The sequence below is a fragment of the Salvia miltiorrhiza genome, unplaced genomic scaffold, assembly GCF_028751815.1.
Source record: "Salvia miltiorrhiza cultivar Shanhuang (shh) unplaced genomic scaffold, IMPLAD_Smil_shh fragScaff_scaffold_112_2, whole genome shotgun sequence".
Lineage (NCBI taxonomy): Eukaryota > Viridiplantae > Streptophyta > Magnoliopsida > Lamiales > Lamiaceae > Salvia > Salvia miltiorrhiza.
This window is the reverse complement of record NW_026651402.1, coordinates 472,524-541,996: the sequence shown is the minus strand read 5'-3', so window position 1 is coordinate 541,996 and position 69,473 is coordinate 472,524. Positions and strand designations below refer to the sequence as shown.

General features: G+C 35.8%; 6 protein-coding genes and 2 long non-coding RNA genes across 9 annotated transcripts; 2 read left to right on the top strand and 6 right to left on the bottom strand.

Moving 5' to 3' along the window:
• Positions 1-1,430: 1,430 nt before the first annotated feature.
• Positions 1,431-3,601, bottom strand: LOC131002336 (uncharacterized). Its single transcript, XR_009094263.1, has 3 exons — positions 3,322-3,601; positions 2,353-2,436; positions 1,431-1,750 (listed from the first exon to the last, which is right to left on the bottom strand). It is a non-coding gene; the product is annotated as an uncharacterized LOC131002336 (long non-coding RNA).
• Positions 3,602-10,984: 7,383 nt separating this feature from the next.
• LOC131002335 (uncharacterized) lies at positions 10,985-13,182 on the bottom strand. The gene is made up of 3 exons (XR_009094262.1): positions 12,876-13,182; positions 11,907-11,990; positions 10,985-11,304 (listed from the first exon to the last, which is right to left on the bottom strand). It is a non-coding gene; the product is annotated as an uncharacterized LOC131002335 (long non-coding RNA).
• Positions 13,183-21,469: 8,287 nt separating this feature from the next.
• On the bottom strand, positions 21,470-24,594 carry LOC131002389 (probable WRKY transcription factor 31). The gene is made up of 5 exons (XM_057928889.1): positions 24,176-24,594; positions 24,003-24,083; positions 22,670-23,038; positions 22,473-22,586; positions 21,470-22,182 (listed from the first exon to the last, which is right to left on the bottom strand). Exons 1-5 carry the CDS (start codon positions 24,404-24,406, stop codon positions 21,517-21,519), a joined length of 1,461 nt encoding a protein of 486 aa, XP_057784872.1. The 5' UTR covers positions 24,407-24,594; the 3' UTR covers positions 21,470-21,516.
• A 3,763-nt stretch (positions 24,595-28,357) lies between these two features.
• LOC131002337 (uncharacterized) lies at positions 28,358-31,763 on the bottom strand. Its single transcript, XM_057928828.1, has 3 exons — positions 31,307-31,763; positions 29,593-30,926; positions 28,358-28,765 (listed from the first exon to the last, which is right to left on the bottom strand). The coding sequence occupies exons 1-3, from the start codon at positions 31,631-31,633 to the stop codon at positions 28,585-28,587; spliced, it is 1,842 nt and encodes a 613-aa protein (XP_057784811.1). The 5' UTR covers positions 31,634-31,763; the 3' UTR covers positions 28,358-28,584.
• A 9,584-nt stretch (positions 31,764-41,347) lies between these two features.
• On the top strand, positions 41,348-44,038 carry LOC131002333 (GDSL esterase/lipase At2g04570-like). The gene is made up of 3 exons (XM_057928826.1): positions 41,348-41,767; positions 42,605-43,097; positions 43,655-44,038. The coding sequence occupies exons 1-3, from the start codon at positions 41,393-41,395 to the stop codon at positions 43,843-43,845; spliced, it is 1,059 nt and encodes a 352-aa protein (XP_057784809.1). The 5' UTR covers positions 41,348-41,392; the 3' UTR covers positions 43,846-44,038.
• Positions 44,039-44,364: 326 nt separating this feature from the next.
• On the bottom strand, positions 44,365-48,791 carry LOC131002334 (protein disulfide isomerase-like 2-3). Its single transcript, XM_057928827.1, has 9 exons — positions 48,584-48,791; positions 47,963-48,121; positions 47,374-47,487; positions 46,800-46,957; positions 45,982-46,081; positions 45,291-45,467; positions 45,027-45,172; positions 44,784-44,930; positions 44,365-44,695 (listed from the first exon to the last, which is right to left on the bottom strand). Exons 1-9 carry the CDS (start codon positions 48,704-48,706, stop codon positions 44,515-44,517), a joined length of 1,305 nt encoding a protein of 434 aa, XP_057784810.1. The 5' UTR covers positions 48,707-48,791; the 3' UTR covers positions 44,365-44,514.
• Positions 48,792-51,819: 3,028 nt separating this feature from the next.
• LOC131002388 (uncharacterized) lies at positions 51,820-55,012 on the top strand. Its single transcript, XM_057928888.1, has 5 exons — positions 51,820-52,175; positions 52,334-52,406; positions 53,065-53,129; positions 53,735-53,841; positions 54,722-55,012. The coding sequence occupies exons 1-5, from the start codon at positions 52,035-52,037 to the stop codon at positions 54,921-54,923; spliced, it is 588 nt and encodes a 195-aa protein (XP_057784871.1). The 5' UTR covers positions 51,820-52,034; the 3' UTR covers positions 54,924-55,012.
• A 2,255-nt stretch (positions 55,013-57,267) lies between these two features.
• On the bottom strand, positions 57,268-60,640 carry LOC131002387 (zinc finger CCCH domain-containing protein 66-like). 2 transcript variants are annotated; one of them, XM_057928886.1, is made up of 7 exons: positions 60,230-60,640; positions 59,762-59,934; positions 59,607-59,666; positions 58,922-59,032; positions 58,506-58,802; positions 58,168-58,389; positions 57,268-57,811 (listed from the first exon to the last, which is right to left on the bottom strand). In XM_057928886.1, the coding sequence occupies exons 1-7, from the start codon at positions 60,282-60,284 to the stop codon at positions 57,452-57,454; spliced, it is 1,278 nt and encodes a 425-aa protein (XP_057784869.1). In that variant the 5' UTR covers positions 60,285-60,640; the 3' UTR covers positions 57,268-57,451. The 2 variants fall into 2 exon arrangements, with proteins under 2 accessions (XP_057784869.1, XP_057784870.1); XM_057928887.1 differs by having other exon boundaries at positions 59,762-59,947; positions 60,230-60,613.
• Between the last annotated feature and the right edge of the window lie 8,833 nt (positions 60,641-69,473).

Here is a 69,473-nt window from a genome sequence, read left to right as displayed (position 1 = left end):
CTACACTCTTCTAGAGTCCCTGGTAGAAAACAAGCATCCGGTCAGTAGATCCGCATAGAAAATCTGGGTATCTGTAACAAATCCCATCTCCTGTGGGTCCAATGCTCAAGACGACATGTCCCATCATATTGAGTGGCTTTCTTCCTTGCTCAATCCTACCACTCGATTGGTAGCACGGGGACTAGGTGCACGATGCCATCCAGTCTAGTAACAACCATAAGGCTTTCATCCTTTCATAGTCTATGAACATGTGTTTGAAAATCTGCTAGGGTATCTCTGTACCACATACTGTACGCCTCGTCCTCGTATCCGATCTTTCCTGAGTTCGATCTCACAACAGTCCACTTTCGTGCAGTGCCAACAGTCCTGGCCAACCTATAAGGAGAACTTAAAGGTGACTCTAGGAACTAACTCTACTTGGCTCCAGCAACAAAAATAAACAAAACATAACTTAGCAAAACTCCTATTAAGTAGTACTGTTATCTTAAAACTCAAGCTCAAAACATCTAAATTCTCATCTCGTCCCGTCTTTACTTAGTAGGGAATCTCTCTAAACAATGATATTAGATCCCTTAATCTAAATCATCGTGACTCAGTAAGACAACTCAACAATTCTCTCTCAAAGCCATCTCCAAAGACTATGGCTCATGATACCTCCTCAAGTACCATTAAGGTTGCGTGAGCAAAACTCGCGTCACAAAATAACTCAACATATCGTACAATATCTCATTGCAGCATGCTAATAACTCATCATTAATCATGCTATTATACTCAAGCTCATAACTCAAACTCATAACTCAAACCAACAAGTACTTAAAGCAATTGCTAATTCTCTCAAGCTTTAGCTCTAAGTTCTCATTTCATCCTTCTACTTAGTAAAAAAAAAAAAAAAAAAAAATCTCTCTTAACAATGACATTAGATTCCTTCATCTAAATCATCGTGACTTATCACAACTGCTCAAACAATTCTCATCACAAAACATCTCAAATACATCACATCATAACTCATAATTATGCATCCTCAATCATATAACATCATATGATATAAACGCTCTCATGATTCATCATGTAACATCAACATATGCTCTTACAACATAATAACTCATTATTAATCATGTTGTCATCCTCAAACTCAAACTATGCACCTTTAAAGTGTAACATCATAACTCATCATATAACCTCAACATCATGCTCTTCAAAATTTAACGTCAAATAAACTTTGAAATTTTACATACCTCGTTGAGCCTGGTGTGATGGTGCGCTGAGCTCACGGTTGTTAATAACTATTAGTCTAGCGACTCATTCTAGACTAAACTCAAGACTTCTAATTCAGAGCTTTCCTTCGCTCTGATACCACTTTGTCACAGCCCGCCCTAACTAAGGATAGTTAAGCCGAGTGATCTACGACTAGGGATGGGGTTAAAGAAGAAGGGGAAGAAAAGGGGCATCATTTGAAACCGTAAATCTTACTTAACTTAAGAAAAACCATCGTATTTACTCATTAATACTCTTTTGAACAGTCTATGAAAGACAACATAAAACTTAATTAATATCATTAATCAAGTTATACATCATATGAAACCATTCTCTTAAGACTCAAAGTATGACATAACATACTATAACATCAACAACATCTTGCAGCGGAAAGTAGCTAGACATATGTATGAAGACATATTCTAGACAGGTTAACTATTTATTAACAACCCTGGAGACTCCGCTCATTGCAGCACCATCATCACATCAGCTCAACCTGCACATTTAGAAAACATATGCAGGGCTGAGTACAAAAGCACTCAGTGGGCACGTATGCCTAGGTAGAAAAATACATGCTTCAAAACTGTAAATTGTCATGCCATCATAAACAGTACAGCAAGGGAGTTTTTCGCTAAAAAGGCCCAAGCTTACTAAGTTCATTTGTGATTCTTAAAGTTCGTCTGCAGACTAAGTTCTTCTTGTAATCTATCATATCTGGAACTGTGTGCCGGAGAGGTGGCCACCTCTCACGGTCACTTGACCGGCCAACCCGCTAGATGACTCACGGTCACTGGTGTACACTAGCCCTGGCAGGATAGCTATCAACTGCTCAGGACCCGAATTCGATTGCATCATTGGCAAAGCCAAAGCAGATAGATATCATACTAAAATTTAAACATTTTATGGCAAGACAATACTTGAAATAACTTTAACTCAAATATTTTGTAACGAAATAACTTGCTCAAATGTAACATTAAACTCATTTGATAGATATATAAAACTGAAATTAACAGTTAAATCATCTCATGCATTCATTCGTATAAGAGGCCTACGACACGCAGGGGATCTCTATATACGTATAGTAAAAGTAATGCCCACCTGATTGCAGTGTTTTGCTACTTAAGACAACGATTCTCTTTCCTTAGCGCGATAGGTTACTCAGACGCTTTTGTTTATTTGAACCTTTGATAACACGAAAACATGTGTTCGAGTGAATAATAGAAAAGATAACAACAAATGCAGTGAATCACTTATTCACTCATTTCTCTAACTACCCATATTTCCTTAAACGACTATATCTAACTCATATACAATCGTTCTTCCTTTATCAAAATACTTCATGTACCTTTGAGGATGTAGGAAATTCCATTTTATTCATTTATTTATCTATTATAAATAAAGAATAATTCTATAAACATAAAACGTTTTCCTTTTCCCCATTTAATAATGCCAATCTCCAATATATATACATACACATCAATAGTTCATTTATAAACTAAAAGTGATATTTTATCAACAATAAAACTTTAAAATCCTTAATAGGAATTATTTTGAATCATTTCCATCTCAACAAAACTGTATAGATTCAACTTCAACTAATAAACTGCTTTTACTCCGAACTCGTATGGAGTCGAATTTTATTTCAATAGAAACCTCTTTGAGTCTAGTTTAATTGAAAAAAAAGTGTGTTGAAAAACTCCAAGTAGTTTAAGAGATATAGCGATTTTCCCATCGCCTACCAGATTCGGCAGTTTCTGCCAACTGAAAGTCCAGATCTTTGAAAAATAGCAAACGTTTCCGGAATGACCCCAAATTTTATATGCAGATAGATAACGCATATAAATTTATACCATAAAAATTTGAGAGCTAAATATCAACATATGGTTACTGAAATAGTTAACTTAATCATCTGCCTCACGACAGTTTCAACAGATACGGGCAGTAGACTTCTCAAATTTTAAAAGGGTAGTAAACGAAGTTCAAATAACATGAAACTTTGTACAAATATTCACCACACTCCCATCTATACCCCAGAAATTTCACATAATATAATAGAAACGGGAATACCTTGAATAGGTGTATGGTATTAGTCTCTGCAGATTTTATATATGGCATAGATTAGAAGCCAATTGTGAAGAAGAATTGAATGAGATGAATAATCTTCACTCTATTACTTTATAAAACTTGCTGCAGAGGTGGGAATGGGTGAGTTGAGATAGTGGAATAGGTTTTAAAGAAGCAAAATTCTATTTGGAGATTGACTTTAGAGGTGAAGAAAATTGTGAAGTAGTAGGTGAAGAAAATTGTGAACGTATTGGTGAAGAAAATTGTGAACGTATTGGTGAAGAAAATTGTGAACGTATTGGTGAAGAAAATTGTGAAGTAGTAGGTGAAGAAAATTGTGAAGTAGTAGGTGAAGAAAATTGTGAACGTATTGGTGATTGGTTTAATAGAAGAATGAGAGGGATGTGGATGAATGAGAACCATATGTGCTTAATCTCATATAAACACATTAAGATATATAAGCCTAATTCTCATTGAAGCATAAAATTCACTTGAGCTTGCCTCTAACATAAATTAAATTACTCATGGGCTTAAGTAAACAATCGATAAAAGATTCATATTTAACACTTCAGTGTTAAATTCTCCACAATAAATTAATGGACTCAAAATATATTTTGAGTGCATCATCTATTGAAAATAAAAAAAATAAATCATCACATATATAAATTATCAAATTCATATAAGTTCGTATTTTATTAATGGATGCTGATCCCTAATTACCATAATCAATCCTTAAATCAGTAATTTAAAAGTATATAATCCTTAATAAAAAGTCGGGTCATTACATACTATCCCCCTTAAAAGAAATTTCGTCCCGAAATTTGTACCGCAGAAAACAACTCTGAGTACTTCACTTTCTTGTTAGACCGTAGTCTATTCTTGACCATGTTATATTCATAGGTCCCTTACTATCGGTATCGACTTAGTCCTTAGTACCTGAACTTCCCGATCTAAGATAGATTTGGATCTTCCTTCGTGACTCAAATATTGACTAATAACAATGTTGTTCTTATGGATCATATACTTTGAATCGTAAACATACTTCTCTATTTGCGACACATGGGATACATTACGCACATTCTCAAAGCTTAGCGCTAACGCTAACCAATAAGTTATTGGGCTCATCCTTTCTATAATCTCGTATGAGCCTATAAAACGGAGTTTAGGTTTACCCTTCACATTGAATCCAATGATTTCTCTTGATGGAGAAACTTTTATGGAAATTATCTCTCCACTTTCACATCATAGGTTAATTCGTCATTTGTCAACATATGACTCTGTCAATCATGACCCTCTTTTATTCATTATTAAATTTTGACGAATGATTTCAATCATCTAGTCATTTCATCCCAACAAAGTGGTGATCTAACGCCTCATTTGCTAACCTATCGATAGTCGATTGATAACTGGTATTATATGTCTCACAAAGAGTGGCAAAAACATGTTCTCAGCTTTCACCCCGGTTTAGCTTGGTCGTCCTCAACATACCTTATTAGTAATTTCTATGTCGTTTAAGCGGAACTATAACGACTAATATCTCTAAAGCATTCCTAAGGCAACTTAAATAGTTTGTAAGGAGACCAACCATTTCGAGCATGTAGGCAGTCAGCCTAAAACGCCGTTATAAACTTTTATTCATTCATCGATGGAATCTCGAGTTATGTGGGCATTCACTGCCCTCTTTCGTGACAACCTTTGCTTAAGTCTGATGGATTCGAAAAATCCATCTCGACAACGAAATTCATTGGTTCGTTAAGGGCTCGGTTTGTCCCAAACATGACATTAAGCTTGACTTTATGAGCTCGAAGACTCAAAGTAACGATACGATATGTTGTAAAACCTTCACTTGCTAGCACGCAAGACATATTTCAACAAATGAAGTTACATCTCGTTTCATTTCTCCTAACTAGAATTTTTCTAGATCTTAATATATCTTAGTACTTCCTGGTGACAGTATATGGGTGCCATGGCTTTATCTTATTCTTAAGTTCATTGTCATGGAGATGCATATCTTCCCTTCAAAGAAGATAGCATTATTTGATTCCTCGTGGTAATTCTTGAAATTTCTTATCCTTATTCTTACTCGTAACTTCTCATCCTTCCTTCGTGCTCCTACCACAATTTTCCTCAAGCTGGGTGGTTTAATCACTTCTATCATCATCTTATCATATCTTAGACGAGGCCTTCCGGCTCACTGTATCATCTACTACATTGGTCTTGTCCATGTGATGGTTAATACCAAAATCATAATCCTTTACGGGTTCAACCCATCCCCTTTATCTCATCAGCTACTACAAATTCCTTATAAGGTTTTAGAATCTCTAGCACTACAATTCAAAATCATCAAAACTCTTTATCAGTAAACTATCATTTATACTCGACACCAATTGTTCGAGTGTCAGATACCAACATTTATGTGCGTTATTCATAACTCTCACACTCACTCCATTTAGACACATAATCGATATCAAACTCAAATAATAAATTATATCTTAACAATTTATCATGCTCATAATTCTCGATTAAATCTCGGTCTTTGTAATTAAATACTAAATTCCAACTATAATTAATTAACATGCTTCTCTAATTTATTTACCTCATTTAAACTAATAAATCTAATCCATGCTAATTTCTCATACTTAGCCATTTTATATGCATTTCTCATGCAATTCAAAAAGCTCAATAACTTACTAATCATGCTCATCTCATAAATACTCAAATAATTCATATAGTCTTACTAACATAGCATTAACTCATATGCACTGCTAGTTCACTTACATGACTTCACATACTCCACATATCTCAACTTAATAAATCATCGAATAGTTAGAAAATTTGTATTTAATGGAAATAAATTCCAAAAATTTAAATACAAATATTTTTAATTATTCTAAACACATTGGCATGCTCAAAATAACTCAATTAAAATCGAGCATCGCTCGTCTCTGGCCTTATGACTCACGGCCTTCATCAAATTTGAACCTTGGTGTTCAAATTAATCTAAGTAAATTATACGTGCAATATTTAATAAATATAAACACATATATAAACTCAAATCATTCAATATGTTCCAGAAAATGCCACTTTCTTGAGCCAAAACTCACACCTACTGATTTGGCATAAATTCGTTCACCCAATAGTACTTGTGTATATGGTCCCTAAATGTTCCTTATGTTCATCTTCATTCTTGGAGTCACTAAGACGAACTTATCCAGGTGAAGGTAGAATACTCTATCAATGATGTCTATGAATATATCTGGTCATTTTGTTAGCCTGAATGGCACAACTACAAACTTGTAGTGGTCATATCCCGTTCTAAAATTTGTCTTGAGTATACCTTCTTGTATGACTTTTAGCTGATGATACTCGATCCTCAATTCGATCTTGGAAAACACACTTGCATCCTTGAGTTGGTCGAACAATTCATCTACCCTCGGTAAAGGATATTCATTCCTGAGTATTAGTTTGTTCCACGCTCTATTGTCTGTGCGCCTTTTTAAAGTACCATACTTCTTCATAACATACAAAATATGCGCTCCTGATGGGAATGCACTAGACATGATCAAACTTAGGTCTAGTCGTTTTCTGCAATTGGATCTTTAGGCTCTCCAACTCCTTTGGAGTCATCTTGCTCGATGCTTTTGATACACGTGTCGATCTCGGTACTAGGTCGATGGTAAATTCTACTTGTCTATTGGGTGGCAGTCTTGGTAAGTTCTCCGGATAATCATAATGAAATTCACGTATAACTTCTACGTCCTCAACTGTCCTTTCTGTGCTAGCTCATCCGTTTAGGTATACAAGGAAAACTTGGTAATGTTTCTTATTTATCACCTTCATGGCTTGTATGTATGAAATAACTGATATTCTCTCCTTATACTTATCTCTTGAAAACTTAATGCGTCTATTCTTGAAGGTTTGAAGGAGATTTCTCATTTAATGCATAAATCGTAGCATATAATTCTCAGCTAACCAGTCCATTCCTAGGGTTACATCTACGTTCCATATTGGTATAACATCAAGTTATTCGCTACCACCTTAAGTGATCTTACATTCAATTACAGGTTCATATAACTACGCGTTACTACCGTTATCCCTTCTACGGGTGAAAAGTTTTTTTTTTTTTTTTTTTTTTTTTCATGTCTTGACCACTTTGTTCAGTTTGAATTTGTGTCGGTTGATCCCCGAGCATAACTACCTTGGCGTCTAGAGTTTTGTTGAGTAATTCAAAGTACGTAAACTCACCGTGGTTGGCGAATGCCATTCTTATCTCATACTTTAGGCCAGGTCGAAACTTCTTCAGCATCTATTCATCGATGTCCACCTATTGTGGGGCATAACGGATATGTCGCAGCAAATCTGGTCGTACTTGGTCATAGACATCTTGTTTTGCTTGAGGTTGAACATTTTCGTTTCTTTCCACTTATCGCAGATATAAAAAAAAAATATGTAATATGTGTCCGTCTTATAGTCTTACTAAGACAAGTTTGCTAACATTCTTGAGTCATTGCTTTTCTTTTGGCCTCCCACCAAAATCTGTAGATCTAGTCAACTGGAATGCAACATATGAAGTCGTTCTGGTGCGGTACAAAGAAAATCAAAGATTCTCTTCATCGTCTTAATCTAGAGTTTACCCTCAACTGGATTCTTAGTTTCATTGATAAAACAATCTTTACTCGAGAAAAAGTTCATCCATCTTTCGTGATGGTTCATTTCTGTTCCCACCTCGTTTCTAGCTTCTCATCTACCAGACATTCTATTTAAAAAAAAAAAAACGATCATCAATACATTCCTTTTCTCATATCACATGCGTAACACTTTTCCATGATTCCATCGTGAAATCAGCATAGACAAAATAACTCAAGTCCTTATTCTCAAACCTTACGGTTTGTACTATAAATTGCTAACAAAATGTATGGTTGATAATAATCATAGGAGAAGAACTAACGTCAACTAATTTTAGACACAAACTGATGGACAGTTAACCAAGCTATAGTTTGGGTGACTTACTAAGTCAATATACTAACACTTCTTAGTCGTATACTTCAAAAGAATCTACTAGAACAACTCAAAAGTTGCAAAGGCTCAAATCTCGAATGATATCAAAATAAAGTGTTGCAGAAAATTTGTTCAAGAGACTCAAATAAATAACCAGAGGGTAGAAAGGAGTAACTACCAAGTCGAACAAAATGACTTAGAGTGAGAACCCATCTGATTTTTCAACCGAAAGTTGAAACACATGGGTTTATAAACCCAAAACACGTCTACTGAGATTTGGATCATGCGGACTGGCCAGGTCCAACATAATCACTCCCCAGTCACACGGGATATACTATCCCGAACTTGGAAATTCTGTGTCTTCTAAACCCTCAACATACTATACATAACAAAACTTAAGTTCACACCAGCAAGCTAAAAGCTTAAACTCAGGGTCCTATGTTCTAGACTCTTGTTTCAAAAGTTCAATATTTTTTTTTTTTTTTTTTTTACTCTCCTCTCATGTTGCGGTGGTGGTGGCGGAGTATTATCCCGCCTATCCTTCACATCACACTCTTGATGACATCTTTGAGGCATTTTTGAAATCACAAAAGGAAAACTCAACTCGACCAACGCTCTAAGCATCCTCAAAACTCAAGTTCAATTTACTAACTCAACTTTAAGGAAACCCTCACGGTCACCTTAACATTCATCTGTAAGGCAATAAGCACTCACGGAATGCTAACAAAAAGACCACTCTGGTCAACCTAATATATCCATCAGTAGAATGCCTCTTTTTAGAGGACTTACATAAAGGGGTTATATAAACCCTACAAAACCATAGTATCTATCGTAATGTCCCTTCTAAACCGACACCATTAATAGTACTATGTCTCGGTCTGGACCTCTTACAGTAATTGCTACCAGTTAACTCATCTAGTTGCTACTTTAGCACACTAGGAACATCCATCTATTTAACATCAGTAGGGTACTATATTCGCATGCTTATCTATCATCATGTCAAAATCTCAAGTACCAGTATCTCCTAAGTAAGTTATATACATCGCAATGTAATTGCAACTAATCAAAAACGAGGGTGTACCGCGCATACTCTCAAGATCATCCTTAGCTCTAGCCTACATCGACTTCTCTTCTCATCCTCATCAACTCTAGCCCTCCTCGGCTACTTCTCATCCTCATTATCGTTTATCATTTTATCATCTTTGGTAACTGATACTCAAGGATCGACTCGATATCTACTACACTCTTCTAGAGTCCCTGGTAGAAAACAAGCATCCGGTCAGTAGATCCGCATAGAAAATCTGGGTATCTGTAACAAATCCCATCTCCTGTGGGTCCAATGCTCAAGACGACATGTCCCATCATATTGAGTGGCTTTCTTCCTTGCTCAATCCTACCACTCGATTGGTAGCACGGGGACTAGGTGCACGATGCCATCCAGTCTAGTAACAACCATAAGGCTTTCATCCTTTCATAGTCTATGAACATGTGTTTGAAAATCTGCTAGGGTATCTCTGTACCACATACTGTACGCCTCGTCCTCGTATCCGATCTTTCCTGAGTTCGATCTCACAACAGTCCACTTTCGTGCAGTGCCAACAGTCCTGGCCAACCTATAAGGAGAACTTAAAGGTGACTCTAGGAACTAACTCTACTTGGCTCCAGCAACAAAAATAAACAAAACATAACTTAGCAAAACTCCTATTAAGTAGTACTGTTATCTTAAAACTCAAGCTCAAAACATCTAAATTCTCATCTCGTCCCGTCTTTACTTAGTAGGGAATCTCTCTAAACAATGATATTAGATCCCTTAATCTAAATCATCGTGACTCAGTAAGACAACTCAACAATTCTCTCTCAAAGCCATCTCCAAAGACTATGGCTCATGATACCTCCTCAAGTACCATTAAGGTTGCGTGAGCAAAACTCGCGTCACAAAATAACTCAACATATCGTACAATATCTCATTGCAGCATGCTAATAACTCATCATTAATCATGCTATTATACTCAAGCTCATAACTCAAACTCATAACTCAAACCAACAAGTACTTAAAGCAATTGCTAATTCTCTCAAGCTTTAGCTCTAAGTTCTCATTTCATCCTTCTACTTAGTAAAAAAAAAAAAAAAAAAAAATCTCTCTTAACAATGACATTAGATTCCTTCATCTAAATCATCGTGACTTATCACAACTGCTCAAACAATTCTCATCACAAAACATCTCAAATACATCACATCATAACTCATAATTATGCATCCTCAATCATATAACATCATATGATATAAACGCTCTCATGATTCATCATGTAACATCAACATATGCTCTTACAACATAATAACTCATTATTAATCATGTTGTCATCCTCAAACTCAAACTATGCACCTTTAAAGTGTAACATCATAACTCATCATATAACCTCAACATCATGCTCTTCAAAATTTAACGTCAAATAAACTTTGAAATTTTACATACCTCGTTGAGCCTGGTGTGATGGTGCGCTGAGCTCACGGTTGTTAATAACTATTAGTCTAGCGACTCATTCTAGACTAAACTCAAGACTTCTAATTCAGAGCTTTCCTTCGCTCTGATACCACTTTGTCACAGCCCGCCCTAACTAAGGATAGTTAAGCCGAGTGATCTACGACTAGGGATGGGGTTAAAGAAGAAGGGGAAGAAAAGGGGCATCATTTGAAACCGTAAATCTTACTTAACTTAAGAAAAACCATCGTATTTACTCATTAATACTCTTTTGAACAGTCTATGAAAGACAACATAAAACTTAATTAATATCATTAATCAAGTTATACATCATATGAAACCATTCTCTTAAGACTCAAAGTATGACATAACATACTATAACATCAACAACATCTTGCAGCGGAAAGTAGCTAGACATATGTATGAAGACATATTCTAGACAGGTTAACTATTTATTAACAACCCTGGAGACTCCGCTCATTGCAGCACCATCATCACATCAGCTCAACCTGCACATTTAGAAAACATATGCAGGGCTGAGTACAAAAGCACTCAGTGGGCACGTATGCCTAGGTAGAAAAATACATGCTTCAAAACTGTAAATTGTCATGCCATCATAAACAGTACAGCAAGGGAGTTTTTCGCTAAAAAGGCCCAAGCTTACTAAGTTCATTTGTGATTCTTAAAGTTCGTCTGCAGACTAAGTTCTTCTTGTAATCTATCATATCTGGAACTGTGTGCCGGAGAGGTGGCCACCTCTCACGGTCACTTGACCGGCCAACCCGCTAGATGACTCACGGTCACTGGTGTACACTAGCCCTGGCAGGATAGCTATCAACTGCTCAGGACCCGAATTCGATTGCATCATTGGCAAAGCCAAAGCAGATAGATATCATACTAAAATTTAAACATTTTATGGCAAGACAATACTTGAAATAACTTTAACTCAAATATTTTGTAACGAAATAACTTGCTCAAATGTAACATTAAACTCATTTGATAGATATATAAAACTGAAATTAACAGTTAAATCATCTCATGCATTCATTCGTATAAGAGGCCTACGACACGCAGGGGATCTCTATATACGTATAGTAAAAGTAATGCCCACCTGATTGCAGTGTTTTGCTACTTAAGACAACGATTCTCTTTCCTTAGCGCGATAGGTTACTCAGACGCTTTTGTTTATTTGAACCTTTGATAACACGAAAACATGTGTTCGAGTGAATAATAGAAAAGATAACAACAAATGCAGTGAATCACTTATTCACTCATTTCTCTAACTACCCATATTTCCTTAAACGACTATATCTAACTCATATACAATCGTTCTTCCTTTATCAAAATACTTCATGTACCTTTGAGGATGTAGGAAATTCCATTTTATTCATTTATTTATCTATTATAAATAAAGAATAATTCTATAAACATAAAACGTTTTCCTTTTCCCCATTTAATAATGCCAATCTCCAATATATATACATACACATCAATAGTTCATTTATAAACTAAAAGTGATATTTTATCAACAATAAAACTTTAAAATCCTTAATAGGAATTATTTTGAATCATTTCCATCTCAACAAAACTGTATAGATTCAACTTCAACTAATAAACTGCTTTTACTCCGAACTCGTATGGAGTCGAATTTTATTTCAATAGAAACCTCTTTGAGTCTAGTTTAATTGAAAAAAAAGTGTGTTGAAAAACTCCAAGTAGTTTAAGAGATATAGCGATTTTCCCATCGCCTACCAGATTCGGCAGTTTCTGCCAACTGAAAGTCCAGATCTTTGAAAAATAGCAAACGTTTCCGGAATGACCCCAAATTTTATATGCAGATAGATAACGCATATAAATTTATACCATAAAAATTTGAGAGCTAAATATCAACATATGGTTACTGAAATAGTTAACTTAATCATCTGCCTCACGACAGTTTCAACAGATACGGGCAGTAGACTTCTCAAATTTTAAAAGGGTAGTAAACGAAGTTCAAATAACATGAAACTTTGTACAAATATTCACCACACTCCCATCTATACCCCAGAAATTTCACATAATATAATAGAAACGGGAATACCTTGAATAGGTGTATGGTATTAGTCTCTGCAGATTTTATATATGGCATAGATTAGAAGCCAATTGTGAAGAAGAATTGAATGAGATGAATAATCTTCACTCTATTACTTTATAAAACTTGCTGCAGAGGTGGGAATGGGTGAGTTGAGATAGTGGAATAGGTTTTAAAGAAGCAAAATTCTATTTGGAGATTGACTTTAGAGGTGAAGAAAATTGTGAAGTAGTAGGTGAAGAAAATTGTGAACGTATTGGTGAAGAAAATTGTGAACGTATTGGTGAAGAAAATTGTGAAGTAGTAGGTGAAGAAAATTGTGAAGTAGTAGGTGAAGAAAATTGTGAACGTATTGGTGATTGGTTTAATAGAAGAATGAGAGGGATGTGGATGAATGAGAACCATATGTGCTTAATCTCATATAAACACATTAAGATATATAAGCCTAATTCTCATTGAAGCATAAAATTCACTTGAGCTTGCCTCTAACATAAATTAAATTACTCATGGGCTTAAGTAAACAATCGATAAAAGATTCATATTTAACACTTCAGTGTTAAATTCTCCACAATAAATTAATGGACTCAAAATATATTTTGAGTGCATCATCTATTGAAAATAAAAAAAATAAATCATCACATATATAAATTATCAAATTCATATAAGTTCGTATTTTATTAATGGATGCTGATCCCTAATTACCATAATCAATCCTTAAATCAGTAATTTAAAAGTATATAATCCTTAATAAAAAGTCGGGTCATTACATACTATCCCCCTTAAAAGAAATTTCGTCCCGAAATTTGTACCGCAGAAAACAACTCTGAGTACTTCACTTTCTTGTTAGACCGTAGTCTATTCTTGACCATGTTATATTCATAGGTCCCTTACTATCGGTATCGACTTAGTCCTTAGTACCTGAACTTCCCGATCTAAGATAGATTTGGATCTTCCTTCGTGACTCAAATATTGACTAATAACAATGTTGTTCTTATGGATCATATACTTTGAATCGTAAACATACTTCTCTATTTGCGACACATGGGATACATTACGCACATTCTCAAAGCTTAGCGCTAACGCTAACCAATAAGTTATTGGGCTCATCCTTTCTATAATCTCGTATGAGCCTATAAAACGGAGTTTAGGTTTACCCTTCACATTGAATCCAATGATTTCTCTTGATGGAGAAACTTTTATGGAAATTATCTCTCCACTTTCACATCATAGGTTAATTCGTCATTTGTCAACATATGACTCTGTCAATCATGACCCTCTTTTATTCATTATTAAATTTTGACGAATGATTTCAATCATCTAGTCATTTCATCCCAACAAAGTGGTGATCTAACGCCTCATTTGCTAACCTATCGATAGTCGATTGATAACTGGTATTATATGTCTCACAAAGAGTGGCAAAAACATGTTCTCAGCTTTCACCCCGGTTTAGCTTGGTCGTCCTCAACATACCTTATTAGTAATTTCTATGTCGTTTAAGCGGAACTATAACGACTAATATCTCTAAAGCATTCCTAAGGCAACTTAAATAGTTTGTAAGGAGACCAACCATTTCGAGCATGTAGGCAGTCAGCCTAAAACGCCGTTATAAACTTTTATTCATTCATCGATAGAATCTCGAGTTATGTGGGCATTCACTGCCCTCTTTCGTGACAACCTTTGCTTAAGTCTGATGGATTCGAAAAATCCATCTCGACAACGAAATTCATTGGTTCGTTAAGGGCTCGGTTTGTCCCAAACATGACATTAAGCTTGACTTTATGAGCTCGAAGACTCAAAGTAACGATACGATATGTTGTAAAACCTTCACTTGCTAGCACGCAAGACATATTTCAACAAATGAAGTTACATCTCGTTTCATTTCTCCTAACTAGAATTTTTCTAGATCTTAATATATCTTAGTACTTCCTGGTGACAGTATATGGGTGCCATGGCTTTATCTTATTCTTAAGTTCATTGTCATGGAGATGCATATCTTCCCTTCAAAGAAGATAGCATTATTTGATTCCTCGTGGTAATTCTTGAAATTTCTTATCCTTATTCTTACTCGTAACTTCTCATCCTTCCTTCGTGCTCCTACCACAATTTTCCTCAAGCTGGGTGGTTTAATCACTTCTATCATCATCTTATCATATCTTAGACGAGGCCTTCCGGCTCACTGTATCATCTACTACATTGGTCTTGTCCATGTGATGGTTAATACCAAAATCATAATCCTTTACGGGTTCAACCCATCCCCTTTATCTCATCAGCTACTACAAATTCCTTATAAGGTTTTAGAATCTCTAGCACTACAATTCAAAATCATCAAAACTCTTTATCAGTAAACTATCATTTATACTCGACACCAATTGTTCGAGTGTCAGATACCAACATTTATGTGCGTTATTCATAACTCTCACACTCACTCCATTTAGACACATAATCGATATCAAACTCAAATAATAAATTATATCTTAACAATTTATCATGCTCATAATTCTCGATTAAATCTCGGTCTTTGTAATTAAATACTAAATTCCAACTATAATTAATTAACATGCTTCTCTAATTTATTTACCTCATTTAAACTAATAAATCTAATCCATGCTAATTTCTCATACTTAGCCATTTTATATGCATTTCTCATGCAATTCAAAAAGCTCAATAACTTACTAATCATGCTCATCTCATAAATACTCAAATAATTCATATAGTCTTACTAACATAGCATTAACTCATATGCACTGCTAGTTCACTTACATGACTTCACATACTCCACATATCTCAACTTAATAAATCATCGAATAGTTAGAAAATTTGTATTTAATGGAAATAAATTCCAAAAATTTAAATACAAATATTTTTAATTATTCTAAACACATTGGCATGCTCAAAATAACTCAATTAAAATCGAGCATCGCTCGTCTCTGGCCTTATGACTCACGGCCTTCATCAAATTTGAACCTTGGTGTTCAAATTAATCTAAGTAAATTATACGTGCAATATTTAATAAATATAAACACATATATAAACTCAAATCATTCAATATGTTCCAGAAAATGCCACTTTCTTGAGCCAAAACTCACACCTACTGATTTGGCATAAATTCGTTCACCCAATAGTACTTGTGTACATGGTCCCTAAATGTTCCTTATGTTCATCTTCATTCTTGGAGTCACTAAGACGAACTTATCCAGGTGAAGGTAGAATACTCTATCAATGATGTCTATGAATATATCTGGTCATTTTGTTAGCCTGAATGGCACAACTACAAACTTGTAGTGGTCATATCCCGTTCTAAAATTTGTCTTGAGTATACCTTCTTGTATGACTTTTAGCTGATGATACTCGATCCTCAATTCGATCTTGGAAAACACACTTGCATCCTTGAGTTGGTCGAACAATTCATCTACCCTCGGTAAAGGATATTCATTCCTGAGTATTAGTTTGTTCCACGCTCTATTGTCTGTGCGCCTTTTTAAAGTACCATACTTCTTCATAACATACAAAATATGCGCTCCTGATGGGAATGCACTAGACATGATCAAACTTAGGTCTAGTCGTTTTCTGCAATTGGATCTTTAGGCTCTCCAACTCCTTTGGAGTCATCTTGCTCGATGCTTTTGATACACGTGTCGATCTCGGTACTAGGTCGATGGTAAATTCTACTTGTCTATTGGGTGGCAGTCTTGGTAAGTTCTCCGGATAATCATAATGAAATTCACGTATAACTTCTACGTCCTCAACTGTCCTTTCTGTGCTAGCTCATCCGTTTAGGTATACAAGGAAAACTTGGTAATGTTTCTTATTTATCACCTTCATGGCTTGTATGTATGAAATAACTGATATTCTCTCCTTATACTTATCTCTTGAAAACTTAATGCGTCTATTCTTGAAGGTTTGAAGGAGATTTCTCATTTAATGCATAAATCGTAGCATATAATTCTCAGCTAACCAGTCCATTCCTAGGGTTACATCTACGTTCCATATTGGTATAACATCAAGTTATTCGCTACCACCTTAAGTGATCTTACATTCAATTACAGGTTCATATAACTACGCGTTACTACCGTTATCCCTTCTACGGGTGAAAAGTTTTTTTTTTTTTTTTTTTTTTTTCATGTCTTGACCACTTTGTTCAGTTTGAATTTGTGTCGGTTGATCCCCGAGCATAACTACCTTGGCGTCTAGAGTTTTGTTGAGTAATTCAAAGTACGTAAACTCACCGTGGTTGGCGAATGCCATTCTTATCTCATACTTTAGGCCAGGTCGAAACTTCTTCAGCATCTATTCATCGATGTCCACCTATTGTGGGGCATAACGGATATGTCGCAGCAAATCTGGTCGTACTTGGTCATAGACATCTTGTTTTGCTTGAGGTTGAACATTTTCGTTTCTTTCCACTTATCGCAGATATAAAAAAAAAATATGTAATATGTGTCCGTCTTATAGTCTTACTAAGACAAGTTTGCTAACATTCTTGAGTCATTGCTTTTCTTTTGGCCTCCCACCAAAATCTGTAGATCTAGTCAACTGGAATGCAACATATGAAGTCGTTCTGGTGCGGTACAAAGAAAATCAAAGATTCTCTTCATCGTCTTAATCTAGAGTTTACCCTCAACTGGATTCTTAGTTTCATTGATAAAACAATCTTTACTCGAGAAAAAGTTCATCCATCTTTCGTGATGGTTCATTTCTGTTCCCACCTCGTTTCTAGCTTCTCATCTACCAGACATTCTATTTAAAAAAAAAAAACGATCATCAATACATTCCTTTTCTCATATCACATGCGTAACACTTTTCCATGATTCCATCGTGAAATCAGCATAGACAAAATAACTCAAGTCCTTATTCTCAAACCTTACGGTTTGTACTATAGATTGCTAACAAAATGTATGGTTGATAATAATCATAGGAGAAGAACTAACGTCAACTAATTTTAGACACAAACTGATGGACAGTTAACCAAGCTATAGTTTGGGTGACTTACTAAGTCAATATACTAACACTTCTTAGTCGTATACTTCAAAAGAATCTACTAGAACAACTCAAAAGTTGCAAAGGCTCAAATCTCGAATGATATCAAAATAAAGTGTTGCAGAAAATTTGGAGATTGACTTTAGAGGTGAAGAAAATTGTGAAGTAGTAGGTGAAGAAAATTGTGAACGTATTGGTGAAGAAAATTGTGAACGTATTGGTGAAGAAAATTGTGAAGTAGTAGGTAAAGAAAATTGTGAAGTAGTAGGTGAAGAAAATTGTGAACGTATTGGTGATTGGTTTAATAGAAGAATGAGAGGGATGTGGATGAATGAGAACCATATGTGCTTAATCTCATATAAACACATTAAGATATATAAGCCTAATTCTCATTGAAGCATAAAATTCACTTGAGCTTGCCTCTAACATAAATTAAATTACTCATGGGCTTAAGTAAACAATCGATAAAAGATTCATATTTAACACTTCAGTGTTAAATTCTCCACAATAAATTAATGGACTCAAAATATATTTTGAGTGCATCATCTATTGAAAATAAAAAAAATAAATCATCACATATATAAATTATCAAATTCATATAAGTTCGTATTTTATTAATGGATGCTGATCCCTAATTACCATAATCAATCCTTAAATCAGTAATTTAAAAGTATATAATCCTTAATAAAAAGTCGGGTCATTACAGTCTCCAATTTGCTTGACGTACTATTCTTGTAGGCGTGACCTCACCTTGTGCGCGGGTCGGGTCGGGTCGGGTCGGATCGACTCAAACTCGAGTGTCATTCGAAATTCAACTCAAATCTAATTGACCCGTTATATAAGTTTTTATGAATAAAAATAATAATATATTTTAAATAAAAGTAGCACTTCTTAATGCTTATAATGACAGTTGTCATGAATAAAAGTGCCAGCTATTTTACATAAAAGTAGCAATATTTCAAATAAAAATGATAATTTTTAAGGTAAATATTATTTTAAACCTTAAAATATGTCGCTTTATAAAAAATGTTATGAACTATAAGAAATATTTATATAAATGTTTTGATACAAAGCTAATATATAATTTAGGACATTTTGATAAATTGGGTATAATCTAGTGTTTAAAATGATATTTGCCTCATTTTTTATGATTAAAAGTGATAATTGTAAAACTAATAATCATTCTTAGTAAAAATGACAGTATTGATGAATAAAAACGAAAGTTTGTTGATATAAAAATGAAAGAGTCAAATTCGAATAGAATTTCGAGTCGAATGAACCCGGATCCGACCCACGCGCACCATATGGCACAGCGCTCTTGGGTGCACCTCTTAAGGATATATTGTTATACATGCCGCTTCAACCTCTTATTTTTGCCCTATTTATTTATTTAAAACACGACGTTTCTTAATCACTCTATTTGTCCCTAAAAATTATGGTCTTATTATCACATCAGGGCGTTCTTGAAAATTGTGGTATTTTTTTATTTGAAAATGCTCACACAAACTTCCCCTCTCACTATTTACAAAAATGTATGGGGTCCAATCTCCAATTAAACATAACTACCGCACTTTTTTTAAAAACTCGTGCAATTTCATTGGACCACAATTTTAGAGACGAAGGGAGTATTATTTATCTAAATAGAATAGTAATATGAATATTAATGTCAGTAGACTAGTATTAATGGTAAATATCCCAATTGTGAAATAATGAACCACAATTAACAAACGAATTGAATGTTAATAAACAAAGATATTTACGTTATTAGCAATTAAAATTAAAAAAATATATAAATATGAGAAATTAACTATAAGCAAAATTTAAAATATATAAATCCTAATAATCAAACATATATAGTTAACTATCATTAATTAACAAAATCGAAATTAAAACTAACATCTTTATATATATAAAAAGCAAAGTAAATGTAATTTAATTCAATTACAAGGATATAATTGAAATTTATGGAAAGAAATAAAACACCACTAAACCCACGTTTTGTACAAATTTTCGTCAATGTTAATGCATAGTTTGTTTTGGATTTAGTAACTTAAAATTCTTCTTTTTTAACATCTCAAATCTTCTTTTCTTTTTTTATTTTGTACATAAAGAACATTATTCTTATTTTATTGAATAAAATTTGTAACATGTAAATTAAATGAAAGACCGTGAAACGATTTTAAAATTGATACATAATATGTAAAAAAAATAAATTTAAAATTAATAAGTTATTATTATATGGAACTTAATTATTTCTTTTCCTTGAAACTAGAAATATATATCAATACTTTTTCCATTTGCACTTTTTCATCTTAAGTCTAATAATTCGATCTTCTGAATTTTAATTGATTAAAGTTAGTCGATTATGTTATAATTTATTTTGAAAACAAAATTATAAATTTATTACATTGCAAGAGAATGTTTACAAATGTTTTCTTCAAATATTTTCTTTCAATTTATTAATTATTTTATTCAATAAAGAAATATTAAAATAATTATTATCTAATCTCGCAACAAAATTAATTTCCACCAGTTTATTTTTCAAATAAAGATAATTACTGATTAATTACTAAACAATTAATTGTGTAAATTGAATTTGTTCAAAATTATTGTTGCTTTCTAATTATGCCATTTTTTTATTAATGTATTTTTTTTATCCATATAATTATCTTTGGTAGGTATTAAATTAAGTTCGGAATCTTTACATATTTACTAATAATTCAAAAATATGTGTTGAGATATAGTCCATCAAGGACCAATATGTCTAATAGCAACTGTTATCATCACTCGAATTGTGAAAATCTTTGGTGAAATCATAACTTTGCTGAATGAATTATTACATACGTTGCAAAAATTCCATTTTGTTAATTTATTATATTTCACAACAAATTCATAATATTACATAGCGAATTCATAGAAAACTTTTTTTATATTATATTTATATATGAACACATGTTATATAAAAAATTAGACTGCTTGCAAATAATAAATCTGATATTATTTTAACTTTATCAATTAATGTTAATAATATAAAACATATGCATAACTTACGCGAATGACAATCACCGCGCATTGCGCGGGAGGTACACTAGTTAATCATAAAGTCTAATAATTAGCAAAATCTGAGAACCTAAATGAGCATAATAATAAAAATTCGAGGACTTAATCACAAAATTGCAGAAGTTCAAGGATTATTCAACAATCTTTTATTTTATGCATGTCTATTTATATATACAAATGTCATGTTCGCTTTGTCTACATCAATCATAATTACATTATTGAGATGAAAAAAAAAAATCAAAATAACATGAAAAAGATTATGAATTATGGTGTGTGTCTCTTTGGTTGTAAATTTATCCTGAGAACATGAGAGATAAAATATTTTTACCCTTTAAATCCTTCATTCCTCATTTCCTATAAAATAGAATTTGACCCTTATTCATTCCTCATTTATCCCTCCATTTGTAGTAAAAATGAGGAATGAATAAGGGTCAAGTTCTATTTTGTAGGAAATGAGGGAAAAGAAATGAATGATTTAAAGGGTAAAATTCTGTTTATTCCTCATTTTTCCATGATAAATTTACTACCAAAGAGAATGCACTCTTAAATACAAAAAAGGAAAAAAAGAAAAAAAGAATATAAGAACCCTCCGAGAAAAATAACAATTTCATCATCATCTATTGACATAAAAGCTCGATCCATTGAGATCGTTGCTACTGTTATTGTTGTTGTCGTTGTTGTTGTTATTATTATTGTTGTTGTTGCCCCCGTTGTTCGTAGACGAACCGCCTATGATAGAGGTGATGGCTGCAGCCAATGCTGCAGCAAAACTAGGATCATTGGGCTGAATTGAATTTGAAGAAGTCTCATTGAACTGATTATAATGCTGCCCTTGATTCATTGATGAGTGTAAATTTTTCAATTGATGATTGTTTTGATCCATTTCTTGAGACATTTGTAGGCCGGAAAATTGGGATTGGTTGTACAACGCCTGGCCTAGAAGCTGCGGCAGCAGGGCCGCGGCCGGTGGGACGGGGAAGGGCATCGGAGGCTGTGGCAATTGCAATGGGTTCGGGGATGTCGTTAGGTCTAATGTTACGGTGGGAAAGGGCGCGGAGGTAGAGATGGTGGCCAAGTTGGAGGAGCAGGGGAGAAGCGTTCGAGCTAGGAAACTCGAGTTCATTAGGCCGTCGGCACTCGGCATTGAGCCCGAGAGGAGCATTCTCGCAGCGGATGAGGTTGTCGACGCCATAGCCATCGCCGTTGGCGGCAACGGGTGGTTGTGGTGGCCCTCGTAGGTCGTTACAAGGATGCTCTTGTCCTCTGCGCATCTCTGTACCTGCAGAGACATGCATAATAAATTATACTCCCTCCTTCCCATTATTGTTGGCTTATTTCTTCTGGGAACGAGTATTTAGATGAATAAGATTATAGTATAAAGTGTGTAAAGGTGCATGGGGTCAGTCATATTGTTTATAGTGTAAAATCATTATCATAAATAGAAAAGGGACCAATATTAATGGGGCACCCCAATAAGGAAAACAGGCCAACAATAATGAGACGCAAAGAGTAGATAAAACGCCTTTTTCAGAAAAGTAAAAAAAAAAAAAGTAGTTTTGGGAAACGTACTTGTTTCCTGACGGGGCATCCCACTGCCATCGTGCATCGGTAGTATGCACGAGGGCACGGATTCCCCTTCGCTATCTTCTGCCCATATTTACGCCACTGACACCCATCAGTCATCTGTCATTCGTTTCTAAAAAATCACATCACTTTTTTAAAATTGAAATAAAATACGAGATTGAAACAAAAGGTTGCCATAATACCATGGGACCCTCGCACCAGGCCCTAACCGACACCCGGGCTTTCCGAATGGTGGCCTCAGTTGCCTCATTGACACTATTCGGAGAAGCAGAATGGCTAAGAAACTTCTGTTGAGGGCTCTGATTCCCTTCCCCTCCGGCCGTCGGCCCATCCTCTTCAAACGACGAGACGTCATTGGCATTCGGAGGTCCATTTCCATGGAAGCTTATCTTACCTTCTTGATCCGCAACTCCTTTGTGCTGCTGTTCTTGAATGATTGTCTGCAGATGCATTTGCAAGCCATTGTATTTGTTCTTCGCATGATTCAGCATCTCTTTCAATCGCTCATTCTCTGAATTCATTCTTTCCAGCTTGCTCTTTAGAACCCCAACCTGCAATATTCAGACAAATTATATTGACACTATGGAACGGCGGAGCCAAGATTTTGTATTTGGGGTGCGACAAATAATTATATAAGCTCAAAAAAAAAAAAAAAAAAAACTAATACATTTTGCAATATTTTGTTCTATAATTTTCTGGATGGCTGTTGACGATTGAGAAGAAAGAAAAGGTTTATGTTCGACGATGAGAAGAAATAATTTTGTTTTTACTAAAAGTTCTCACTTCTCAGTTATGGGGAAGGGGGTGCTGACAAAAAACAAATAGAAAGTATTTTTTTTAATTTTTATAAATATCATTCTTTCTGTCCACTGAAAATATAGTGTAGTTTAGTGGACACGAATTTTAATAAATTATTGGAAGATGCGTATAAAGTCTAAAAAGGACTTATCAAAATTGGTTTGTCATACAATTAATAAATTATTTGTGATATGGGTATTAAGTAAATATTGAGAGCGAATAAAGTTGAAAATATAAGGATATATGTACCAAAATAGAGTCATTGGAGACAAAATGTAGGGCTGGTGCTAATTAACAATTCACCACAAGAAATTACTCATTAAGCTAGACCAGGATCACTAACTAATCTAAATGTAATACTAATTGAATACAAATATAATATATAGAAATATTAATATAATATAAAAGAACGTCCCTAAATGGAAAAGAAAAAAATAATTTCATATTTTTTATGGACCGATAGAGTACTGAAAACCTACGTGTGTGTTCTTCAATTTTCTTGAATAAAAACCTTCCATCAAAACGCTATTCAGAAATAAGGGCTTTGAGTGAAGGTGTTTGATTTCTTGTTTCAATTTATTTCTTGAAATTTTAGATAAGATTTGTGGTTTTAAATTTCTTGAATTTTTTGCATTATTTATTTCATAAGTCAACTTTAATATAAATATATGTGTATGCGTTTAATGCATAATAGACTGATATCTCTCTCTCCCTCACCTCACTTTTTAATCTGCGATCGGAGTTGGAAGACGTTCCGCCGTCGCCGCCGTTGTTCGCCGTGAGGAGGAGCAGCTCGGTCTATAAAAATATTTAAACTACTAATTAGGATTATATATAATATAAACCTTTTCTTGCAAATTAACTGAAATTATTTATATATGCAAACTTACATTGACGTTGAAATCCGAGATTGAAGAAGGCTCCGTCGTGTATAAATCACTACAAGCGCCGCCGCAGCCGCCGCCGCTGCTGCGCTCTTTCTTCTCGGAGAAAAAGTCCATCTCATCTACGGCGGCTTTCCCTTTATCAATGGCATTCTCCGCTGCTTGATCGGCGCCGCCGCGGCCGAGGTTCAGCGGGAACTGGATGGTGGGAGGCGGCGGCGATCTAGCGGAGTCCATGGATGAAGACGGCGGCGGCGGTGGCGGTGGCGGTAGTGGTGGCGGTAGTGGTGGTGGTGGATTGTGTGGTGTTGGATCAAATGAGAGTCCAACTTTCAAAATTGGCAATATATGAGAAAAATGGCAAGTCTTTGCTAGTGACTCGGCAGTAAAATGGGAGGGTTGAAAGACTAGAGCTACGTTCACACGAAATCCTCTTATTTTAAATCACCTTTGTGATTTTTCATTCGATTCCCATCCCTATTTATAAAGGGTTAATCGTGTTTCGTGTCCTCAAATTTTAGCGTTTTTTAATTAATTTCTCGGACTTATATATTTTTTATTCAATATTTTCCAAAGAAAACTACAGAATTCAACAACAGAATGACGACACGACGAGGTGACTCATCATTCTATCTCAAAATTTGGTACTATATCGGGATATCTTTTGTAAAATACTAAAAGTTTGGAGCTTTAATATAAAACAACTCGAATATTGACTCCACGATGACTTTATAACCCGAATTTATAATTATTATGAAAAACAGCTTATATTTATCTCTGCTATTCAGTTTATGCCCCGAGTCAAAATTCTCGATCGAATTATCACCCGATCGAGTTCTATACATTTAGATGTCTCACTATCTGAGCTTTGATCATCCAACTTAGTTTCGGCTATTTGAGTTCGGTATATCTGTATGTTTTATTCTAAGAGTGGCTGAAATTTTTTTATTTGAGCTATAAATTGAACAACACAGATAAGTAGGTGCTATTAATAATCATAAATTCGAACTAAAAATCGTTATGCGATCAAAGTTTGGTTTATTTTTGAAGAATAACCCTAAAAATATAAGTTAGGGATATTTTGTGAAAACGTCGAAAGTTGGGGACCCAAAACATGATTAATCGATTTATAAATTGTGTGATGTGATGAGTGTGTTAAGAAACGAGAAAGAATTGAAGTCTCTTGGCTAACAATTCAGTTTGATATGCATCTATATATTTGCGATATAAATTTAGAGACGACGTGTATTGATAATATTTGGAAGAAGAGAAATCTTTGGTGGAAGAGTAAAAGATGTAAGACCAAGTATATAAGATTTGGGATTTTGACGATGTCAGATTTCTAGTACAAATTCTATTTTGGGTTCAGTTTCAACTGTTTATGCTAGGTGTGCGTGTGGACCTTTGATGATTATATTTTAATTATTGTACAAAATAATTGTGTGGTAGAATTTTTTTGATATATATAGGACTTTGGGAGGAAATTATTTTCCACTCCGGTAGTTATGGTCTAATTATGACTTGTTAGAAATTTGATCATTTTAGTTTGGTTTTAAATTTTGTACTTACTACTTTACATTATAATAAAAAAATATAGTGTATTATAGGTTGAGAAATGTTATGCTACATACCTTATGTGAACATAGCCCTCTGTTTGGAAATAAAAGGATATCCAACCCGTATGTTTTGATGATACTAAAATCACTGAAGGGCACATTCTAGCTAATGGTGATTTGAGTTTCTTGAATAGCTAGACTGGACAGTGAATACAAAGATGACTGAAGATACTGAAGATGTTAGCTCAACTGAAGACTTGCTCGACTGAAGGCTGTGCACAAGTCCAGAACACACCAAGAAATGCAGACTCAACTGAAAGCTCCCAACTGAAGGAAACTGCATCAGAAGCAACTGAGGAATCCACGAGTCATGGCATTCGCTTCAACTGAAGAAGGGAAGGTCACGTGGACAGCCTCCAAAATATGTTGCAACGCTTAAAGAAGTCAGAAGCATTGACCTTAAAGGATAGAGTTTCCTCATTTGTGTTAAAGCCTGCAGCACCCGTACCAAAGGACTAGAAGGTCATCTCTCCATCCGTCAAAGAGAAATAAAGACAAGAGTACCTGAGCAGATTAAAGACGTTATCTCACAACAGTAGGATTCGAATAAGAGATCTCCACCAACGGATCTATTCTCTAGAGTTGCCTATAAATAGCTTAGAGGTCACCCCTAAAAGTGGGGGAAGTAAGACAGAGAAAATCTGATTCAATCATCAATGTAACGCTACATCAAAAGATCAATTCGAGCTTAATTGTCGCAAGCATTGAATCGAAAAAGAGAGCAACCAGAGATCATACAATCAGAATGTCTGATTACAAGAACTCTCTTAAAATCTATAGGCAATCAATTGACATGTCTTTAGCCTAGATTGATGATTACTTGAGAGCATGTTCTCAGTAATCTTAGTTGGTTATTACATAACCTTTTCCTTTCTGAGAAAAGAGTGTTTGTAATAGAGTTCGAGACTAAGACCGAACTCAACGGTTGTTTGGTACCGTCAAACCAAACAAATGGTCCCTTAGCACCAGTCAAGCCAAGTGGTTGTTGTTTAGTACCAGAAAACTAAACTGTGTTGGTTGTGATTTAGTACCGGTTCAAAACTAAACCGTTCGGTTTCCTTGGCACCCAGAAAGCCAAGAGGGAGTTCAGCTTAAAGGTGCTGGATCCAATTACCTTAGCATTAGCTGATTGGACACGACAGTATCAGGGCGTGCTAAATGTTAAATCCAATTCAGGATGGATTGGTAGGTTTGATGTGCACCGCTAAGCATAAGGCCAGAGTGTTTGTCAGACAAATAATCTGGTTATGGATGTAGGGGAGATGTCTCCGAACCACGTTAAAAATCCTTGTGTTCTTTACTTACTTTCAGTTATATCCTTGTCTGTGCAAAACTGTTCTCAACTGAAACGGACTAACTGAAAAGTGTAACTAAGGATTTTACATGTGACAAAATATTTTCTAAAGGCTATTCACACTAAGTTTAAATTCCGCTGCTGAGTTATCAATCCTACTGACGACTGATAGTCAGAGAGATTAATAAATCTACTTTGTTTTACAAATTGGACTAAAACCTTACTTGGATATCAGTTAAGTCCAGCGCTTGACTGTTGTCAACTTACTGAATTACCTTCAGTATCAGTCTACAACCTTTTCATACTGAAATTGGTTAAGTTTGTTTGATTTGCGAAAAATAGCCTACAGGTGTATTTCCCCCATACACCTGTCAGTCCACCCCCTGGGACCCCAACACCCTCATTAGTGTAATCTTTTTTATTTTATACATCTATTTTTATTCTAATATTTTAAGTTGTTATTGAGATCAATAAGTTTATAGTTTACATAAAAATTATAGTATTATGATTTATTCTTTTTATTAATTATTTGAAGTTAAAGGGAATATGAACAAATTGGACTTTGATTTTTATGTAATTTATAAAATAAAATTAATGATCTTAATAATGATTTATGAAGTATTAGAATAAAAATAAATGTATAAAACAAAAAAAGTAAATCTAATGATGATTAAACGTGAGTGGTGCTCACATAAAGTATGTCACACGATATTTTTAGGTCTTAATAAAATATTCAAAATGATGATTATACTCTGTCATGCTTTCCCGCCAAAAATGATTCTTTTGTCGTTATCTTCGTATCTGACGTTTTTGTTAGAATCAAACCCAACGTGAGATCTTACTTGAATCTTCATTCCTCATGCCTTTATTCTTTCTTGTTCCTTTTCCTCAGCTTTGCGGCTTTCAGATCTAACATCCAAATCAACGAACCTTTTCTTCTGCAACTCTGATAATTAACGGTATTGTGAGTGAAGAAAGGACCTCAATATTTCAACTTATTTACGTATTCAACCATATGGTGATCTCTTTATCCACTCACAGTACAATTAATTATCATTATTAACACTACCATTTGAGTGAGACATTTGCTCCACTTACAATACACTCAACCACTTCTATTAAAACTCACGTTGTCTTTTTCTACAATTAATTTTTAGGGATGGGGGGAGTATTTCATGTTTTTCATATACTTTCATACATTGTAACCAACTCTGCTAGAAAAGAAAGATTCAGATATAGATAAAAGGGTAGGAAAACTTGCAAAATAAAAAGAATAGATAAGAAAAAATGAAGAGAATGCTCATATTATCACATACTTCTTCCCAAATGTGAGATAGGTACACGAGACAACCGCGAAGAATTCTAACTCCCGATGAAAAGAATGGTATACGAGATGGGACTCGAGGATAAAAACCGTCCCAGAATCGAAAAAACATACCAGATAACATACAGCAGAATTGGCGAACGTGTTCAAGAGTTCACGAATCTTGCAGTTTCTCAATCTTTCAGACAGGCTTGTGGTCGTCTGAGCCGGAGGGAATAGAAAGATCGGTCTCAAGCATGAAGGAGAGATCGTGAATCTGGGACATCAGCATTTTCACACCATCCTTCGAGGATTGTCCAAATGCATCTTCATTGTTTGCAGCTTGTACGGATTCAAGGGAAGGGCTGCTAACGTCGCTGAACCTACAGTGTCACAATGATACTACTTATGCAAAAAGTTATTGTAAATGTCTATTCTGGTCAATAAAAGAAGCTTATATAGATAACTGCATCACTTTGCACACAAAACACATCTTTTGAATCATAATACATACCAAAACCTGAAAACCATTAAGGGCTATTCTTAAAAGATAGCTCGAACTTCAAAATGACTGTTTAGCCTGAATTCACAATTATTACAAATATAGCCTGTATTTATTTTCGTTGTTCATATTATAGTCTGAGCCAAAATTTCCGGCCAGATGTTGTATCTCAATACTCAGTTCTCAATCGAATGATTAGAACTCAGATGGCCATATGTCTAGATGTACATAACTCATTCGGTTGATCAACCTCAATTGGCAGTAAAATTTGGACTCGAGCTCTAAACTGAACAACATAGATAAGTACAAAATATACTTGTAATAATTGTATTCAGGCTAAGAAGTCACCATGGGCTCAAAGTTCGGGCTATATTTTAAGAATAACCAAAACCTTAGCTCTTGTAGAAAGGAAAGGACACTTTACTTCAGCGTTTTAGTTACCGATGATTTTCATTCCCTCCAGGTTCAGGTTTGATTTTCATTTTCAGTGAGATTTATGCTTTTCTCGGGCCCTCCCATAAAGTTTGGTGACAAATGTGCGAAGGCCAGGTAATAATAGTGATAACAGACAGATAACCTCTTATGCATAGTTATGATTTAGCACAGGAAAACATTGGTTATCAAGATATTCATATTGAAATAGTTAAACCAAAGCAAGTGATGGAAAAATACGATCAGGAATCTTGTCTAAGCAGAATACAAACGCACCAGATTGAAGCAGGATCGTCTGACATCATAGCTTTGCCTTCTGCAGGAGCATTGCTAGAGCTGGTTGAGGTAGAAAATAGATTAGGCTGGGAGTAGCCGCTAAAATCTCCTCCAAAATCACTGTCGAAGCTGAATAAATCTCTCTCTGGGGACTTCTTGTCACCTTCGAACTTATTGTCGAAGCTGAATAAATCTCCCTCTGAGGGCTTGTTGTCACGTTCAAGCTTATTGTCGAAGCTGAATAAATCTCCCTCTAAGGGCTTCTTGTCATCTTCAAACTTGTTGTTAAAGCTGAATATATCTGTATCGAGGGTATTCTTGTCACCTTCAAACTTATTGTCAAAGCTGAATAAACCTCCGTCTGCGGGCTTATTTTCAGAAGTCGAGACATGATCGCTACTACCAGCCCAGGCATTTTGTGGAGGAGCTTGTAAGCTGGTTGAGCTCGCAAAATCATTCCAGTCTTCAAACACGTCCTCATCCGTTGCTGTATGCTCCTCATTTGCGGCCTTATTCTTAGTAACATCTGCATAGCTCGTTTGCGACTGGAAGTCTTGGAACAAATCAAAATCAACACTAGTAGAAAGATCTTTTGAGTGGTCTAGTGTATGGTCATCTTGAGGATCAATCTTAGTGCTGAAAGTAGCATCAAATCCACCAGACAAATCGGGCGTACTCGACCCCAGATTATTCCATATATCATCTGAATTCCAGTCACCAGCTGCTGTAGGAACGGAAGCACTGTCGTTTGGTTTCCCAGCATTCAGACTTTCTCCAGGTCCAAACACAGAGTCGAGCTGAGCACCAAGATCAACATTCAAACTCGAGGAACTCTGAAAGGATTCCGGATCATCAAATTTAATTTCAGAACCTTCTGAGGAAGCTATGACATGCTCAGATGACGTGTGAACACCAAGCTGGTTTTCCGAATCAGCAGATTGAAAATCCGCCTCCCATCCAGAAAGAGCTCTGCTAGTCGTGTGCTCGGAAGAGCTGACAGATGGCTTGGATGATTGAACATTATGAAACAAATCTTGATTGCCAAGAGCTGCAACATCTTTTGCAGTGTCGACCTCAGCCCATTTATGGTCAGATGGTTGCTCGACAGGCGTATCAGAGACGCCATTACTCTTAGATTTCAAGAAGAATCTATCCGGAGCTACTCCAGTCAAAACCAAGGATCGTTTGCCCTCGTCTAAATTCTTATTGGAGCTAATCTCATTTTCAGCTGGCCACGGTATCTTAAAGTTCAAGAATGCAGACAACGGAGTTAAATCCTTAGGCGAGCTCTGAACTTTACCTTGGTTAATTTTACTGGTTGGATCAACCAATTCCTGCAAGATTCAAGTTCTTATTAACATTATTGAGATATGAATCGCCATTTTTCGAAAATGACAGAAGCTAATGCTGTTGTTTTTAGGATTAATCACCATAAATTCAAACAATTAGATACCCAAACTAAACGGCATGAATTAATCTGTCAAGTTCTACAAATCCTAATTATGGAAACCCTAACTATCAAGCCAACTATCTTCAGCTTAATCCTCCTGTTCCTACTCCTTCGACAGACAAATACATAAAATTAGAATCCTAAATCGATTTCTATGAGCAGATAACTCAAATTCCCCAAGCAATATTCAATCAGCGAGACTCAAGCAGCAATTTCGCACTGCAACAAAAAGTTTACCAATTAGATTCATCGAAATAACCATACCGATCCATCGAGATGGAGCGAGCGGAGCAGCCACTGGTACCCAACAGTGGAGGTGAAGCGGATGGGGTCCGGAACGGCGTCGTAATGGGGGCCGATGCCGCAGTACAAGCAGACGATGGACTCCGATCCTCTAAGGAGCAATGCTTTGCAATTCCGGCAGCGGCGGTCCGTCGGCGAGGCATCGGCGGCGGCGGCGGCGGCTATCGTGGCCGAGAGAGGCGGCAGAGCGGGCAGGGTAGGGTCCGACGGGTCGTAATCGGGCAGCCCCGCCGCTGCCCGGGTACGGATCTGGACTTCTCGGATCAATTCGTACGGAATTTGGGCCATTTTTCGCTCATCAAAAACTAATCTCACACAGTCACTCTGCTCTGTGTGTGTTTTTTCGTTTATTCAGTGATTTTCTTTCCTTTTTTTGGGAAAAAAAAAATTGAAGCCTCGTTTTCTATAGTCGCGTTTGAGAGTGTTTCCAATGAATGACGACTTTTAATCTACTTAGAATTTGATCGAATTTTCCATCGCACAAGGCACACTCTAATTTTCTATTATTAAAATTAGGACCTGTGATCGTGCGATGCGCGGCGAGAATCGAAAGCGAATGCTATTTTAAATAAATAAATAAATATTAAATATATTAAAATATAAGCAAATATAAGTTATTTTTTTAGAAATAAAATTATTTGCATCAATTACTCAATAAAAAATCTAAATTTAAAAATAAATAAGTTTTTAACATTGTATTTTCAATAGTTAAAATACCCATTACTATTTATTTTGTTAGATACAATAATTATTTTTAATTGACGATGAGTGTAAATATATAAATTTATCAAAAATCAAAAGTAAGTATCAATTATGTGTCATATAAAAATAATTCATTATTATTATTATTATTATTATTATTATTATTATTATTATTATTATTATTATTATTATTATTATTATTATTATTATTATAACTTTTAATCTTCATCATGTTTGATGCAATGCTTTACTTTCTTTTTTGAAATAAACATATCTTCACATAGAATGAGAGAAGTAAAAATGAGTAGTTTTATATATTTAAAAAAAAAAAAAAAAAGAGTTTTCTTCCTTGCATTCATTTCTTTTCCTTTTCCAAATTCAACGCCTTCTTAATTGCTCTTTTGCTTCTCCTCGTCACTTACATTTTCTAATCTAATTCCTATAATTGTTAGGCTTCATTTTAGATTTGTTTTGCTTTTTACTCTAACTTTTAATCTAATTCCTATAATCTCTAGGGCTCATGTTAAAGGTAGAATCTTGAATAAAATATAACTATTTTTTACAATTCATAATCGTTATTATATAACACTTGATTGAGTGATACAAAGTAATACTCTCTCCGTCCCACTTTAAATGACCCAATTTCTACTTTTTGGATTGTCCCACCACTATTTTACATCTTTATCATACATTTATAAATCTTCGTGATCAATTTTTTTGGGTCATTTGAAGCGGAACCGAGAGAGTAACAATACTTTTCAGAATTAATATATGACCAAATATTTCATAAATCACAAACGGTCATAACTCATAAATGGAGGTGCCTCACTTTGTGAATTGAAGTTTTCAATGATTTTGTCCATAAATTTTACTCTTTATACACAAGAATAATGTTTTAGACCAATCATGCAGCAAGCAAATAAGCAATAATAAACAATTATACATAAGAAATAATGTCTTGTAATGCCAATAATTGGACCTTAATCGATTTTAAACTTTGGAATTTGAACCTACCTTTTGCGACACTAAATAATTTATTTGTACTAAGTAAGTTTGTAGTTGTTTGAATTCAACTAATTAATAATTACTGGATTTGTAATTATTGAAATTAATTACTGCCAGACTTTTGTCCGGAAATATCAGTCAAACTCATAAATATTGGTCTCATGATTGATCGTTTCTCATCCTAGTTTGAGCTAAATTACAAAATAATAGTAATCCCAATTCATGTAAATTTTGTCAAATTAATTCAATCGATTGCAATATCTAGTGTATATTTGTAGTGACAACATCCTATTTTAGCTAAAAGCATAGTAATAGGAAATTACAGCTATATAGATAGAAATATAGAAATAATAATTATTTTTACCCGGTAGAAGTTGATCCGTTTTTGCCAAAGGTGTGGAAATCAATTCCATTGAAGGTGTCAATTTCTGCTGGAAGTTGCTCCAAGATAGAATTCCTACAAAAGTAAACATGAGCAAAAGGAACATTTTGCCAGGCAATGATACTCCATCTTGTGCTATCTGCTCAATGAATCTCGAATCAGCTTTTCACTTGATGATTGAGTGTCGCAATTTGTGAATCAAGTGTGGTCCCTGGTGAGTTGTTGGCTTAATTGTATTCTTAGTCCCTCTCCTGATCTACACACCCACTTTTTGTCACTTTTTATTGAAAGGCTAAGGAAAAGAAAAAAAAAGCCACTAAATTTGATTTGGCAATACACTGTGGAGGATTTAGAAGGCCAGAAATGATTTCATCTTTAATGGAATTGATTCATATTTCACTAAAGTTGTGGAAGCTGTGAAGATTTGTACTTGGAAGTGGCTTCGTGCCTAATTCCCTTGGTCTTTTTGTTGTTCTATATCTGATTGGTGTGGTCGGCCAAACGATTGTCTCCCGTGTAAATTTTAGTTTTGATATCCTCATGGTGTAAGGGTTGAGTACCCCTTTTACTCATCTTTATTTATTAATATGTTTTTGACTTTTCAAAAAAAAAATAAGTGTAATCGTGAAGATTAATTAAAAGAAAATTTAAATGAGACATATATATCCAAACAAAAAATAAAAACTTGTTAAACTTGGTTTCTTTATAACTAAAAATCACTACCCTTGTTTTATTTATAACCACTTTTTTAGAGGGTATTAACATCACTCTATGATGATATATAGATGGCCTAAATCCCTCATCTATAAACTGGATAGGAAGTGCCGCAACTTTATTTGGTCGGGACATGTGGACAAAAAGCCTTCGTGCCCGGTAAGCTGGTCTAGGGTTTGCGCTTATCGGTCGGAAGGTGGCCTCGGGGTTAGGTCTTTCTCGGCTATGAATAGAAGCTTCTTGATGAAGATGGCCTGGAAGCTTGTGCAAGGCCGAGACTTCGCCCCTTCGGTCATGGCGACTCGCTACTTGTCGAATTTTGGCTATGCCAAGATGTTCTTGGCTTCTTCTCCATTTTGGACTGGCGTGAGGGAGCATGTGAACTCCTTGGTGATGGATTCTTATTCCTATATTGGCACTGGAGAACACATTTATTTCTGGCATGACGATTGGCTGGGTTACAAGTTGGCGGACAAGCTTCATATTCCGCCTTTTATGAGAGACTTCCTGCAGCAAGCTGTGAGTGATTACTTCTATGATGGTGTTTGGCATTTCACTCCGGATTTTATTATTCAGTTTCCTGATCTTGTGGTGGATATTCTCTTGCTTCCAATTGGGGAAGAGAGTGACACTCGCTTCTGGAAACCTTCTGTTAGTGGGGAGGTTTCGGCCTCTCTTGCCTATGTTTCGCAATCTCCGCATTTTTCAAAAGTTCTTTGGGGCACTTGGATCTGGGAGCGTTTTATTCCTGACAGAAGATCTCTTATCACCTGGAGGATTCTGCATTTGAAGATGCCGACTCTGGATGGTCTAATCAAAAGGGGCATGCACGGCCCCAACAGATGTGTGATGTGTGGGTTGGCTGAGGAGTCTATTGACCACTTGTTCTGGAATTGCAGTGTTATCCGGCAGACTTGGGTGGTTTTCTTTGATTGGTTTGCCAAATCGCACATGCTGGACTGCTTGGATATTCATAGCATGTTAGCTGCTGCATGGAACACTGATTTCAGTCCATTGGTTCGGTCCTACTGGAAAGCTGGGGTGATTAATTTTATTTGGAAAATTTGGGATTGCCGCAATCAAGTGACTTTTAATGATGCTAGTTTCCACCCGAATATGATTCTTGGGCTCCTGAAAGTTGCGTTTAAGGAGATGAATTCCAATTTCCCTAAGCTTGGGCGTTCTAATAACTCTTGGCAGGATTATTTGGTGCTTAGGCAAATTGGGGTCGCTATGCGCGCTGTTTCGCCCCCTATGATGATTGAGGTTCACTGGTGGCCACCGGCGGGGCAGTGGATTAAAGTCAATACTGACGGTTCGGCACTTGGGAAACCTGGGAGCATTGCCGCGGGCGGTGTGTTCCGCGATAACTGGGGTGCGGTTCGCGGTTGTTATCACTATAAAGGGGGTTCGGGGTTCGCTTTTGAAGCGGAGCTTTTCGCGATCATGCATGCTGTTCGAATTGCGAATTCTCGTGGTTGGCATTGGCTTTGGATTGAAGCAGACTCGTCTTATGTTGTCCAGCTTCTTCAATCTCGTTCTCTGAATGTTCCCTGGCGTTTTCTACCGCTCTGGAAACAGACTTTAAATTGGCTTTCAACTTTTCGAATTCAGATCTCGCATATTTATAGAGAAGGAAATAGTGTGGCGGATATTATGGCTAATCATGCCCGGATCGAAGGGTGGTGGCCCTTTGCTATTGAGGATATTAAGATTGCGGTTTCTTTGGATATGGCGACTCATAGTCGCGTTCGTATGAAGAATTGATGACATGGGACAGGGGCGACCTTTCCGGCCTCTGTCTCGTTTGTCTTTTGATCTGTAGGGTTCTCAAAGAAGATCTCCAGCTTGCTGCTGTTCGATCTCGTGTGTAGTCTCTGCTGAGAGATTTGGCGACGGCATATAACCGGAAAAAATCTCTTCTCACTTGGTGTTTTTGGGGACATGGGTTTGGTTTCCTCAGCGACGGCGTCTAACCGGCTGAGGTTCAACTATTTTTTCTGTTCATGGATGATGGCGACAGCGTCTCACCGGACATCATCTTTGTTGCTTTGCTTGTTCTTGTTTCGGTTGTGACTAGTTTGAGCCGGGATTGTTTTGAAACGATGGTTAGGCCGGAGTTTCAGAAACTTTCCTTTCCGCTCTTCTGGTCGTGGTTTTTTGTCTTTTGACGAGAACTCTTTTTCCTTTCCTGGTTTTTCCCACGGGATTTTCCATGAAAAGGTTTTAATGAGGCTCGGCCCTAAGTCTGCTTTTTTGTGCTCTCAAGGGTTTCTTTGTTCTTTTTTCCTTTTCCCTTTTTATATAAAATCGCATTTTAATAATAGAGGGTATTAACATCGTAAATTTAAAAGTAAGAAATAAAAACTCCCCTTCAATTATAAACTAGCCCAACTCAATTACGTTGACTCTTTAATGCTAGCTAGTTGTTTTATTATATCACCAAATGCAGAAGACATTTAAAACTTTTTTTTTTTTGAGATACCCTGCAGATTTTTTTAAATCTAGAAAAATATTATATGCGAGAAAACTAGTTAAATTTTTATTTTCCCATTCATTTGAATATGATCATATATTTGAATTTTCAATCAAAATCACTAAAGTAATATACTACTTACTATTGATTATCTTTAATGCAAGATTCATTTGTCCATAGTGTTCGATATAAACACATATATTTTTAAATGTAGATAGATAGACATATACATGGTATATGAAACTTATTTAGAATTTTGGCTAAATTGCATCTTGCAATTGATATGAATGTTCACAATTTTTATTATTTTTTTTATTTATCCATTACTATTATAAAACTAAAAGTGCGCATATTTTTAAAGATTTTTATCATACCTATGATATGCTTATATATTTCAATTTTTAATCCTATGTAGTTATATGATATAAGAAATGAGAACCCTTTTATAACTAAAATTGTTCAGAATTGTGATAAGATTTTATTTTACATATTTATATAAATACGGTTTAAATTCAATATTTTTATGTGTGCATCTTTATATATAGTTGCAAACCAAAGAAAATTTGTATTAATTATTGAATTCTGGATCTATATAGTTTGTAAATATATGTATTATGTTTGATATAATATATATATATATATATATAAAGAAATTTAAATACCGCGCGACGGATGATTCGAATGTAAAGAGGTGATATCTGCTTGGATTTGTTGGTGTAAGGTTGAGTACCCTTTGTACATACTCAATTTCATAAAAATTTCTTTTTACTGATCAAAAATATTTATATATTCTGAAAAATTACATTAAATTAAGACTACTAAATAAATGGGGTTAGACTAAATGCTAGCAAGTACTAGCAATTATTTGTGACATGTGATTTACAAATAAATTTTCAATTAATGGATCAAGTTGCATAGCACCTCCTCTATCGTTGATGCTTTAAATGCAAAGAAAACTTTTCAAAATTAGGATATTGAGGTCAAACAAATCAGTGTTTCTCTACAACAAACTAGCTTAGCTCTTACTTTCGGTGGGGAGTTAATTTGCATTAAATCAATCCTAACTTTCTCATACAATTAGTGTTGTATATATTTTTCATTCCATTAAATATTTACAGTACGTTTATATTTATGGTATGGGACCAGATGTAACGTGCATTCATGACATTAAATATATATGTATACTCCCTCCTTTTTTTTTAAGTGTCCCATGGAAAAAAAGTACAGATATCAAGGAAGTTGGAGTATTACTTTTGTGCCCATATTTATTATTTTCAAAGTGTAATAAATTTATTCTCAAATTTTGAAATAGGACACTTAAAAAAGGGTAAAATAGGAACTTTGTCATTTTTTATTCTCAAATTTTGAAATAGGACACTTAAAAAGGAACAATAAATTTATATTAATAGGACACTTAAAAAAAACAGAGGGAGTATATTGCAACAATTAAATTAACTTGTATTTTGAATTTCACGAGTAATTATATAAGTATTAGGGTAAGATTGTTGGAGTATGAAGTCTGAAGGTATTGAACATTTGAGTTTGATTCCGATGATTGGGCTGTTCATACGGTTCGTTTTTTAACCCAGTCAGCTTTTTTAGACTATCTTTATTAATGACCTCAACAACCCAATTTTTTAATAAAAAAATTATTTATCTTTCTTCCACATCTACAACCTATAATTTATTTAAAGGGTTAAGGTACAAATCCACCCCTAAACTAGACACCCCTAGAGCGTATACCCCCCCATTTTCGACCTTGGCCCAAATACACCCCCAGAGTCCATGAAAAGGGTACATTTAAATCCAGCAAGTTAACGGCCGTTTCTTGCCGTTAACTTGTTGGGTTTAAATGCACCCTTTTTATGGACTGTGGGGGTGTATTTGAGCCAAGGTCGAGAATGAGGGGTATACGCTCAAGTTAGCTTAAATTCTTTTTTTTTTAATTTCTAAGTGGCGTCGATGTGATTTCGATCGATCCCAATCGGCGGCGAAGAGGGGATCTCCTCCCCTTACTACCTCGAACCCATCGCATCGGCGCATACGGCGCCGTTTCGAGGGGGATTTTCGTCTCCTCCTCAGCTGGAAACGACAGCCCCAACGAGATGTCGTTGACCAACCTCGCGCCGTGGCTCACCATTATCGGTGCCGGCACAATCGACTGCGATTTCCCCGCCGACATCATCCTTAGTGACGGCAAAAAATTCTCCGACGTGTCCCTCTACTCCGACGCGCCCCTCAACGGCAAAATGCACAATTTAATTTACCCGGGAGACGACGACGATGACACAACAGAGGGGGGAAGCTGTCGGTGTCGGCAATGGGGGTGAGCTCATTGCCACTGGTGCCGGTGGAGCGGTCACGACGGGAGGTAAAGCTGGAGGAGTTGAGACCGGATCTGCAGCCAAGAGTGTTTTTAATGGCGGTGAAGGTCGGGGTTCTGGCGAAGGCTGGCCGAAAAAGTTTTAAGGGGCGAAATCCATAATTTAAATAAAAAATAAGTTAACGGAGAGATAACGGCGTTAACTCGTTGGGTTTAAATGCACCATTTTTATGGACTCTGGGTGTGTATTTGGGCCAAGGTCGAGAATGGGGGGATATATGCTCTAGGGGTGTCTAGTTTAGATGTGGATTTGTACCTTAATCCTTATTTAAATTCTATAACTTTTATACTTTATCAATAATCAACTACAACCTAAATATTTTTTCCCTTTTTACTATATATTCTCATATATTTTAAATATAAAATGCCAAGTGTACGTCACTTTGTTATTTAATTGAAATGGTTATGTCAGAAGTTGGTCTTCCAAACTTTTACACAACCGGTTGTGCATAGTCCAATTATTTTATTATTTATTTTTTGTTCTATTAGGATGATCGGTCGGTGGGTTGTGAATAAATCTAGTCTTATGGACTTAGGTTTTTTAAGGTTTAGTTAATTGTTTATGAATAATAGACGTTTCATGTTATATATATTTGGTATCCAAAAGTTATATATAGAGAAAAAATTATGGGTTGGCATCACCCTTAGACGTAGTTGCATGAAACAAACTGGATAATCAATTCTCGCGTTCTTTTCATTTTTGTGAGTGTGTGTTATTTCCTATTTTTTGTCTTAATATATTTCAATCTCGTCCCTTATTTTCAACAATCACTAGAGGATCCAGTATAATTGTACCCAAAAAATAAAAAATAAAAGGATAATATTATACATAAAAAAAAAAAATTACTTCTATTTTTATTTTATTTTTGTGCCCATCATTTTGCAAGATGTTAGTTCTCTTCTAATGGATTTTGTTGAAAAAAATAGACATATGAGTTAAATTGATGTTGATTCTTCACGCTGTTACTATAAATACAGAGAGAGTATTTTTCGGAATGACTTATACCACGAAGTGGAATAGTAGAGGTGATCATTTTTTAAATGGTTGTTTGTTCATTTTCATAGGAAGAGATGTATATCTATAAAAAAAAATTGATGATGTTGTCAATCGTTTTCAACAAATTAAGATTTGTCGAAAAGTAAATTAGACAACCATATGCATTTTCTCTTTTGTGCTTTAATATGTATGACTTCAAAATTGAACAATATTATAGAATGTACTAGTTTCATTATTAAATATTTTTTACATTTATATTTATATAATTATTTATGAGTCAACTTTTGATATAACAATATTGAGTAATGAAACTCAATATTTGGCCTCTCATTTAAAAAAATATAAAATTTGGCAATTTTTTACGTTTTAGGACTGTTTTGCCTTTAATTAGGGCATAGCGTGTTCGGGTTTGCACGCAGATTGGGCTTCGGTTTCGGGTTGGGGCGCGCGGGTTATGATGGTACAATTGGTACAAATGAGTAAATTCGTCTTAATTGTGTCATTCATTAGGTACACTTGACACAGTTATGCACATTTGTGGAGGCGGCACCCTAGTCTAGCCAAAACCTTTTAGTCATAGGAAATTCTAGCCATACAAATAAAAATATGGAAATAATAGCATTTCTGACTAAAATACTCTTTTAGTGTGTAACAATATAAAATATACTATTACACACTTTTTTGAAACGAAAAAAGTGTGTAATAGTGTATTTTACACTGTTACACACTTTTTCACAACCACACACTTTTACATTATTACACACTTTTGTGAAAAAGTGTGTAACAGTGTAAAATACACTGTTACACATTTTTCGCAGTTACACACTTTATGTTATTACACACTTTTGCGAAAAAGTGTGTAACAGTAATAAGGGTATAATTGTACATTTACGTTAGAAAATGCTAGTTTTTCCATATTTTTATTTGGATGGACATTTTTTCCTTTTCTTATACAAGAACGGCTAATTGAGCCCATTAACTCCACATTTGTGCCAAGAGAAAGGGGGAGAGACATAGGGAGAATCAAGTGTACGGGTTGGGCTTGGTAGCGTAGGATCTGTGGAGTCAAGGGTATTTTGGACCAAAATTATAAAAAATGACTATATATATTCCAGATGAATGACCAAAAATTGAATTTCATTACTCAATATGACTATATGAGTGCATATTCTCATTATTTATTGCATTCCAAATAACTAGCGTTTGAAAATATGCATGCATAACCAACCCTTCAAATCATGACCACAATCTAATTACCAACCCGAAATTAAATTATCTACAAATGTAGATAGACTATACTACGTACTATCCATCACCAACTCACTATAAATATTAGATCAATAATCTTAGCTAAATTAATTCATTACTACAATATTCATACCACCACCATGAAAATCTCATATGCATGGCCGCACCTTTTCCTCCTGCTCGCCGCCACGGCGACGGCCAAAGTCCCGGCGATGGCCAAAGTTCCGGCCATCGTCGTCTTCGGCGACTCGTCGGTCGACGCCGGGAACAACAACCAGATTCCGACGATCGCCCGGAGCAATTTCCTGCCCTACGGCCGTGACTTTTCCGGTGGAAAGGCCACCGGAAGGTTTTCAAACGGCCGAATCGCCACCGACTTCATATCGGAGGCGTTCGGGCTCCGGCCGACGGTGCCGGCTTACTTAGATCCGGCGTATAACATTTCGGATTTTGCAGTGGGAGTCACATTTGCTTCTGCAGGGACTGGATATGATAATGCAACTTCTGATGTGCTAGTAAGTGGCTAATTAACTATTTATTTAATTTACTAGCATATAGATTATAGTATATAGTTACATGGATGCATATGCTAAGAAAAAACTTATATAAATATATATATTTGTAATATATGTAATTAAGCTTACATTCAATCGATACTTTTGTGTGTGATAAAATTCAAATGCTCTATCTTATAAGGGTTAATCATAATTTGTGTCTGCAATTTAAAGTCATGTAGTCTAATAGATATCCTTAATTTATGTTTTTCATTTTAAAAACCCTCCATTCTAGAAAAAAGTTTAATTTGATTTATGTGAATGATTGAATCGCCTCCGTGGATTCTTAGAATTAATTAAGGATTTTTTCTGCAATTTTTATATTAAATAATATAAATTCTGGTGAGGTGACTCATTATTTCGTAGTTGATGATAATGTATAATGGGACATAGTTCAAACTTGTTCTAAGGTTAGGAAACATTTTCTTCAAATTTCTTGAAAAGTGGTGAAAGTTGAAAACACAAACTATGAATTTATGATTAATTCATTTTATAATCTAGCTAGTCTTTTCATTATCTCATTTTATTTTCTTTGGAGATAGGATGTATTAAGATATATATATATTGTCAATTTGTCACACAACCAATTAATTCTTCTCATGGGCCATTCTAATCGAACTAATACCATACCAAACAAACCGGCCATTTAAAAAAATTAAACTGTTCTTTTTTCTTACTAATACTTTTTCTTCAAAAATACTTCTTAGCACAAAAAAGACATAAAAAATATGAGGGGAAATGTAGGAGTTAAATAAAATGAGAAACTAATAAGTTGATTAATTCTCTTGAATTTTTCAGGGAGTTATTCCTATGTGGAGGGAATTGGAATACTACAAAGAATACCAAAAGAGGCTAAGAGCCTATCTTGGTGATGGGAAGACCATTTATACCATCTCCAATTCACTATACATAATAAGTATAGGAACAAATGATTTTTTGGAAAATTATTACGCGTTTAATTCGCAAAGACGAACACAGTACACGGTGGACGGGTATCAACAATACCTCGTCGGACTCGCCAGAAACTTCATCGTTAACCTGCACGGCCTCGGGGCCCGCAAAATCAGCCTCGGGGGTCTTCCCCCGATGGGCTGCATGCCCTTGGAGAGGGCCCAAAACCTACAAAATGGGAATGAATGCATGGAGACTTATAACATAGTGGCCATGAGCTTCAATCAGAAATTGTATGATTTAACAAGAGAGCTAAATAAGGAAATACCTGGGCTCAAATTGGTCTTCTCCAACCCCTACTTTGTTCTACTACAACTAATCCAAAAGCCATCCTCTTATGGTAAGTTCTTATTTGTTTTTACTTATTATATTTATGGTTGCGTTAATTCTCGTTGGCTACAAATTTATCGTAAGGAAAAGAGGCATAAGAAAAGATGGGAAACTTAGTAGTTCCCACCTTTTCTTATCTCATATTCCCTCTGTCTCCCAATTTCATGCACATTTTGTCATTTTATAGTATGTTTCCCAATTTCATGTCCCTTTCTATTTTTAATAGAATTACTACATACAATGATACAACCCCATGAAAAGGGGACCCTTACTCCGCTTTAATTATTTAATACTTCCATAAAGGTAAGACGGAGGGAGTATTCTTTAAGGTGGGAAACATGGAAAAAAAATTACTCACGTGATAATATTATCTTAAATTAGAGTGAAAATGAGGGAATGGGATCTGCATGAAAAAAAAAAAATCATCATGCTCGGTAAAAAATCATTCATCCCACAGAACGATGTGAAAATAGTGGAAAATAAAAATATAAAAAATACTATGTTTTCCATCCTTTATAATTTTCTCATGCTGGTGGGGCCTACATGATGGCGCCGGTTTTTGTACAGGGTTTGAAGAGTCTCAGAGGGCGTGTTGTGCCACGGGGATGTTTGAGATGGGCTACGCCTGCCAGCGTAGCCCCCTCACGTGCACGGATGCGAATAAATACGTATTTTGGGATGCGTTCCACCCGTCGGAGCACACAAATAAAATGGTCGCGGATCATGTTATGAAGACTGCATTGTACAAGTTCATCTGATCCTTCTATATATATATATGAATATGAATATGAATGTGTGTTATCATGCTCTGAGTGAAGACAAGTACAAATTTTGTTAGGTTGGTTTGTTTGTTTTTTTTTTGTTTTTTGGACTTAATTTGCTAGTTTGTTACTTCTGTATTTTACTTAAAAAGATTTGGCTGAGATATGATACCGTCGCATCGAAACCGAATCATACTTACCTAATTTTTTTTTCTTCTTCTCTTTTAGCTACTCGCAAAGCTACTAATTAAGTAATTTTAATTTGATTTAGTTATATTTTATATCCTCAATTTTCAACAAGTTATAAAAATTATCATTCAAAAACCCGAACCTTCAACTTTCAACGTTTTCTAAAAAAAATACTATCTCGCTATACCAAATTCGGGGATGGAATGATAAATCACTTCCTGGAATCTTAAATGAAACGACCTCATTTTATCATCCTTACAAAAAATCCACTTAAAAATCTTAAGAAAATATCATCATTTGAAACATTTTCGAGAAAACGCTAAAAAATAAGGACATAAAACACGATTAACCCTTTCAATTTCGACAAATGACGTAGTCACGAGATCGTCTACACCAAACAATAACGCTACTACTCTGTTACATCAAAACTGTTTTGTCAATCAAGCAAGAATTCTTGTTTCTCTAAAAAGAAATGAACTAGAGCTCATCTTTGCTAGCACTGGCAGTGTCATCTCCCATGAGTTCATCGAGGGAGAACTCGTCTTCTTCGATTATTTCGCCGTCTTTCCCATCCCATGGCTCGGTCTTCACGATCTCAGGGTTAACGGCCAACGGCAGAGTGCCCTTCCCGCCACGCCCGGCTTCTTTCACAAACTCTCTGAAAAGACAAACGGGGTTTCACATCGTTTGCAGTGAAGGATCGAATGAAAGCGAGAAGAAAAGAGAAACAGAGTGAAGAGTCTCACGATATCTGGTCGCGCTCGAAGGCGCTCTTAAGTGGGGCGTAAGCTTTCTTCTTCAAGTTGAGGGCCACCAGTGCTGGATACCCGTAGCCTCCGACTCCGACGTGCTGCTCGAGATCCGGCTGCTTGCCCGCAGCAGCCCAGAGGAAACTGTGGCATTTATGGAACTCGAGAGTCAATCATGTGAAAAAGAAGGGTTATTTCAAGAATGAAAATATGAGATTTTTAAGGAGCTTTTGTTCTTGCCTGTAAGGGCTCTTTCTGAACTTCTCTGCAACCGATAGCAGCAGCTCGATGTATTTGTTTCTACCTTCCGCCTTGGAGTCCAATATGTCGGGGAGGAAGGCTACGAAGCAGATGGCGGCTGAGCCACACTTCTCTTCCACAACATCCTATTGGAATACAGCAGCATTACAGTTTCAGAGATCACGAGTTGAATAGATTGTCGTAGGGAAGTGAAAGATAGGGAGTTAGGGGAGGAGGGAGACAGGAAGGGATGATGGAGCGTACTGGGCTAGTCAATTCAGTCACTTCAGGAGGGGCAGCATTCGCTTCCAGCTGCTGCAGAGCGAACGATTCAATTGCCGATGCAGTTCTTGCACCTTCGTATGGGAAGGGACTGTCTTTGTCGGCACCAAACACCATGATAGTGGGAAAACCTTGCACGTTATACCTGCTCATCAAAGACTGGCAACTCTGATTGGTTAGAAATGGAAAAGACCTCCATCTTGTATCAATGGTAAGAACGAAAGGATTGAGCTACAACACTTATATCAACAGGTTACCAAGCAAGATATCTACTCATGAAAAATACAGGAATATATGTTTCCCCTACACACACACACACACACATATATACATATACATATACATATACATATACATATACATATACATATACATATACATATACATATACATATACATCGCTCTATACAGCATATATTTCTCACATTTTCAGCTCTTTCTTGTACAGTCTGAAAAGTGATACTGATCACTAACGCATACAATATGAATCTAGGCATGATTCACACATACAGAACATTGCAAAAACTAGGCTTTGTGAATATTTGAAGAAATAGTTATACTGAATGTGGACAAAAAATTGAAGTATAGCACTGAATTTATGCTCAGTCTTTAGAATAAAACATTGAGAGAACTGATGTCACCAGTGCTTAATGGCATATGTGATATGGCTTACCTTATCTGCATCGCAGTCAACGTGACCCAACTTCACTTGACCCTTGAGACTGTTAGCTGCCTTCTTCCACTCAGGAGCAAGCTTCTTGCAGTGACCACACCTTCACAACAGCAAATTGGATTACAATCAAGTCTTTGAAAAACAAAATTTCATAATAGCTAACTAAAAAATCAAGATAAATTATATCAGAAGAAGCTATCCCCAGAGATTTCAATTTAATTAATTAGTTGGCCAACTTTGATTTTCTACTGTTCGTGAAATCCCTTTTCCCAGTTAAACTAAATTCGACCTCAATGGAACAAGTAACATCACTTTCAACTTTTGGCTGCAAGTCACTTGCAGTGATCTATACTCCCATCACCCTTTTTCATCCTCAACCACAGACACCACCATGGCTGCACTATGACCCAAACTATATTTTACCAAATCAGATAATCTCAAAGCCTGCTCTTATGGTGAACCAGCACAGCCTTAAATATCCTTATCTACCTCAAGATTGCCCAAACCCAGCTTCCACTTCTTGTGACAACCTGTCCCATGAGTAATAGTCCACAGTTCTCAAGCTACTTTTCTTCAGAATATACTCCACCAATCAATATTCCTGACCAATCCCATTTCCCGTCTATGGCTCCCATTCTCATCCTAACCTCAACAACCTCCACCCTGCCAAAGAAAAAAAAGACTTTGTCTCCCAACCTAAACACTTATTTACTACTTCATTAGATTATCAAATAGAAATGCAGGTTAACATTAGCCCAAAGTCACAGGTTTAACCTGTGGGATTAACCCAAAAAAGACCTATCAAGTGCACAACTTACCAAGGAGCAAAGAACTCCACAACCCATAGTTCCTTGCTTTTGAGTACCAATTCATCAAAATTGCGTGAGTTCAGTTCCACTGATGCACTTGGTTCTGATTTCTGACTTGATCCTCCTCCTGATTTCCCATCCAGACGCTCTTTCAGGAGTGCTTTGACCTTATAAAAATGAAAGAAAAAAAATCTAGTTATCCCTGCTCAACAATAATGACTCAGTGACAAAGCGGAGATAGTGCATAGCGCCTGAGTCCTGACTAAGAAACTTATGCAACTTGACTTGTTACATTGATTAAATGAAAATCCAAACAAAGTAATATGCGCAACTATACAAAATGACGTTTCATCAGAAGGATGATAGACAATTCTCAGTGCAGAAAGATCTGACTGTAATTTTTTCATTAAAGACCTAAGATCCATTTCAGATGATCCTTAAAACTTGATTGCCTGTCAAGAAAGCAGATGGTGATAATCAAAGATAAAGGCAATCCACACAGTCACAAACAACCATTAGAATACACGAAAGGGAAAAGGAGAAGCAAGTATTAAATTTAAAGCTTAGAAGAAACAAAATTCACCTGTTGCAATGCAAATTCGACAATAGGCTTGGCATCTCTAGCTCCTTGATAATCTGCAGGGGGTTTTCCTGGTGCAAAGACTTTGATGGTAGGAAATCCTTTAATCCCATATTCCTACAAAACACAAGGACCAAAATCTTTTAAAAAATGGACAAAGAAAGACTTGTTTATGTTAGCAATAATAAAGCACATATTGGAATTTTACACTAGTTGAATGCTTTTCATGGGAAAGTTTTTACAAGGAAAGATTGAATAAACATTGTGATCAAATATCAAAATTCATTCACTTCTATATCCGGAGGCGTAACAAGTCGGAGACAGAAAGTCAAAGAGTGGACTAAACTAGTGTTAGCTTCAGATCTAATGTCAAAAGGCCACACAATTCCAAGGGAACATCTCTACATGCTCCTAGTCCATAAAGTGACCAATCAATAGATTACCAGCAACTAAGAACGCAACATTTCATGGAATAAGCGTTAATACTATATAGAAAGTAATGAAGTAGGAACACCACAGTGGAAGTTCTTCATGACATCGAGCTCTATTAAATAAACAAATGGGATATGGAATACCACCAAATTGAAATTACCTGAGCTAGTGCCTGGTGAGCATCGGCATCTAAAGCCGCAACGGTTGCTACACCTTTCAAGACAGTAGCCGCCTTCTCCCACGCTGGTGTCAGAGCTTTACAATGACCACACCATGGCGCGAAAAACTCAACTAAAACTATACCATTCGAATTGAGTACCTGCGTTTCACAAATAAACAAAACTTCAGAAATACCAGGCCACTGATTAAGACTCCGTATGAAAAGAGAGACCATTCAAGCTTAAATTTGATCTATTCTCTCAGCCAGCTACGGAATTACAAAAACCAAGGTAATTGAAAACTTCATCAACTCCACCCAATCAACCACCACCAAAACGCGTGTGCGCACACTCACACCATGAAACGAAGGCTAAAAAAGCAGCATTATGATTTAAATAACCACTCGCTTCGAATCCATGCCAAACATATCTACCACATAGCAATAACAACATCTGAACTTCAGCTAGATCAACAAAACCGACGCATAAAGAGTTTAATCTGATTGAATCACTTTCATAAAAAACAAACAAGGGAAATGAGCTAAAACAGTCTTCAATAACATTACACCTAAAAACAGAAGGAAAAATCTCTGAAACGGATAAATGGAAGCAAATTTGCGTACCTTGGACTTGAAATTGTTAGGGTTTAGCTGAACAACGGGAGAGGAAGGTCCGTACAGTGCATAAACACCACGATTTCCGAGTATTGAGAGAAGGAGAAGTGCGATCAACGGCGATATCTCCATTTTTTGGGATGTTTTCTTCTTTCAAAGTGGCAAAGATTTCGTTTTTTCGCGGAGTACAAAAAACCTGCTGCTTCTGGTGCTACGTAGCTCTGGCCAATGGCAGCGTTCCACGTCATCTTGATCATTTCACTTTGTTATTGGTCAATATTAAATGTCATTTAATACTTACTCTATCCCACCTTCACAGTCTCTTATTCCTTTTTTAGATGTTCCACAATATAGTCCACTTTCTAAATTAAATTAGCATTTTTTTTACCAAAGTAACCTTATTTAAATATAGTCAAACATAGAATAAATAAGGACAAAATTGAATAATTGCATATTTTTTGTATTTTCCAAGTACTATTTGAATTTTTCAAGCACTATTTATTGCATTTTCTTAATATGTGTGAAAAAGTGAAGCGGACTATGAACGTGGGATGGGGGACTAATGTTTTAACTTTTAATTCATGTTTAATACTCTGTCGATCCAAATACTAACATTCCCAATTTCCTTTCTAGTTGTCTTATTTATAACGGTTCAATCTAAAAAAAAGATTTATTTTATCTATTCTCACGATCTCTTTCCTCATCAGTTATTACATTTCTCTCTTTTTCATTATTGTCTTTATCTCTCTGCTCATTTACTTTATTTATATCTTACTTTATTTGTACTTTTTAAATTTGGATGCTCTATTTTTTTGGGTATGTTATTATTAAGACGGATAGAGTATATGCAAAATATATTTCAATATTCATTTTTATTTTTTTTAAATTTGTTACATCTAAATAAAAGAAAAAATATATTCACACTCTTTATCTTCTAAATGACTCGAACCCCCAACCTATTGATTAGAGGAGAAGTGTCTTACCAACAGACTGCACTTCATCGTCATGACGCTTATTTATTTATGAAATAATGGTGTCAAATGGCCACATTGAACATGCAAACACAATAATTGGCCACTAATTGAAAAAACACAAATTATGGCCATTAATTAGGCAATATGCCTAATATACCCCTAATTGGGCGGACTGGGTAGGGTCAGGAGTGCGGGTCGCGTGCCGGGTAGGATCAGGCACGCGGGTCGGGTTAGGCACTTATGACACTATTAGTGCCATAAGTGCCAAACTTGGCACTTATGACACTATAAGTGCCATAAGTGCCAACGAAATTTTTTTTTACTCCCCCTGCCCTGTCTACCCCCCAGACCCCCGACCCCACCCACCCCACCCACCCCCAAGCCAAAAAATTTTACTTTATTATTTTATTTTATAGCACTATTAGTGCCATAAGTGCCAACGAAAATCCAAAATAAAATAAAGTAAAATGGTCTTTTTAGCACTTATGGCACTATTAGTGCCATAAGTGCCAAACATGCAGAACAAATATAAAAACAACAGCATCATCTAAACCCTAAATGGAATATTTAAACCCTAAATGGAACATCTAAACCATAAATGGATAATTTAAACCATAAATGGAATATCTAAACCTTAGGGGAAGTGTTTAAAAAGTTCCTTTTGGCTTGGGGGTGGGTGGGGGGGTGGGGGGTAGGCAGGGCAGTGGGAGTAAAAAAAAAATTTATTGGCTTGGGGTGGGTGGGGGGGTGGGTGGGGTCGGGGGTCTGGGGGGTAGACAAGGCAGGGGAAGTAAAAAAAAAATTTGGCTTGGGGGTGGGTGGTGGGGGGGTGGGGTCGGGGGTCTGGGGGGTAGACAAGGCAGGGGAAGTAAAAAAAAAAAAAATTGGCTTGGGGGTGGGTGGGGTCGAGGGTCTGGGGGGTAGACAAGGCAGGGGAAGTAAAAAAAAAAAAAAAATTGGCTTGGGGGTGGGTGGTGGGTGGGGTCGGGGGTCTGGGGGGTAGACAAGGCAAGGGAAGTAAAAAAAAAAATTTGGCTTGGGGGTGGGTGGGGTCGGGGGTCTGGGGGTAGACAAGCAGGGGAAGTAAAAAAAAAAAAAAAATTGGCTTGGGGTGGGTGTGGGGAGGGGGGTTGGGTGGGGTCGGGGGTCTGGGGGGTAGACAAGGCATGGGTTAATCCCTAAGAGCACCCGCATCGCGGGTACTCGAGGAGGTCCTCGAGGAGATGGCCGGCTTCGAGGAGGGCGATGCGGCGTGGAGGTCCTCGAGGAGTACCCGAGTTATCGGGTATCCTCGAGTAGGCGCGTGCTCTGCACGCGCCATTAAAAAAAAATATATTATTTATATTTGATTTTCGACCGTTTCTTCAATTTTTCTTTTTTTTTTTTGCTTTCCAACGGCTCTTTCAACGGCTTATTTAGGAATTGTTTTTATTTTATTAAAGTTTTATGTAATATTTAGGATTTTATAATTAATGCAATTTAAATTTGTAATAAATTGTGTTATTTAAATTTGAGCAATTAAATTTGAATGAAAAACATAAAATCAAAACTAATATTATCAAGTAGGCTATCAAGGAACCCCAATGCAGCACTAACTACTCAATAACACAAACACTATCAAGTAGGCTATCAAGGAGGTCCCAATGCGGATGCTCTAAATCTGGATCCGGGTCAAAGGAAGTTGTTGGATCTATTGGGTTAAAGGGTAGATTAGGTAGAACACATAAAAGATGGCCAAATATTGCTATTTTAAACTTTGTGGACAAAATTTAAGTTTCAATCACCAATAGGGTCATCCGGCCCTATTGTTTCATTTTAATATGTACTAACTATGTCTACTGAAGCATAGCATATAAAATATTTTAGATGAAATATAAATATTTATTTTTAACCAAAAAAATCACCTAATGTTTTGTATATTTACGAGGAAAAAAATATTTAAACACCTTATAAATTTTACTTTATACATAAGTATTTCATATATTTTTTTAAAAAATAATTATTTAAGGGCCTCTCGCCTTCAGCAAAATTCGATTTTAGTTTTAAAATTAATTTTCTACATCCTCTCGCTTTCACATAAATATATTTATCTACCTTACTACTATAATATTTATTGATGTGTGTAGTTGGCCTTTAACATTTAAAAATAAATATATTTAAGGGTAAATAATTAAATCTCAAAGGTATTTATATTTTTACAAAATGCTAAGACTAGGAGGAGGCCAAATGATATATTCTCAAAAATAAGGGGTGAAAATGTGATTTGCACAAAAATAATCACTAACCTGCGTTCGAATTTTCTGGCGTTTCGAGTGTGTGACCTCTTCAGCAAGAATCTGAATTTCATGCCTATTTTGGCACCTTAATTCACTGCCCTTCGCCATCACAAATTCTTATGAAAACCCTTTCGCTTTGAAAATCGAGTCGAAATTGAAACCTAGAAATTCGTCGTTCAAAATAATCGAGAGGAAAAGGAAGTTTTTAGAATGAGAGGAGGAATGTATAGAAGTATACCGCGATTGAGGGCGTCGGGCTCCTCGATTATGAAGTCTATTGCAGCATCGCAGCTGAGAAGAAAAGCTATGAATTCTTTCTCTGCTGCTCAGGACACTTATTCTTCCATAAAGGTGAATGCAAAGATTTTTTTTTTTTTTTTTTTTTTTGTGTATTTGCTGATAAAGATTTAGCTTTTTATGTATGGAGTGAAAATTGTTGGATTGTTTTATTAGGGTTTTTTCTGTTGATGTTTGATTTTGGGGGGTTTGTTTTGGTTTTGCTGTTTCAGGATTTATTTGAGAGGCATAAGGTGGTGTTTACCGTCTCCACTTCCATTGCATCAGTTGTTACAGCTTGGGCTGGTATGCTTCTTCCTCTCTCTCTCTCTCTCTCTCTATATATATATATATATATATATATATATATATATATATGGGAAAGATATAAGTATGTGATTTGAGTTATGGTATGTGGGGTGGTTAGAAAATTTGAAGATGACGATTATGTAGTTTGAGTTTCTTGAAGTTTTTGTGGATTAGACAAGATCAGTCTCATGATATGTTGTTCGGTTGGGTGAACTCGGCCGGTAACTAGTCTCAAGATAGTCCCACGTAGGATTAGTCTTGACTTACGAATCTTGGCCTCCCTTATGACAAGATTAATCTCGGGTAATCTTTAATCTCAAGTAACTGACTGTGTTGTGTCAAGTTAATCTCGGGTAGTCTTGCCTTATGAGTCTTGGCCTCTTTCTATGTTTTATGAGTCCATTGATGGTGTGGATGGTTGAAGCTGAATGCTTTGGTGCTATAATACCACACAAAAATGAGTGAAGACCTATTTATAGGAAATTTTTAGACATTATTACAAGGCATGATGGTGAAATGTTTTATAGGAAATGCAAATGCTGCTTTTAACGGTACTCGGATGTAGCTTATACGGAGGTAGATTAGCTGGGGGAGGCTTGAACTGTGATGACATATTGGTTGGATTTGTGCTGCATTGATGAGGATGTTGATGCAGGTTATTCTTTACGCCAATTGCATCAGTCGAGAGTCGAGCAGAAGCTTGAATCAATTGAGAAAGCTGTAAGCATGTTTACCTTTGTTTTAACCCACCTTTTGTTTGCATATGTTTAGTACATGATATTATGTTTCGAGTATTTGAAGCTTTTTATGCTTTGGATGAGAGTTTAGGGATAAGAGAATTTAGAGTTAATCTGTATCGTTGTGAAGGATGATGACGGACGTCTCTCTTCCTTATTTTCCTAATAATTTTGTTGTATCAATAATCTATGTACTATGTTCTTACCTTGCGTAATTGAAAATCGTCTTAAGAATCTTAAGATTTACGTTGGATTTAGAGAAGAGCTCGTAGCTGTGGATTCTCACTAAGCCAAAGATTTATTCTCATCTTAAGAATCATAATATTTACGTTGGATTTAGAGAAGAGCTAGACTCCGAAGCTCGTAGCTGTGGATTCTTGAAGTTACTAAGCCAAAGACTGATTCTCATTGCTCCATATTAGATCACATTCCCATTTTTCATGATGTTTTAATCATTGTTATGTCGTTTGTCTTTGGTCTGTTCATGAGTCTGGACACATTAGGCCATTTCAGCTTCATCTTTTCTTTCTCGTACTCAAATTTACTATTCCTATTGATATTTTGAAATTATGGTTTTTGTTTTGGCAGATGAAAAACAATTATCAGATGGAAGATCCCGAGTTGAGACAACTAGTCTCGGGAACTGTTAGTTTGCCAGCTTGTCTTGCAACAGCTGGAACCGGTTTGATTATAGGGTCAGTGAACATGGATTTTTATTTATGTTAGCTATAATTTTTAATCTTTATTTGAGACGTGAAGAAGATCGATAGATTCTTATTCTCAACAGTTTTCTTTGAGCACATTCCTTATCAAAATAGCTAGCAACACAGAGGGTTAATTGTATCGACTAGCACGACCTTTATAATTCGTGCAATTTACATCATTGATTCAGCCAAACTGAGACTATCATACCTTATTTCCCTCAAGTTATGCCTCTAATCAGCTTGAGTCTTTATTTATATCCTCCTTTCTGTTATTAGGGATCATCGTTATTGAATTATTAAGTTTGGCGTTTTTGTCTGGCCTCATTAGAGGAGCGTATCGTTTATTTCTATTCTTCTTCGTTCTCTGCCTTCACTCTAGCAATGGCCTTATAGGAACATGAGCTGCTCGAAAATCTTGAAACGCGATGAAGAGACAATGCATCCATGCTAGAATTGCTCTTCTCACATGTGCGTATGTTGGCTTAGTGGTAGAGTGATTAATGTCTTATACCAAAGCTCTTAGATTCGAGTCATTCATCAATCGGGGATAAATATCTCTCTTTAAATCCCTTCTTTCCTTTTCCTCATTTCTATAAAAGAGAATTTCATAATTCACATTTTTTTTTTTTACTCCGAGTAAAGATAATATTATCCCTCTATTTTTGGTGTGATAATATTATCGTCCTTGAAGTGAAAAAGGAGGAATGAGAAAATTGAAATTTTCTTTTGGTAGAAAATGAATGGGAATAAAAGACGGACTTGAAGGGATAATTATTTTTTATCCCTTCTTTTCTCGTGATAAGTTTACAACTAAAGAGAACATGCCTTTTAAATTTTTGCATTCATCAGTTTTGGTGTGATGTTATGTCAGGTTTGGTTTGGGATGGCGAGGCGGAGCGAGGTACACGAACAGGAGGTTGCAGAGGGAACAGATGAAGCTGTTGGGGCAGCTCAAGCCTAAAAGATGGCCGTTGAAGTTTTTCAAAAGGCCGATTTTGAGACGAAGGCTTCAAGAAAATGCAGATAAGATTTCAGAGCCACTGCAGAAGGATGCATCACCTCAAAAATGTTGATCAAGCTAGCCTAAGAAAACTCTCAAGTCCCAAATATTTTAATTTGTAAAACTCTTATGCAATTCAATAGTAGATAATGGCACAGTTTTTCTGGATATGGAGGTTAAGAATAAGGTGTTAAGAGTGTAAAGTGGCTAGAAATTATATTATAATTTTGGAAAGTTGTCATTACAAATGAGATAAAATAAAAAAGAAATTGTGTTATTATAAGTGAACAGTCATTTTAACCATAAGGTTTCCTATGTCACTCTCTCTCTCTTCGTTTTTATATTGTTTCACTTTATTATTCTTTAACTTTCTTATTTAAAATTCTCTCAGATTCCGTTCACAAAAATTATAATGTGATTTAAGAGGTACGAAATTTAATAAATGATTAGGAGATGTGTATAAAAATGAGAATGAGATTCATCAAAGTTGAGTTATTTTAAACATTGAGTGTGAATGAGTAAAAAAGGGATCCAATTTGTTGAACAATAAATTTATGTTGTCACATTGCGGTCGCCCACAAACTAATTCAATAAGAAAAATTTTGATTTATTTAATTTATTTTTTTAAATAAAAATAGGATTTAATTATTTTATTGTATTGTCTATAGTACTTAATTAGTTTTTTTAAAAATTGCATTTATTATTTTTCTTTTATTTTTAATAAAAATTAAAAAGTTACAAAAAAATGACTACAATGTAGACAATAAAATAAAATAACTAAATCTTATTTTTATTTTAAAAAATAAGTTAAATAATTTTTTTTTCTATTTAACTAATTCGTAGGTAGCTACAATGTGGCTGTTTAGCACCACTCTTTGTTAAATGGTTGAGTTTTTATAATATTAAGTGTGAATGAGTAGGAAAAATGATTCACTAAACTTGATGTGCTAAATGATTTAATTTTTTTGTAAATATTAAATATGGATGTGCGATAAAATAGGTTGATTAAAGTTGATGGTTTAAATGGTTGAGTTTTTATAATATGAATGAGTAGAAAAATGGATTAATCAGAGTTGATGCGTTAAATGATTGAGTTTTTGTATAATATCAAGTATAAATAGAATTTAAAATATAATGGGTAGTTTTCAAAAAGGAAAATAGTAGAATAATTTTCATGGACGGATGAAAATAGTCTTAAGACTACAAATTTTGTATGAATGGAGTACGTTCTAGTAATTATCTATGTACAACAAACACGAATTTTATCATGTTTATCGTTGTATCTTTTCAATCTTAAAATTATTTTTATCATTATTGTAATATATCTTGTGATTTTAAAATTACTTAATTTTTTATTTGTTATGTAATGTATATATTGTGAGTTTTTGTTTTTGCTGGTGTAAAACATAAAATTAGTTAGATTAGTTATATCTATAAAGTACTAATAAACTAACTTTTGTTAAAAAGTTGTGCACATTTTAGAAAAGTTTATATATAAATTAATATTTTTTAATTATTAGAAAATTAAAAGATGAAGAAAGAAATGAACAACCACTAAGAATGCATCAGTATTAAAAACATACACGCTAAGTCGCTAACAATAACTTTTAGTTATCTTTTAAAAGTAACTAGTACGTCCATCCGTGCATCAATTAAACGATATGTTTAAATAAATAAATAAATATAAATATTAAACAGAAACAAAATATAATAAATGAAAAATATGGTTTAAATTTATAAATGCAATTTTCAATTATGTATAAAGTGTAATGATAATTACAGTTATTAAATTATTTGATAATGAATATTAATATTACATGTTATTATTATAGAGAATTTCAAATAATGATACTAAATAAATATTTTCATACATAAACATAAACAAAAAGTTGTAAATTTTTAACAAAGAAAAAGAAAATAAAGTATTTTGAAATTTTAATAACCTATTCATTTTAAATTCATTTTTAATAATTTTTATACCATATTAAAGATCTTCTGCCGAACTTAAATTAAGATGCACATTGAATGTTTTTTCATAAAATAAATTTGACGATATTTAGAAAAGAACTAAAATTATAAATAAAAAAGAGAACAAAATAGTAAAAAATTGATAGGAAAAGGGAGAGAAAAGATGGAGAGAGAAAATTCCTCTTTTATATATTATATAGATATGAATGTATTTGTTTGAAAGTTAGAATAAATAAAAACGTATAGATATTATTCAATAATTATTTTAATAACTTTAGTTAACTTTTCAAAGTAATATGAAATGTATTTGTTTGAAAATTAAAATAAATAAAAACGTATAAATATTAGTACTAGTATTTAATATTTTTGCTCAGGCTCTATCACTGTCTCACTGATTGACAACAACCATTTCATCAACTCTTTCCTTTCAACTCATTCACCCAAAAAGGTTAAGAGAAAACCCAAGAAATATTGGCATAAAAAAGAAAAAGATCTGTTTGAGTCTTGAAAATAAATTTAACAGTAGCATCCACTTTCAAAAGGTAAGAGAGTTCAAGAAAAGAGATCAGCCAAAAATAGACCATCACAAAGTAGGTGGTGGCGGGTGGTTACAGGCGGCTGTTCGACAGCACGTCAGTCGGACTCATCGTGATGAACCTCGGACGAGGCCTTCGACGAGTGCGGGAGGGAATCGGACTGGTCGAGCGACTCCCCAACGCTCTTGGTATTCGAGTTCTGAAGATGCTTGTCACTGACAGTTGCTTCCTTCTTGATCCAGTCACTCAACTTGGATGATTTGGTGGGGGAGGCGTCGGCTACGGGCATCAGGGACGTTGTTCTCTGATATGGGGCCGGAGAAGAGTAAGCAAAGGCCGGAGGAGGGACACTCAGGCTGTACGCGTAGTTGTGCCCGTCCATCGGGTGGTCGAATCTGCAGGTAGGGCCGTATTTGCAGAGTCCGTAGAGGCTGTAATACGAACATACGGGTTGACCCTGCATTGAAACAGATGCCCAGTCGTCACAATTCACAAACAACGAAACCTATAACTATCATGTACTCCCTCCCTCCGTCCACGAAAAATTTGCCACAATTTCCTTCTCAGTCCGTCCACAAAAAATTTGCCACTTCAACTTATAATAGTATGGTCAACACAACTCCACTCACATTTTATTAAAACTCAGTGCCGTCCAAAATGTGACAATTTTTTTGTGGACGGAGGGAGTATCACGTATCCATATTAAGCATCTTAATCTGTTTATAAACGCCAATTTACCACAAATTCTAAACTCGACGTAGCTACTCAGCACTACCTAGCTAGTGATGAAGATGAAGGTATGAAGTAACTTACAGGTCGTAGAGGAAGCCCGAGTGGGCCGAGAGAAGTTGAAACTAATTGTGAGAGCTTTTCTCTGGGGTGGTGATATTTGCACTCGGATCCGTATTTACAACTCCCGTGTTCCATGAAATATCGGCATTCTGGCTGATCTGGTCTTTCGGGAAGATAAGACAGCTGCCCGTTCGATACTGGTCCAGTGAGGACACTGGTGACAGATAACGGACTGGCGCCTCCCTAGCAAACGGGACAGACAATGGAATGCACGATGTGTGCTAAATATGAGGAATGAGGCAAGAACAAGATGACCCGAAAATAATGAACCAAAAACGTTTATAACGAAAATGGCATACCATATATGTGTTCCATCCTTGTGATGGAGGTAGAAATAAGGGCATGTAGCTCTGTGGAACTTGGAGAGAGCTAGCAAAATAAGTTGCCTTTGATAAGGATGCTGCCGAAACACTTGCAACACTTGCAGATGATGCACCAGATGAAGGAACGACTGCAGAGCCGCCCGAACCATAGACGGGTCCCACTACAGGTAAGACATTCGCAGCCGCTAATGTAGGTTGGGGGTGATGGAACTTGCAAGCATATCCATATTTACATAACCCCGTGCGCATATAAAAAGGACAGGGCTTCGCGTCCTGTACAATGTACAACCAATTCAACGTCTATAGAGATTCATTGCTCGTGGTTTGACTGTGTACCAAACCTTGACGGTTCAAATCTAAATGGAACGACCGGATTATAGAAGATATAGCACCTGACGCATTGGTAAGCCCAACATATTCAACAAGAAATCAGCTTGTCTATCCTTGGGATGATGATATCTACAGGTCGACCCATACTTGCAGGTGCCCGTCTTTAGATAGTGCTGAAAGACAACATATAATCTATTCGAATCAGTACAAACTATTGTACAATCGACGTATCACAAGCTCACTGAAAGCTTGAAGAGATAACTAACTAACAAGTCATCGAACACAAATAGCCTCCAACACCATATATGATCAACAAGTGGCCAACAGACAAGTCAGTTAAATGATTCGAGTAGGAAAATGCAAAATATACCCAAAAGCAGAGGTGGTTAACGAACTTAAGTAACGAAATACCTTATTAAGTGTAGCCTGCTTATTTAATACTCACCTAAAACAACAAGCTAATTACCATAAGTAAAGAGGAATAAATGCAAATGAACTGCATAGTTAAACAGCCACTGCTTAATGTAGTAGAGGTAGGAAAGAACTAACGGCTCATTTGCTTAAAAAGCAATATCAGAAATGATCTTCGAGGAACAACTGAAAAACGAATTGATCCAAATTGAACATTCCGCAGAAATGTAAAAGTGATGACTTCAATGATTTGGTGACTAGTGAGGATAACCATTATCAACAAATATAAGCTTCCATATGTCGAAGAAAATAGGAAATCGGAGAAATGCAAATTACCCCACAATCTGGTTGTCCAGCCCTCTCAGGAAGTTCACTGCTGGTTTTAACACCATAAACCTAGCCATCGCCACCAACGAATCAACACACGAAGCACGAAATACATAATTTAAGAAGAAGATGATGATGATGATAATGTTCATGAAGATTTATACTTGTCCTGCACTAGAGGGGTGATTAAAACGACAATTGCTCCCATAACCACAAGACCCTGTCCGCAAATAGTATATGCAATCGGGTTCGCCCGGTCGATCCGGGTAGGATCCCAGCTCATCACCCGCTCCACCATTATCATCACTCTCTTCTACCTTTAGCCTTCTCATTGCCTCTGCCAAAATCAACTAGCTCAAAATTAAACCCAAAAACAGAAACACACACACACACACTAGCTCAGAAACATGAGCTGAGCTAAGATGATAACTCAAAATTCAAGTTTTATCTAAGAATCAAAAACTGATGCAACCAATCAATCAATCCCCATTATCAATAACACCGATCATCAAGCAATACGAAAGATCGTTGCTTTAAATTACACCAACATTGATGAAGCAAAAAAATACAAACAAAAACAGAAATTAAATCCGAAAAAAAAAAATTGATCTTGCAAAAAACGAAATCCCTACCTTCAACTCTGTCCGACGTCGAACCATTCCTCGAAAATTTCCGATTTCCCGGCATCGATTTCTCGAGAAATTTACACCAACACTGTGTGCTCAATACGAGGATTGTATTGTGGAATTTGTGGTTTGGATTCCGATTTTAAATTGCTACCCCCCACTCAATACACATGCGTGTGATTATGATCAAAATTCAGAAATCACGCCAACTTTTAATGCCGGAAAAAATTAGGAGAAGATTAAAAAAAAAAAAATTAATATCACTCGGATTCTATCATCACTCGCATAAAATTATTCGATTTCTCTCTCTAGAGCTGGGCTTCAGATCTTCGAAAAAGTCCCAAAATTGAACTGCGAATCCTTGCGAAAGATTTTCCTTGCACTCGTGTACGAATATATTAAATTTAATTTCACCAAACAAGAACAAAAAAGGTAGTCGTGGCGTGTGGTGAAAAGACATATTTGCCCCTGGGTTTGTTAATTCTTGAGCTCCGAATTTTCATAGTAATGTCGAAATTTAAAATTGAAATACTACACGAGTAAGATAAAAAGTCCCCTTACATGTATTGATCGACTTGGTAATAAAGGGAAAAAAATTATTTTTGAGCAATAAATGGTAATAAATTAGATGTCTTATGTTTGACTTAGATTTCATGTGTCAAAATCATGACTTTATTCATTTTCCACAACTTGGACATAACATTTAAAAGCAACTTTTTGATAGGTTTTAAAATGATATAAGTATACTATAGCCATAAAAAAACATGAGTTGAAAACATTTGTCTTCAAACTAGAAAGATTAAATTGCTTTTGAGGAGAGGAGAATGAATAGAATTGTGTATGGAATAAAAATATATAACGAATTACATGAGTATTTTCAAAATTAAAATTTGATCATTATAATTATAATGTGCATATGATATTTCGATCTATAGACATCTAAAAGATTCTAATTAAGACCTCCGACCACAAATTTATCGTTCCACCACGAAATCATACTATCAGAAATTACAATAAAACACGTCAAACCAGATAAGAGTTTTTTAACTAGCATCAAAAATAAAAATTGATCATTAACATTACATATTTGAATAATTTGTAGACACATTCATATGAAAATTTAAGTTGTTTGGATTATTTAAAGGGTTTATTGTCTGAAAATACCTAAAATTTGCTAATTTTATACTTCCTCCGCCCCGTTAAACTTGAGCAATTTCTTTTCGGCACGTGTTTTAAAAGAGTTAGTATTTTATGTGTTAAGTGTGATATGTGAAAAAGTGAAAATGTAAATAAAGGGAAAAAAAACTTTTACATATAAGGAAAATGCTCAAGCTTCGCAGGACAACCCGAAAATGAATACTGTTCAAGCTTCGCAGGACGGATGGAGTAGTTTATATCATGATTTTTCTTTTTTGCTAAAAAATCATAAATTTAAAATTGATTCTGAATTGCCTCACGGTGAGCAATTTCATTCAAATCCAATCTAATGTTGCAATGAGAAATTACAAGTCGTGATACTATTTAAATTGAATTTGGGCGAAATTGCCCTATTTTACCCTATTACTCGTCTGCATCGTTGCTTAAACTTGGGCGAAATTAAACGATTTAGAAACAATCTTACATATATGTATTTTTTGATAATAAAAAGGTTACGATATAAATAAAAAAATTAACAAACTTTAGATATTTTCTGACAATAACCCCTGATTTAAAACTCACTAAAAAGTCACCAAATGGCAGAGCAACAATGTTGTTTTTGTAATACTCATGAATCAATTTTTATTTTTATTTTTTTTAGAGCCAAAGAAATTAAATTAGTATGGTATTCGCGGGGGGGCTTTTATGTCATTTGGAACATCATAGTTTATGTAACTACGGCGTATGGTACTAGGAAAGAGGAATTGGGCGCGAAATACAGAGAATTTTATTTTATTAAATTAAATTTGTATTATTGTAATATACCCAAATGCGAAAAATCGCCGCCGTTGAACGGGGTAAAAGTAGTAGCGTGGGCTAGAAGCAGGGAGATCTCAGCCGTTGATTAAACCGGTTTCTTGGATCTTCTGTGATGGAGTATCAGCCGTCGGATCATGGAATTCCATGGCCCCCACATAATTGGAATTTGTACCCCTTTTGTGAAAAGGGGTTGTGGTGTGGTGTGGGCGCATGGAAACCGACCATGCTGTATGTAAGAAAGAGTGAGACTACAAATAAAAATTTAAGAATTAGTAGTGACTAATTCAAATATCTTAATATTCAATGTCTTTAATATTTAATTAATAATCAATTAGTATTTTATTTTATTATTTTTATTATTAATTCATAGTTAAGTACTAATTTAAATTAAAATTTTTATTTTTATTGGAGAGAATTTTTATTACTCTCGGCGTTAATCTGCCGTAGAATAACAATTTAACTTAATATTAATTTTATTTTTATTATTTTCGTCACTAATCCGTCGGTAAGTAATAATTTAATTTAAAATGAATTTTATTTATTTTTATTGTTGTTGTTGTTGTTGTTGTTGTTATTATTATTATTATGATTATTTTAAATATTTGGTACAGTACTGACTTAACAAGGCTGACCTGACTCTCGCCTTGGCAAAGCTCACCTCCGCCTTCCAGCTATGTCACACGCCAGCTCTGACAACTCGATTCCAAGATGCAGACCAGTATAACGAGGCTTAGGCCTAATTGTTTGGGTTAATGGGCTTTACGGGTCAAATAGGCCTAAATGTTAGGTTTACTTTGATGCTTATAAATCGGAGTTTCATTATTAAATTAGGGGATTTCTTTTTCATTTACTCACCATGTAAAATGTAATCACTCCCCAAATATAGTGAAAAACTCGGGCAAACTCCGTGAACGTAGATCATTATGATCAAACCACATATATTATTGTGTCATTTTCCGTTTTTATCTATTTTCTACTATTAGGATTAATTCTACACTCATCAGTGCTTCACATAGAACACTATCAAGACGAATGGCCGTATCCAGTTAATATGGTGAAAATCTTGCCTCATCCAATATTCGAACCCAGACAAAAATGCATATTCATGTGTTACATTAATTTATTCGTAGAAATTATTGACTTATATCACGCGTATTCACATACATTCGCAATTCTCAATATATTTATTATTTTGAACATAATTTTACTATATTAATGTAACAACCTGGCTCCAGACTTGACGGTTGTCCCTACAGAACAACATAAGTCTTTTCTAGCGTATTTTGTCTTCACTCGTACGCACCCCGAGAAACTTCCCAGTGGATCATCCATCATGGAATTGCTCCAAGCCAAACACGCTTAACCTTGGAGTTTCTTACACATGGGCACCAGAAAAGAAGATGCATCTTGTTAATATGAGTAGCACCTATCAAATCATTTAAGTTCTCCTCGAATATGCAGTCCAATACATGCATATTCTCATAATCCTTCTTGTTCGGGTATGTTCCGGTTTATCACTGTACCCCTCCGCTTGGAAATCTTAATCGGAGTCGCTCCTTGTCCGTGCCTCTTTTTGCATCGGCGATCACTCCGCACTTTGTCTCCGGACGTCACAATTTACATATAGTTAGAATAAGCTTAGGATAACATGTGATGCTTAAAATATATAACAACTCATTTTTTTCGGAAGTAGAAATCATATTATTCATGTTATAATGCATGACAAATGAAGAAGACATACTATGAGAGCAAAACTCATAGTTGTATGAGAGCAAAACTCGTCCTGATGTGTTGGGTATCTTCGCCTAGCCAGGGTTCACCGCTTGGTTCCCGAACCTCCTGTCTTCCCCACTTTGTGCTCAAGCACTTGAACTTCGTCTTCACTTCTCTTCTCCTTCCTTCGCTTCTTCTGATCTGCACAAAAGAAATAGAAAGCAAAGAAAAGATACAAGAGAAAAGAAAATGAAAGAGAGAGATAGAGTTCAGAGATTGGGGAAAAGGTGTCCTCGGGACACGGTGGGGCTCAGATTTTCCCCTTGTACTCAGCAACCCTTCCGGCAGCTGAATGATCAAAACCACATAATGGACAAGGAGCGGCTTCTCAGATCTCAACAGAGCCACCAACAGCAGGAGCCAAGTACAGAGCTCCGGTGACTCAGATCTACTTCAGGTAACCACTAATCAGGGCTCCGATGAACTGGAAGGCCCGGTGATACCACCACTCACACGGGGAATCCCGTATTATCAAAGAAACAACCACACTTGAAAGGAATCGCAGAGCCTTTCTTACTTTGATAATCCGTTATCCCAACATGAGAGAGCATCAGGGATTTAAGGGAGGCAGCGGCAACGGGAGGGAGGAACGCCATTGAAGGCGATGGAGAAACCAAGGTAAAAGGGCGGTGGGAAGGTGAAGGAGCCGAGGAGTCGGGGGGAGAGAGAATTAGGGTAAGGGAAGCGGCGCTGAGTGAAGTGAGAGAGAGAGTGGGGCTGGGGTGGGGTATATCCGATGATGAGTGGGCTAGGGTTTGTGAATGGGCTCGGTTCTGGGCCTAAGAGATGGCCCAGACAGAAGAAAGAAGAGAATGAGAAATGGGCCAACCTCACATATCCACCTTTGGCACATTGATCATTATGTCACCAGGGAAGGGCCATCAATTGAGTTTGAGTTATCATCACAGCCCCAATTTTTACTATCATCCTATCACAAAGACAAGACAATAGAGGGTGAGAGAAATATTGAGAATATTTAACTCAGTCTCAAACCACAGAGACCAACCCAAAGGTAATAACCACATTCTCAAACCAAAGAGGTTATCATCGAAGACACAACAGACTCAGCAGAACACAACAGAGCACACACACAGAGCAGGGACAAAACATACAGAGCAGAGCAGATATAAAACTCAACATGTAGAAAAAGAAAAAAAAAAAAACTAAAACACGAAAGAGACAAGCAACCACAGAGGTTGAACTTGTCACAAAAAACACAGAGGGATCAACCAGGACCAATGTTCAAGGTCCTTTTGCAAGATTCCAGCTTTGTAACTGGTAGACACTTAGTGCCATATCTGCAGGGTTGAATTCAGAGGGAGTTTTATCAAGCAAAACATCACCTTTTTCAACTACATCCCTAATGAAGTGATATCTCACATCAATATGCTTAGTTCTATCATGAAACACAGGGTTTTTGCATAATTGAATAGCAGATTGACTATCAGAGAAAACAACAGGTTTATCATCAATGAATCTGATTTCAGACAGTAAACCATCAAGCCAAATGGCTTCTTTCACAGCCTCAGTTGCAGCAATGTACTCAGATTCAGTAGTAGACAAGGCAACAATGTTTTGCAATTGGGATTTCCAACTAATGCAGGCATCACACAGAGTAAACACATATGAAGTGGTGGACTTCCTATTATCCCTATCATTAGCATAGTTAGAGTCCACATATCCAACACACTTAATACCATCTTTTGCTTTAGCAAAGTTCATACCACAATTCATAGTAGACTTCAAATATCTGAATAACCATTTTAGAGCTTCCCAGTGAGGGGTGCCAGGATTTGCCATATATCTACTCAGGCAAGAAACAACATAAGCAATATCAGGCCTAGTACTAATCATCAAGTACATGACAGAACCTATAGCTTTGGCATAAGGAATGTTTCTCATTTCTTCAAGTTCAAAATCAGTTTTAGGACATTGTTTTTTACTCAATTCAAAATGAGAACCAAGAGGCACATTGACAGTTCTGCTATTTTCCATGTTGAATTTCAATAAGACTTGTTTCACATAATCAGACTGATGCAGCAGCAAAGTGGATTTCTCCCTATTTCTCTCTATGCTCATGCCCAAAATTTTATTGGCATCACCAAGATTTTTCATGTTAAAGTTTTCACATAATCTTTTCTGCACATTTTCAATGGTTTGCAGACAGGGACCAAGTAAAAGCATGTCATCAACATATAGTAATAGAAACACAGGAGGTTCAGATTTGGAGTAATACAAGCAATGATCAAATTGACTTCTAGAGAAGTTCAGGTTTTGCATGCATTTGTCAAATTTGAGGTTCCATTGTCTTGGGGACTGTTTAAGATCATACAGAGATTTCTTTAACAGACAAACATGATCAGGAAACTCCTTACTCACAAAACCCTCAGGCTGTTTCATATAAATGTCATTTTCAAGGTCACCATGAAGAAAGGCAGTAGTAACATCCATTTGCTTGAGTTCCCAGTTAAAATGAGCACATAAAGCAAGCATAATGCGCACAGTGGTGAATTTAACAACAAGAGCAAATATCTCATTGTAATCAATGCCTTCTTTTTGTGTAAAGCCTTTGGCTACAAGTCTAGCCTTGTATCTTATGTTATCAGTTTCATGCTTGACTTTAAACAACCATTTACACTCAACAACTGAACAATCCTCAGGTTTCTTAACTAAGATCCAAGTTTCATTATCATGCAGAGACTTTATTTCAGAATTCATAGCAGCTAACCATTTTTCAGACTCAGCAGAGTTGACAGCATCAGAATAAGAGCATGGTTCAGAGTGATCCACATTGTTGAACACATTGAAAGCATACAAAGACAAATTGTAATCATCAAACCTAGCAGGAGGTCTGATATTCCTCCTTTCCCTATCCCTAGCAAGTTGATAGTCATTCAAGGGTTATTATCAGAAGGTGCAGGATTGGTGAGATCAATGCTGGGTTCAGGGTTGGGAGTGGGGTCAATCTCAGCATGCTCAGTCAGGTTTTCAGGGTCATGAGTTTCATTGGGCTGGGGCTCCACCTCAGAAGGAATCATGGATGGGGTAAACATGAACTCATACCTGTTGTAATCATAAACATGCATTTTCTCCACCTCACTTGGAGTAGCAGAATGTGAGGATTCCAGTAAACAAGGAAAGTTAAGCTCATTATATAAAGGACACATCTTTGCTCACACATGTTTTGAACCCAGGGACAGACCTATCCCACAGCCTATAGTCTTTTACCCCTTCAGGATACCCAAGGAATATGCATTTCTTAGCTCTAGGTTCAAGTTTCCCAACATTTTGATGAACATAAGCAACACACCCAAACACTCTCAAATGCTTTAAACAGATAGGTTTATCATAAAACACATATTCAGGGAGTTTGCCAAGTAAGGGAACAGAAGGAGATCTGTTGATCAAATAAACAGTAGTCATGAGGGCCTCACCCCAGAAGTGTTTAGACAAACCAGATGCAACAAGCATGCTCCTAACTCTCAAGGAGAGTTCTATTCATCCTTTCAACCACTCCATTTTGCTGTGGAGTGTAAGGAACAGACTTATGCCTCATGATACCAGACTCAGTGCACCAGTTATCCATGGCATGATTGCAAAATTCAAGACCATTGTCAGTTCTAATGCATTTAATTTTCTTTCCAGTTTGATTTTGAATCTGTGCAGCCCACTTTGACAATTTTTCAAAAACATCAGACTTGTTTTTCATTAAAAAGACCCAAGTTTTTCTTGAAAAATCATCAATGACAGATAGGAAGTACAAGTTTCCACCATGAGTGGGTACTTTAGCAGGACCCCAGACATCAGCATGCAGGTACTCAAGGATCTCAGTGCTAACATGCTTTCTAGGATAAGGGACAGACACTGGAAAAGCAGATTTGTGATGTTTTCGCATAACACATGGTTCACAGAAAGGAAGTTCAGAAATCTTATCATTACCAAACACACCAGCCTTTTTCAAGATTTCAATGCCTTTATTACTCATGTGTCCTAATCTAGCATGCCAAAGTGCAGACTTATCCTCATGGACCACATTAGCAACAGGTAAAGGGACTGACTCAGCACAGACAGCATATAAGTCTCCCTTTCTTGGAGCAGTGAAGTAAAGCATAGAATCTTTCTCAAATTGAAACCTCAAGTAGTTCACAGAACCATTTAGCATTTTGTCAGCAATTTTAGACACTGAAAGCAGGCTAAATTTCAAGTTTGGCACAAACCTAACATCATTTAAGGTAAGCAGACTCCCATTTTCAAATTTCAGACAGACATCACCCTTACCCAAGATATCACAACTCTGACCATCAGCCAAAGAAACATGCCCAGACTTGACCAACTGAAGGTTTTGAAACATATGCTCAAAAGGGGTCACATGGAAGGTACAGCCAGAGTCAATCAGCCACTCATTGGAACTAACAGATTTAGACACAGCATTTGAGTAATTTATGAACTGAAAATCATAGTCATGGACCATATAGACACCATCATCTTCAAAAACATTGTTTGCATGCTGTTTAGGCTCATTAGGAACAAAGTTCGTATTCTTTTTAGGCAACTTGCACCTATTTATGAAATGCCCAGGTTTTCCACAGTTCCAACACACTTTTCTAGGTTTTTGATCAGGATTCTGATTTCTATTATGATTCTGATTGTGATCAAACCTATTTCCTTCCCTCTGTTCATTTGAAGTAGCTTTTTCATGATTATCAGACTTCTGGCCCTTAGTAAAATGATGATGTGGGTTTCTCTGATTGTCCTTATTGACAAACATGACCTCACCCTGAAGAGACTTGGGTTTTTGCAGTTTAAGCTCACTCTCTTTGGTCTTAAGACCATTGATAATCATTTCACAAGAAACCTTGACCCTCCATATTTTAAAGCAGATTTTACTTCAGAAAAGGACTCAGGAATAGAGCTTAACAAAATATGTGGAGCATATTTCTCAATATTGTCATCACCAGCAATTTTCAAACCATGCAGAAGTTTGTGAAAATCATCAAGGTTTGAATCAACATCCTTTGAAGGATCCATTTGAAAATTCATAAATTGATTTTGTAAAGACCATGCAGACTCCTCAGATGAAGTAGAATAAATGGAGTTCAGATCATCCCACAAATCCTTAGCACATAAGTGATGAGACACTTTTCTAACCACAGAACTGCTCAGATTTAACAAGATAGTGGCCCTAGCATTATCATTCATATCATGCAGTTTTTCATCAGTCACAGACTTGTCAATTTTAGTCAACAAAGCCTTTTTAACCTTCTCTTTGACCAATATGCATTCTATTTTGGTTTTCCAATCTTGAAAATCATCTCTGCCATTGAATGGCACCATATGCAAGTTATTCATGATGAATGCAAATGTAAACAGGTCTGAACACTTCAGCAAGATACAGAGTAGGTAACACCACAACAAAAGGTCACCAGGACCTTAAGGAGGAAACTACTGGAGTTAAGGAGCAGGGAAGAGCCCAGATCTCAGCACAGATTGATCTGTGGAGCAAGGATTCACACTGGTCCCT

Bases quoted from the DNA above. Each gene is read 5' to 3' on its own strand.
- LOC131002389 (XM_057928889.1), bottom strand. From the start codon at position 24,406: ATGGACTCCGCTAGATCGCCGCCGCCTCCCACCATCCAGTTCCCGCTG. The intron at 23,039-24,002 runs GTGAGGGAGAGA...TGAATATTGCAG, and splicing joins ATCGCAGATTAAAAAGTGAG to GTTGGGGTTCTAAAGAGCAA. The intron at 22,183-22,472 runs GTACGTTTCCCA...ATGTCTCTGCAG, and splicing joins GATGCCCCGTCAGGAAACAA to GTACAGAGATGCGCAGAGGA.
- LOC131002337 (XM_057928828.1), bottom strand. From the start codon at position 31,633: ATGGCCCAAATTCCGTACGAATTGATCCGAGAAGTCCAGATCCGTACC. The intron at 30,927-31,306 runs GTATGGTTATTT...TGAATCTTGCAG, and splicing joins CGCTCCATCTCGATGGATCG to GAATTGGTTGATCCAACCAG. The intron at 28,766-29,592 runs GTGCGTTTGTAT...GTGACACTGTAG, and splicing joins GACGATCCTGCTTCAATCTG to GTTCAGCGACGTTAGCAGCC.
- LOC131002333 (XM_057928826.1), top strand. From the start codon at position 41,393: ATGAAAATCTCATATGCATGGCCGCACCTTTTCCTCCTGCTCGCCGCC. The intron at 41,768-42,604 runs GTAAGTGGCTAA...TGAATTTTTCAG, and splicing joins ATGCAACTTCTGATGTGCTA to GGAGTTATTCCTATGTGGAG. The intron at 43,098-43,654 runs GTAAGTTCTTAT...GTTTTTGTACAG, and splicing joins CCAAAAGCCATCCTCTTATG to GGTTTGAAGAGTCTCAGAGG.
- LOC131002334 (XM_057928827.1), bottom strand. From the start codon at position 48,706: ATGGAGATATCGCCGTTGATCGCACTTCTCCTTCTCTCAATACTCGGA. The intron at 47,488-47,962 runs GTAATTTCAATT...TGTGTTTTGTAG, and splicing joins CTCACCAGGCACTAGCTCAG to GAATATGGGATTAAAGGATT. The intron at 46,958-47,373 runs GTGAATTTTGTT...CATTTTTATAAG, and splicing joins TCGAATTTGCATTGCAACAG to GTCAAAGCACTCCTGAAAGA.
- LOC131002388 (XM_057928888.1), top strand. From the start codon at position 52,035: ATGAGAGGAGGAATGTATAGAAGTATACCGCGATTGAGGGCGTCGGGC. The intron at 52,176-52,333 runs GTGAATGCAAAG...TTGCTGTTTCAG, and splicing joins ACACTTATTCTTCCATAAAG to GATTTATTTGAGAGGCATAA. The intron at 53,130-53,734 runs GTAAGCATGTTT...TTGTTTTGGCAG, and splicing joins TTGAATCAATTGAGAAAGCT to ATGAAAAACAATTATCAGAT.
- LOC131002387 (XM_057928886.1), bottom strand. From the start codon at position 60,284: ATGCCGGGAAATCGGAAATTTTCGAGGAATGGTTCGACGTCGGACAGA. The intron at 59,667-59,761 runs GTATAAATCTTC...GGCGATGGCTAG, and splicing joins ACCCCTCTAGTGCAGGACAA to GTTTATGGTGTTAAAACCAG. The intron at 57,812-58,167 runs GTAAGTTACTTC...GTTTCAATGCAG, and splicing joins TCGGGCTTCCTCTACGACCT to GGTCAACCCGTATGTTCGTA.